The sequence below is a fragment of the Triticum aestivum genome, chromosome 4B (genome assembly GCF_018294505.1).
Source record: "Triticum aestivum cultivar Chinese Spring chromosome 4B, IWGSC CS RefSeq v2.1, whole genome shotgun sequence".
In the NCBI taxonomy this organism is placed as follows: Eukaryota; Viridiplantae; Streptophyta; class Magnoliopsida; order Poales; family Poaceae; genus Triticum; species Triticum aestivum.
In genome coordinates, this window is record NC_057804.1 from 437,687,122 (window position 1) to 437,759,210 (window position 72,089).

The window sequence follows — 72,089 nt, forward strand, 5'->3', positions numbered from 1 at the left end:
AAGGAAATTTGGGATACTTTGATTGATATGCATGAAGGTACCGAATCCGTCAAGGAATCCAAGTTGGATGTGCTCCAAAGTGAGCTTGACAAGTTCAAAATGAAGGATGGTGAAGGTGTCGCTGAAATGTACTCTAGGCTTGCACTTATCACAAATGAGATTGCCGGCTTAGGGAGTGAAGAGTTGACCGACAGATTCATCATCAAGAAGATCCTAAGAGCATTGGATGGAAAGTATGATACCGTGTGCACTCTGATTCAAATGATGCCAAACTACAAAGATCTCAAGCCAACGAAAGTCATTGGAAGAATTGTTGCTCATGAGATGTCACTCAAGGATAAGGAGGAACTTCACAACAAGTCAAGTGGTGCTTACAAAGCCTCAAGTCAAACCCCCACATCATGAAGTGAGAAACAAACCTTCAATGAAGAATTGAGCTTAATGGTGAAGAACTTCAACAAATTCTACAAGAGTAGAAGCACAGAAAGAAGCTCCAAGTCAAGGTCTTATCATGACAAAAGATCTTCTAGTCGAGAGTGAAATTGCTACAATTGTGGGAGGCCTGGACACTACTCCAATGAGTGTACGTCACCCTACAAAAGAAGAGAAGATTCTCCAAAAAGAAGAAGCAAAAGAGAAGAATCACCACCAAGGGAGAGGAGGAGTAGAGATGATCGTTATGAACGAAGACCCTCACGGAGAAGCAAGGATTCGGAAAGGAAGGACAAGTCATCAAGGAGCTACACAAAATGAAGACATCAAGCTCATGTTGGTGAATGGGTATCCGGCTCCGACTCTGACAATCACTCTGAGAGAACCTATCACTCCGACTCCGAACATACTCAAGATGAAGGTGTTGCCGGTCTAGCACTTGTGTCAACCAACTCCTACAACATATTTGATTCACCAAATGAAGGAATTGGAAGATGCTTCATGGCCAAAGGTCCAAAGGTAACACATCCTGAGTATGTTGATTTCAATAGTGATGAAAATGACTTGCTTGTGGATGATGATTTACTTGTTGACAACTCTAGTGATGAATACTATGATGAAACGTCAATTAATCATGCTAATCAAACGAATGACAATGATAAGGAGAAGATTGAGCTTGTAAGTAAAGAACTAAACACTCTTAAGTTGGCTCATGAAACTATCTTCGAAGATCATCGAGAACTTTTAAGGGCTCATGAGAAGTTACGCTTGAAAGCTCAATTTGACAAGAGAGTTCTTAAAAGCAATCAATGATGATCTTCGTAAGAAAAGTTCTTCTTACATTGCCAAGCGTTTACTCTTATCTACTTACATGCCTCAAGTCAAGTCTAGTAACAATTACAAGAAAGATACTTCCTCTAGTAGTAACAATAATAATGTTAAATCCAATATTGTTGCTTCTAGTAGTTCTCTTGATTCCTCTAATGATTATCTTAGCCAAGTTACACTTGAGCAAGAAAATAGCTTATTGAAGGGAATTATAGAGAAAGGTGTTTACAAGAGCCTTGCCGGGAGTAAGCAATTTGAGGAAATTGTACGCAAGCAAGGAAGACACCGGAAGAATCAAGGTGTTGGGTTTGAATGAAAGTTCAATGCCAATGGAGTTGAGTGGGAAGAAGATCAATACCCCAAGACGAAGTTTGTTCGTCAACAAGAGAAGTATGATCCTACTTCCTTCAAGGGAACACAAGCTCAAGATGATCTTCCTCCACAAGACCACAAGAACAAAGGCAAGGACAAGCTTCAAGAAGAGATTGATGCATTTGAAGAAGCACCTAAGGTCTCGGTCAAGTGGATTCCCAAGACTACGTCAAGTTCTACTTCATCAACTACAACTACAACTCCAAGGATTCCCATCAAGATGATGTGGATCCCGAAGAAGAAGAACTAGAGAGTTCTTGAGGGTGACTCCGCCAACATTCTTCACTCATATCTTTATGGCAAGGACAAGTGAAATCAACTTCCACATCTTGCACTAGTTCAAGGAGTCACAAACCCTCATGTTGGTAAGGAAAGGGACAAGGTAACCTAATGTTTTCATGGACATCATCTTGTATGTGCATCACTCTATGTCTATGGATATTCTTGTTTGTTCCTTGTGGGACTAACCCATGTAGGTAAGTTGAAAGTGCAACTCACTCCAAAGGATTGCTCCAAATGATCTACATCAACATTGAGCATCCACATCTTCAACACCTACATGAAGTCGTCATTGACAAAACCCAAGGTTAGTTCATCCCTCTAAGGGGGGATCTCACATCTAGGCGGAGCTTAACTCTAAGAATTGAGTCAAAGCAACTCTAACAGTGTGAACACATCAATGCATTATGTAAAAGTGGTAACCCCACTTGAGCTTAAATGATGAGTATGACCTATGATCAAATTTTCTCATTTGACTCCTAAGTCAATACAATCATATATAGATGACCTAGTCATCGCCAATTGTTTGATAGATGCTAGAATTGGTTGTGCATGCTTTGCCACATATTTGATTTGCCATTTTATTGTGTGAGCATGTTGGTGCATATTTTACTCATTCAAGGACATCCACTTGCTATTTTGATTGTTTGGTTCTTTATTCTTTTGGCCAAGTGGATGGACAAGAATGCCTAAGAACCTTCTCTAGCTATCTATGCTTTTCTCGTATCAAACTCTATTCATGCTACATCTCAAAATTTGATCAAGTCAGATTCGAACCACTCTGTGTGAGGAGCACTCGGAGTCCCCGATTCGTCATAGACTTAAACTTCCAAAACCTCTTTGTGAGTCTCGGTCTGACCGATTCCCCCACTTCGGTCCTACCGAGAACATTAAGTTGATCTGAGTTTTCAATCTCGGTGCAACCGATTTGAACTTTTCGGTCACACTGAGTTGCTGTAACTGAACACAGTTATGCATCTCGGTGCCACCGAGTTGTTCCACTCGGTCACACCGACAGGGTCGGGCTATATATAGTCATGGGCAAATTTTGGAAATTTCTCCGAACCCCTTCGCCCGCGCAATAGCTCGCTCTGCCTCCAAGGTCTCCGGATCGTCTTTCTCGTCCCCAGCTGCCTCCTGTCGCTGGTCTCCGTCACCGTCAACGGAATTCAACCCCACCGTTGCCGCCGTAGCGAGTTCATCGCCAAGCTAGGGTATGGACTCGATCACAGTGCTATCCTCGTCCGATTCCTAGCACATTGTGTTCATATTGATTCTTGCCACGATTGAAACACTCCTATCCAGTCAATGCAATTCGTAGATTAGATGAGATTTGAAAATTTAGGGTTAGGTTTCCGCCGAAACCATCTCGGACCCACCGAGTTGAAAAACTCGGTTCCACCGATTTGGCTTATGCCATTGCACTAGTGACTCTCGGTCTGACCGAGAATTACTAATCGGTGCGACCAATTTTAGGATTCTGTGAAACCCTAGCAGTCTCGGTGCCACCAACTGTGACTCGGTCCAACCGAGTTCATCAGTTTAGGTTACCAAAACTGCTTTGGTATCACCGAGTTTGAAAATCGGTTGATCCGAAAATGCTTTCTGTGGAAAACTAAAACTGAATTTTTGAATCATTCTTTTGCAAAAATCTCTGCATTTTGTGATGCTCATCCACTCTATCTCATCTATAACTCTTCACAGGGTCAGCAGTCAGTTTTTGCAGCATGTCTGACCAGAGTGACAGCCAGAACAGGTCAGCAGAGCAGATTCACATGAGTGAGGGCACTAGTCCCTCCAGCACTTTAGATGAAGGGAGCAGAAGCACTCCTAGCAACCTGCCTAAGGCCTGCTACCAGGCAAAGGAGAAAGAGAACCTCAGACTCTGAAGATGAGGATACAAAGCTGAAGAAGGATGAGGCTACTTCCAAGAAAGTGGTGCTCAAGAAGGAATATGGCTCCGCAAAGGATACAAAGCCAGGCATGAAGATCAAAAGGCCTGCAGGAAGACAACCAATGTCCAAGGCCAGAGCATCAACTCAACTGCCTGAAAAGCCTGATCCCAAAGAGCCTGCTGCTGAAGGAAAGAAGAGGAAGGAAAGGATCAAGAAGACCATGGCCAGAGTTGTTGGTCAACCTTCCATGATGGAAGAAGAAGAGCTTGCTGCACCAGCACCAAAGGCACCAAAGCTTACAGGTGATGCTATTAGATCAGGGGCTGCAACATCTAAGCCCAAGGAAGCACCCAAAGCTGCCCCCAAGGCCAAGTCTGCACCAAAGAGGAATATCAGGAGTATTCCAGCTGCTGAGAAGAACAAGGCCCAGTGCCTGAGGTTGCTGAGGAGGAAGATGAAGAAGGACAAGTTCCTGAGGAAGCTCAAGCCTAAGATACCAGACACAAGTGATGCCCATCCTGTGGCTGAGGACATGAACATCAGAAAAGACTCAGGATTGAGGCTATGGAGGATGGCAGATCCATATGCCACAAGGAGAAGAACTGCTATTGATTACAGGTTCCATACAAAGGAACATCAGAACTTCTATGAGACAATCTTATTGGACAAGAAGCCCATTGTGTGTGATATGAGGTGGGTCGACTGGACCTACATGAAGGAGAATGAAGAGCACTATCCTGGAGTGCAAGACAGCTTTGTTTCTTGTGGAGTTGCAGATTTTGTTGGGCAAATGCTCACAAACTGGAATGATGAACTTATCATGCAATTCTACTCCACAACACATTTTTACCCAGATGGAAGAATTGTTTGGATGTTTGAAGGTACAAGGTACCAATCCACTGTTGAAGAATGGGCAAAACTGATAAATGCCCCAAAGGAAAATGATGATGATCTGGATGTATATGCCAAGAAGAAAATGGGACACAATACCATGGCACACATGTACAAGGAGATCCCAGACAAAGCCCTAGAGACTTTCTCTTTTGGATCAGTCCATTTTCTGTTGTTAGGGCTGCCTACTATCAATTGGATTCTGAGGCATACTCTGTTGCCCAAGTCTGGTGACCACAACATGATCAGAGGGCATGCCATCAATATGCTGCATTTTTATTTGATGTGCCACAGAAATTCAAAGTCATGAGCCTTATAGTTGAAACAATTAAGAGGACTGCAGCAGATCAGAAGAGGTGTTGTGGATATGCCCCTCAGATTCAGGAATTGATCCACTCAAAGATGGGAACTGGCAAATATCTATTGGATAGGGAACATTTTCCACTCTATCCAGACTTTGAAGACAATGAGGTTGTCATGAATGAGGATGATCCATCATCAGTTCAAGCTCAAGAGAAGAAGGAGAAGGCAAGGAAGGAGAATGTTGCCAAGATGCCAACTCAAGAGGATGCATCTGAGTATTTCTTGAAGAACAAGCAGGAGCGGCTTGGTTACTTGATAGCATCATCTCTGAGGATTGAGAAAGGATTGGCCACCCTCACTCAGAATCAGGAGAGCCTGGAGAGAATCATGGAACTCAAATTTCATGATCTTGATGTCAAGGTAACTGAGATTCAGACAGTTGTGGAGAAACTGCAGGATGACATGCAGGAGAGGAAGGGCAGGACTACCACTAATGTCTTTGCCAGAGTACCTAGAGCTCAGAGTTCAGCTGTTGTGCCAGTGCCAGATACTAGAGCAACATCTTCAGCACCAGCAACTGCCCCTTCAGCTCCAGTGCAACCAGCTTCAGCATCAACTCCAGCACCCTCTACATCAACTGAAGCCTTCGTCCAAGGAGCCATCTCTACACCACCAACTAAAGATCAAGCCTGAGAGTCAATCTAGCACTATGCAGTTTCTATGAACTTTTTGGTAACTTGTTGCCAAAGGGGGAGAAAAAGTATAGATCATAGGCTTCGAGCGAGAGAGAGTGTGTTGCTTTTGTTCTCTCTTGCTTTGTTGGTTTATTACTTGTTTGCTTTTGATTGGTTGAGATAGTATGCTTGTGAGACATTGATGATCATGTGTTTGATCATAAGCTACACTTATGCATGTTTGATGATATTATCCTATCTATCTTATGTGATCATTCACTTTGCTTGGTGATGAGTGCATGTATTCAACACTTAGCATTTTGAGCGCTCCACCAAGATGTATGTCACATGGAAGAGTAACCCAGGAGCCTAATTCCTTGTGCATTTACAGTCCAAAGAAAATTTTAAACTATGCACAAATTTAGGGGGAGCTCTTGCTTATCACATACTTCTCAAAGCGACGATGTTATTCAATCTTATTATCATTTGTCGAAGCTTTGATCTATATGTTGTCATCAATTACCAAAAAGGGGGAGATTGAAAGTGCAACTATCCCTAGGTGGTTTTGGTAATTCATAACAACATATAGCTCATTGAGCTAATGCTATTCCAAGACTATTATTTTAGGAAAGCTCAATGAATGGCATGGCATGGATGATGAAAGTGGATCCCTCAAAATACTAAGGAGAAAGGATTGGCTCAAGCTCAAAAGCAAGACTCTTCATTTTATATTTTAGTGATCCAAGATCACATTGAGTCTATAGGAAAAGCCAATACTATCAAGGAGGGATGAGGTGTTGCTTAATGAGCCTCTTGCTTCATGTGCTTTGTGATATGCTCCAAAACCCTCAGCTACTTTCTCACATCCACAAATGACCTAAACCCAAAGCCAAAATAGGTCAGACCGATTCTTCCAATCCGGCGCCACCGATTCCAAAAGTCATAGCCACTGCCACAAACCCTAAGCAAATCGGTCTTACTGATAGGGATCTTGGTCTCACTGAGATGGGATTGTAATCTCTCTGTTTCCCTTTGTAATGTTTTGGTCTAACCGAAGTGAGCGATCAGTCCCACTGAGATTGCAATGTAAACTCTCTATTTCCCTTTTGTAACATTTCGGTCTCACCGAAAAGAGCAAATCGGTCCCACCAAGTTTACCTGACCAACTCTCTGGAAAGCTTATTACCAAAATCGGTTTCACTGAGTTTGTGTAATCGGTCTTACCGAGATTACGTTATGCCCTAACCCTAACCGAATCAGTCTCATCGAGATGCATGTCAGTCCCACCGAAAATCACTAACGGTCACTAGGTTTACTAAATCGGTTGGAGGCTATATATACCCCTCCACCTCCTCTTCATTCGTGGAGAGAGCCATCAGACTAAACCTACACTTCCAACTTACCATTTCTGAGAGAGAACCACCTACTCATGTGTTGAGGCCAAGATATTCCATTCCTACCATATGAATCTTGATCTCTAGCCTTCCCCAAGTTGCTTTCCACTCAAACCCTCTTTCCACCAGATCCAAATCCTATGAGAGAGAGTTGAGTGTTGGGGAGACTATCATTTGAAGCACAAGAGCAAGGAGTTCATCATCAACGCACCATTTGTTACTTCTTGGAGAGTGCTGTCTCCTAGATTGGCTAGGTGTCACTTGGGAGCCTCCGACAAGATTGTGGAGTTGAACCAAGGAGTTTGTAAGGGCAAGGAGATCGCCTACTTCGTGAAGATCTACCGCCAGTGAGGCAAGTCCTTCGTGGGCGACGACCATGGTGGGATAGACAAGGTTGCTTCTTCGTGGACCCTTTGTGGGTGGAGCCCTCCGTGGACTCGCGCAGCCGTTACCCTTCGTGGGTTGAAGTCTCCATCAACGTGGATGTACGATAGCACCACCTATCAGAACCACGCCAAAAACATCCGTGTCTCCAATTGCGTTTGAATCCTCCAAACCCTTCCCTTTACCTTCTTGCAAGTTGCATGCTTTAATTTCCGCTGCCTATATACTCTTTGCATGCTTGCTTGATTTGTGTGATGATTGCTTGACTTGTCCTAAAATAGCTAAAATCTGCCAAACTCTAAAATTGGGAAAAAGGTTAAGTTTTTAATTGGTCAAGTAGTCTAATCACCCCCCCTCTAGACATACTTCAAGGTCCTACAAGGGAGTATTTGTCAAAATATATATGTATCTAGACATGTTTTAGTATATAGGTACATCCATTTTTGGACAAATGGAAGTCAAGTATTTTGGAACGGAGGGAGTACACAATAATTTTTTTAAGTTAGCACAACTACTCTAATCCAAGAGCACAAGTGAAGATTTGGTCTGGTTCTTCCTCCTTTTCCCGACACGTGGGACATCCAGCATCCAGGTTGTGTCATGAAAGAAAATAGAGTGGTAGTTGATAAGTTGAAGCCACGAGATGAGCATCTTGGGTTAAACTGTAAATAGAATCTTACTACTCTTGAGTAACTCCAAAAGCGGCCACCAAAGATATTTCTTGGATTTGTTTTTCATCACCAGCACGTCGAGGTTTGCCGATAGTCGGTTTGCTCAACTACGGTCCCACTTGTAAGTCAAAATGCAACACCGCACGCATTCTCGCTTGAGCAGCGTGCCGGACCAACCATGTGGGGGTGCAATGCGAACACGACATGCTTTTCCTTTTGAACTCGTAACTTGTAAAATTTGGTTCTGCTCCATGGCGCGATCGATAGATAGAAAATAACGATTTTGCCTAGAGTAATGAGAAGTTTGGTTCTGGCGCCGTTCATGCATGGAGTACGTACGAAAATTATGAAGTTGATGTGAAAGGTAAGATAATTACTGTAGTATCATATACTACTACATGGATTTGATGGAAAGATAAAAATACATACGGATCCATCAACGACATCCTCACGCCCTAGTGCGCCGGGTCACCAACCAATGTGTGAGGAGCAGCGGTGTTGGCGGCGAGCTCAATGTGCTTCTGAATAGTGCCGTCCAAGGTTGCCCTGCGGTCCAAGAAGGCCAGCATCCTATCGTCCTCCTCTTGCATGCGCATAGACGTGGGTGATTATGTCGATGGTGTCTTGCTGCACCAGGCGCTGCGCGGCGAGCGTGACCTCGAGGTGGACATTCTCCGGCGCGACGGCGACAGTCGCAGGGCCACCAGTGCGTCGAAGAGGTTGTCACCATAGTGGCCGTTGAGGGTGGCGGGCATCGCAGAGCCTGGGCGCGTCGGCTGGAGGCTTACGTCAAAGTCGTCCGCGAGCTTCTTGACGATGGTGAACTTGTCGAGGAAACCGACGAGGACCTCGTCGAACAAGGAGACCAAGCTATCGTCCAAGCGGCCCCTCGCCCTGCCGGCCTCAAGCAATACTACCTGGAGACGTTCCTCGTTGCCGGGCCGCAGGCCGGCGTCGTGGACCATCTGGCACAGCCAGCTGATGCTCGCGCTCATCACCTCCATGGGTCTAGCTTAGCTTCTACTACCTCCGTCCTGGTTTATTGGTCCCCATTGTAATCCGTGTCACATTTTGACCATAGATTTAACAAACAAAATGTTTACGCATGTTACTAAAAATTATATCACTGAAAACTATGTTCAAATACGAATCCAAAAATATAATTTTTGTTGACATGCATCGACATTTTGTTAGTTAAATCTTTGGTCAAAATTTAGCACAAATTACAAAGGAGACTAATAAACGAGGACGGAGGTAGTAGTAGTCAACTGATCTTGCAATTCGAGTGATCACTCTTGCCCTTGGTTAGCGTGCGTAGGTGCGTAGGATTTCGTACTACTCCTCAGCCGTCTACTGCACCGGCCTTTGGCTGTATGATAGGTGGGCCAGCCACCCCCTGGGCCCACGTGTCATTCACCCAAAGGCAGTTGTCATAAGTCAATGAAGCTGCGCCCCGCTCCGTGCCGGTGCAGTATAGTCATCTCACCTGACCTCTAGTTGGGGCCAAAAGAGAGAAGTTTGATGTTTACTGGTTTATTGGTCCCCTTTGCATTTTGCGCCAAGTTTTGACCTTTGATTTAACTAATAAAATGTTAATGCATGTAAAAAAATGTTGTGTAAGTCACTTTACGAAAACCAAATAATCACAAAACACTTAGGCACGGTGCATTAACTCCCTCCTTTTTTCTTATTTCGTGACATATAAACCAATGAGAGATGTGGGTCGTGCATGCTTTCAATGACTTGAGACTACCAAACATGACATGCAGTGTTTAGACCTCTTCCAATGCAAAGGTGCTTAGATATGATGCTAAGTATATTAAATGCCTTAGCAACTCAAGTCCCCAATGCAAAGGTGCTAAGCTTTTGGGTGCTAAGCTTCATGCATTTAATTAGCTGTAGACTCAGAATTGTGCTTCCACCTAGGTACACGTGCTTAGCACCGTTTCTTCCCTGGGTCACCATACTACTCAGTCTCTTCTTAACTAGCATGCCACATCAGATTATTTGCTTAGTTGATAAGCTTAGCACCTATACAAGGTGGAGCACTGGGAGGGGCCTTAGTTCATTGCATGTCATCCTATTAAGACTCTAGTTAGCAAGAAAACATTAAGTTCTCTCGCCGATAGGAATAAAACACCATGTATTTATTTACAGAGGGAGTAGTACATTTTTTTGTGACATGCATTACTAGATATTGCTAGTCAAATACTAAAATCCTGATGGACGTGGTAATACTCCTAAATCCAGACGGTGGTGCTACTAGTACTAGTAGTAGTACTACCAATGTAGTAGTCCTAGGAGTACTAGCACTGTACTACCCGTTCGTCAAATTATTACGTGCTGCTCCTCACAGTGAAGTGACAAGACCCTGCGCCGGAGATGACACCTGAGTATAGGCGCCGTGTTTGGCATACCATAGTCAGCCTCACTGTCTGCAGTCACTATCTGTCACATCCCTAGCTTCTGGTGCTGCCTAGTGTTTGCATCATGTTTAAATTTTGAAACTTGAACTGAGGAAAATTGGAAGCCTCAAAATCCTAAATAAAAGAAGGGCAAAAAACCCTAAAATCTCATTCATTGTTCCAAAATGTTCTTCTTAAATGTTTGATAATTTTTGGCAAGGGTTCTGGTCCCAACCAAAATATTGAACATTTTTAAGGATTTATTTTTGGGACTTTGAATTTAAATCATTAGCTATTTGAATTTGAATTGTATTCATATAATTAGAATATAATTTCAAATACCCCTGAAATATTTTATGAGCTTTTGGAAAAGTCCATCTAGCAAAATAAAAATATTCAGAGGAGTTTTTGGCATTGTTTGAATTTGTTTAAATTCAAAACAATGGCAAAAGATATTAAATAAAACAGAACAGAAAATAAAAAAAAGAGAGAGAGAAAACCCACCTGAGCCTACCTGTGAAGCCATCTGGCGGCCCAAGTGGCCGGCCCAGCCCACCAGGCGCCTCCCCCCCTGTCGTCTTCCTCCCCTCGCCCCAAAGCTGCTGCTGTCGCCGTGAGAAAGCGCCCGCGCACGCAGGCTCCACCTCCTGCTTCGCGCTGGAGGCTCAACCTCCTCCCTGTCCCCGCGCCTGGAGACGCCTCGACCCCCTCTATTCTTCCCCCCCCTCTTTCCTGGCTCTCCCCCTCGCTTGCCCGCAGCCATGGTCGAACGCCACCATCGCCACCGACGCCGTTCGCCGCGGCCACAGCCACCGCCTAGCCCTCCCATCTGTCCAGGAGCTCCACCTCCGTCGTCTACGCCTCCTCAAGGGCACACGCGCCGCCGGACGCCCCCGAACGCCCACACCGCCGCCTTCTTCAACCTTCGGCCCCGTCGATCGCCGTCGTCGATTCGCCCCCGACAAGACATCTTCGAGTCCACTAACTCTCCCAACGGACTCGCGGTGAGCCCCTGAGTCGTTTCCCCCTTCTTCCCTGGTCGCTTTTGACCTCTAGGCCATAGCCCCATCGTGGCCGAGAGCTCCATGCCGCCGCCGCGTAGCTCGTCGTCGTTTGAGCTAGCATCTGTCACGGCCGAGCGCATATTTGTGCTCCTCGCGTCGTCAGGAGTCTGCTGAGACCCTCCACTAGTTTCCCCGTGCACCGTAGCTCCTTCTCCCCTCCCAGCCGAACTCCGGTCACCGCCAAAGCTCGTCGCCGGCGAGATTCCGGCTGCCCCATGACCACCTGTCTCGTCCATTAGATGCGCGAGTGCAAGAGCTCCTCCCCGGTGCGCTCAGCGCGCCAAACCATCGCCCCTAGATCAAATCCGAGCCGCGCCGCCGTGCGGAATGGTCGCCGCCGGCGATACTCCGGCGACTGCCGACGTGGCATGCTTAACTAGTGTTAATGATCCAACTAATTAACCCCTAGAGCCACTGACAGTGGGACCCACATAATTAGGTTACCGGCTAACCAAAATAGTTAGATTAATTAATAAAATGTGTGGACCCACGCGTCAGCATTGACCCGCTGACGTGGCCGTTGACCTGGTCCCACCCGTCAGCCACACAAACCAACACTGTGTCACTGACCTGTGGACCCCACTGGTCAGGTTTGACCTGGGACGCCCAGTTGACTATGCTGACGTCAGGGTGATGTCATGCTGACGCAGTAAATGTTTTCTGGAGTTTTAAATAAATCAGAAATGATTTATTTATTTCAGAAAATATTCTAAACTTCTAAAATTCATAGAAATTCAATCGTAACCCCAAATGAAATAATTTATATATGAAAAATTATCAAAAAAATTCAAGGAATCCATCTATACCATTTTCATGCATGTTAGAACAACTTATAGCTACCTTTTAGGACAAATGAAGTGAATGGCATTTAAATAATCACATATGGAGTTTGAATTTGAATCTTGTATTCAAACCAACCCCATTTAACTTGTTGCTAGATGCATTAGCCCAAAACACATTCATTTTGCCATGTCATGATCATGCATCATATTGTGCATTGCATTGATTGTGTTCCCTTCTGTGTTGCCGGTATTTGTCCCCTCTCGATAGACGTGATACCGATGATGTGATCGTTGACACTGATGAAGACTCAATGTTATCTTCAGAAGTGCCAGGCAAGCAAAACCCCCTTGTTCATTCCGATACAATCCTACTCTCTCGCTCCTTCTCTCTTTTACTGCATTAGGACAACAACAATTCACCTGTTACTTGTTGCGGTAGCTGAACCCCTTTATCCTTTGCATGACCTGTCATTGCCACAGTAAATAGATGAAACCCACTAGCATGAGTAGGAGTTGTTTGAGCCCTGTTGTGCCTACTCATTCATGCTTGTTTGTCATGCCTGCTACTGCTTAGAGTTGATTCAGGTCTGATTCATCGGGGATGAATCAGAGGTGTGTGAACATGTCCTACTATGTGTGAGCTAAGTGTGTGAACACAATTTGGTAAAGGTAGCGGTGAGAGGCCATGTAGGAGTACATGGTGGGTTGTCTCATTGCAGCCGTCCTCAGGAACTAAGTTCTGTGTTTGTGATCCATGATTCAGCTACTACCACGCATTGGGCCCGAAACCAATGGACCCTCTCGGCTTCTTAATCACCCTTGTCCTCTGTCTAGGAGTTGCAAGTAGTTTCTGGTGTTTGTAGTATGCTGGAGGCCGTGGGCAGCGCTGACCGGAGGGGTAGGCTGTGATGCGGTAGGCACGTGGCCGGGTATACCGGGCGCCCGTTTGGTGTCACGGAACCCTGTTCACATCGTTTGGGGCTGTGAGCGAAACTCCGGCCGGATCTCCTCATGGATGGAACCCGAATAGGCGATAAACCTGGACTAGAGACTTGAGTGTTTAGGTAGGCCGTGGCCGACACCCACGTTGGGCTTCCGCTTGAAGGTTGTCGAGTACATGTCGTGTAAACGGCGGTAAGTGGTGAGAGCGTGTGTGAAGAAGTACACCCCTGCAGGGTTAACATCATCTATTCGAATAGCCGTGTCCGCGGAAAAGGACTTCTGGGTTGCCTGTACAGTTCATAGACAAGTGAAAGTGGATACTTTAAAATGCGCAAGATAAGCGTGAGTGCTATGGATGGCGTTCTCGTAGGGAGACGGGAGCGGATCCATAGTGGTTTATTGATATGGTGAATATGTGGACTCGTGTGCGCCACCTCAAAAAGAGTTGCTTGCAGTCGTAGTTTAGGTTAGCCACCGAGTCAAAGCTGGCTTGCTGCAGTTAAACCCCACCATCCCCTTTGTTGATAATGATGCATATGTAGTTAGTTCTGATGTAAGTCTTGCTGGGTACATTTGTACTCACGTTTGCCTATTTTATGTTTTTGCAGAGAGACTTCGGTCTCGCTAGTAGTTCCGCGTGGGCTTCGACGTTTAGCTAGTTACCTCAGCTACGATCTTGTGCCCTCGGCAGGATCTGGTAGATAGTCAGGCTTTCAGCCTTTTTCATTTATAGATGTCTGTATTCAGACATGATAGCTTCGGCTTGTGTTTGGCTTGTATGCTCTGAATGTTGGGTCATGAGACCTATGTTTGTAATATCTCGCTCCTCGGAGCCTATTGAATAAATACTTGAGTCATAGAGTCATGTTGTGATGCCATGTTGTATTTGCACATATCGAGCATATTGTGTGTATGTTATTGAAATGCTTGGTATGTGTGGGATCTGACTATCTAGTTGTTTATCTTTAGTAGCCTCTCTTACCGGGAAATGTCTCCTAGTGTTTCCACCGAGCCATGGTAGCTTGCTACTGCTCCGGAACACTTAGGCTGGCCGGCATGTGTCCTTCTTCGTTCCTGTGTCTGTCCCTTCGGGGAAATGTCACGCGATGAATACCGGAGTCCTGTTAGCCCGCTACAGCCCGGTTCACCGGAGTCCTGTTAGCCCAGTGCTACAGCCTGAATTCACTCGCTGATGACCGACACGTTCGATGCTGGGTCATGGATGCCTGTCCCTGTAAGTCTGTGCCACTTTGGGTTTACGACTAGCCATGTCAGCCCGGGCTCCTTATCATATGGATGCTAGCGACATCATCATATACGTGAGCCAAAAGGCGCAAACGGTCCCGAGCAAAGGTAAGGCGACACCCGTGGGAATACCGTGCGTGAGGCCGCAAAGTGATATGAGGTGTTACATGCTAGATCGATGTGGCATTGAGTCGGGGTCCTGACAGCATTGGTATCAGAGCTTGACTGCCTGTAGGATTACCAAGCCAAACTGGTCGAAGTTGAGTCTAGAAATTCTTTAGTTATATAAGGGAATTGATTGTGGGATGGAACGTAAGGCTCTTTTTATTCCTTTACCTCATGCCCTTCTGATCTGAGTCATCTTATCTTTTCTACGGGGTTAAGGAACTAGGCTATCTCTTCTTTCTATTAGGATCACGTGTTTCTAATCCGTAGACCTATAGAATTGTTAGTTTTAAATCTTAGTTCAGCCTTTACTACTTCCGTACGTTAACTGTTGATCTCGAAACCTTGATATTGTGCTTCCGAGTGGTTATGCCACCATTTTTGTGAATGTCTCAAATCTTTTCTGAGCATTTACAGCCGTTATGCTGTCCGAGTCATCCCAGGTTTCTAAATAGTCTGATGCGTTTGCAAAATCCTTTCCCTCTGGTTTCGATGTTCCTTTATGCCAGCTCAATCACACTAATTGTTGAGTTGAGGTATTCTATTGCCTTGACATTTATGTTGGAGTTACTATTATGACCCTAGGTGTCTCAGGGGATCATCTAGTGGTCTAGCCATGATTTTTGTCCTAGTGTGATGATTCTGGCCTTTATTCTTGAAAGCATTCCGTGATGCTACTTAGTAGTAGGTATTCTACTCCTGGGTTTTGAACCCGAGATTCACTCCACTTACTTCATGTTGATAGTGTTTGCTAGTTCCTTTAGGATATTAGTAACCTTTGCGATAATCCTCGAGGTTCATGATACATCCTTTTTCCAATTACCATGAACCATTCTTGGCAGGAGTTCTTCTGAACCAGAAGATGACAACAAGAGTGCTCTCTATGAGTTCTCCATGCTATACTGTGACTCTGCCAGCTCAACCTTTCTGCATGGGTTATCCGGAAGAAATGTTGAACTTGGTTCGACATACTAATCTATGCATCCACAACTCAGAAAATTATATGTTCCTTTGAGTTGTTCTCTTTAGTTGCATTCTGACCCTCGTCTATCAATTGATAGTCAAGAGTATGCGTGCATTCGTTTATCGATGCCTATTACTCTTGTGGTCCGTCAAGCCATTCTATCGCAGAATGACTAGGAGAAACAAACTCCAGTACCTCTTCCATATCCAGGATTGGGTCAAAGAAGTTGTGCTCCACAGAACAAATTGCTAATCCAGCTTTTGTTCTGCTCTACCTTGGAGTATTACCATCTTTATATCGGGATTGTTATAGGAATTGCACACCACCCTATGAACTCTTGGTACAGTGATACTTCTCACCATCGTTATTCATTTCTCGGTCCCCGTGTTGTTGCAACCGGAACGCCGACAAGTGAATCGTGATGTGTGAAATCAATACTCCTAGCAACCTCGTTGCTTGGTAGTTAAAGGACAATAATTTCATTCTTAGCGTGTTGGTTTTTGAATCATCCTTCTAAGACTGATCGTGCTATCTAGTCCTTATTTCTGGTGCACCCTTCGATCAATGAGTTAGGATTGTGCCAATCCCTCGCTCTGTTGATCATATCGTCTTGCCCTCAAAAGCGAGATTGTTCTCGAGCTTAGTAACATACCGGTGGTTCATGATATTCCGAATTTCTTCTCGGAAGTGTCACCAGGTTGTCGCCTGACCGCTATGTTGATCTCGTGATCAAGTTGGTTTCCTGTAAACCACCCTTTCTCCAAGAATCCATGTTGGATACCCCTGAGCTAGTTGGTCAAGCTAAACAACAACTTGGAGAGTTGGGAGATGGAAGCTTGTCCGACTTAGTTCGTTCCAAAGGGATATTCTTGTGTAGTGTGTGTTGAAGAAAGATGATATCTTCATCGATTGGTCCCTGTGATCAGTTGATGGACTTATTATCTTACCCAAACCTTTGATTGAGTATGGGCTATCGTCAAATCAAATCAGAACCAACGATATTCGTAATGTTGTCTTACTCGTGGTTTTTCCTTGAGCATACACCATTATATTCTTTGGTCTAACCAATGCTATCACCGTGTTCACTTAACTATGGACTTCCTTTTAAAAGGGAACCCGGATGAATTGTTGTTGAGCCCATTGACAACATCCTTATCTCCTCCATGATTTTGTTGAACATTAAGCTAGTGTTGGAAACTTGTGTAAGCATTTTCTTTATGCCCCGTTCATGAAGTATATGTTTGAATGAAAGAAGTGACTTCCTTTGATTCACGTGCATCTGATGTAAGTTGCCGTCGTGAATTTGAGGAAGATTGTTTTGTTTCCTTTGGAATCATCCCAAATCAGTCATGCACACGTGCGAAGTATTCTGTAGTCTGGAGACTTGCAACCTTCATTCTATATGTGTCCCTAGCACACTAAGCCACTGATTGACTTGTTCAAGGAAAAGAAGTCTATGCTTGGGATCTAATGCATGGACTTGCGTAAAGACTTCGATATCCTTGATTATGGTTCCCCACCTGAACTCGGTAGTGTTTAATTATAAGACTACTACGTGGCCATGCTTGTCTGGGACAACGTGTTCACATGTTAGTAGCAGAACCAGCTCATGTTTGGAGCTTGCTATCGTAGTTCATTCCCGAGAATCTCGCAACGTCATCTCGTTGATTTGTGTTGCAAACTTTCGTTTTTCTTCCTAGACTCGATGAGTCTGGAATATCCTGACACCAACCAGATCTGAATCTCAGGCAGATATGATGGTTTGGAACATTTCCCAAGAACTATAATATCAGTCTCCCGCGATAACCGGTAAAGTGGATGTCGTGGCCAACACACCCAGTCGGAAGACCTGTTATTATAATATCTTGATTGAGGAAGTTGGCCACCTCCCCATAGGGATTTCGTAGGATTTACTCCCTAGTTGCCCCTATGGATTTCTGTGTTCCGAAGTCCGACCTTTTTACTTGATGTTCTAGATATCAAACCATATCTATGAATGGGTTACGCTAGCACATCAAGGAGAACATTAGAAGCGGAGTGCTAAGTGTCTCTCGGTCGATCATCCAGATTCTGTTCCTTGGCCTCGCTAAGGTGAAATCTAAGAAAGTGTTATCTTCCTTTGCATTTGCATCGTCCGTCGCTATTCATCATGGTAGTGTGTTGTGTTGCCAGGATCCTTGACACGGATATTGGTAAAATCTTGATGATTATGGAAATGCTCAAGTTCTTGAGAGCACGCGCAAGTGCTAGGTTTGATCGTCGGCATTAACTGTATAGTGCTCTCAGTTTCCTCGGCAATGCTATGACTTTTCAAACAGTGAATTCACTCTCTATTGTTGGGTTCTTCCCCCAGTTACCAGAATCATTCCCAGCATTTGCATTTTGTTCCCAGCTTGCACCGCCAATGTGCCATTCTACCATGGGTCTCTTCCATTTCCGGTGGTAAGCAAATTCATCCATTACGTTGTCTTCAACAAGGTAATCCACATCATCCAAGTCCGAGTATGCCATTCCACCGACCCCCTCCAAACGATCGCTCGAAAATTGCCTTAGGTTGGTTTAAAGAGTTTCAATGATTTCTGAATCAAAGGTAATTCTTTTTGCCACTTAAGGGGATATATCTACGAGTCACCATCCCTAAGGTGCCTCGTTGTGGTATCATGGCAACTCAACTCCTCGCTACGTTGACAATCGTCTACCACCTTCTTAAGTGTGGAATTGTTGTCTACCTAGTCAACCTCGTCATCTGTCTCACTCCATCTCTTCAGATGTATGCTTCGCGTCTCAGCTCAAGAGATGTTGCTACGACTCACTTTGTGAGCTGATCCTAGGTTGATTGATCTTCGAGAAGATTGATCCTTCTAGAGTTCCCTTCTCCTCTCGTTGTCATGTTGGTTGGAGTTTCCAGAGCAAGACGTCGAGACAAGATGATGATCGAATCAAGGTTCTTATGAAGTGCAACCTGGATCGTGAAGATTGTGCTAGTTTGCGTTCCCCCTTCACCTTAACCTACACTTGAACCTCGGGACGAGATTTTTGTTTAGTGGGGGTGAGTTGTCACATCCCTAGCTTCTGGTGCTGCCTAGTGTTTGCATCATGTTTAAATTTTGAAACTTGAACTGAGGAAAATTGGAAGCCTCAAAATCCTAAATAAAAGAAGGGCAAAAAACCCTAAAATCTCATTCATTGTTCCAAAATGTTCTTCTTAAATGTTTGATAATTTTTGGCAAGGGTTCTGGTCCCAACCAAAACATTGAACATTTTTAAGGATTTATTTTTGGGACTTTGAATTTAAATCATTAGCTATTTGAATTTGAATTGTATTCATATAATTAGAATATAATTTCAAATACCCCTGAAATATTTTATGAGCTTTTGGAAAAGTCCATCTAGCAAAATAAAAATATTCAGAGGAGTTTTTGGCATTGTTTGAATTTGTTTAAATTCAAAACAATGGCAAAAGATATTAAATAAAACAGAACAGAAAATAAAAAAAAGAGAGAGAGAAAACCCACCTGAGCCTACCTGTGAAGCCATCTGGCGGCCCAAGTGGCCGGCCCAGCCCACCAGGCGCCTCCCCCCCCTGTCGTCTTCCTCCCCTCGCCCCAAAGCTGCTGCTGTCGCCGTGAGAAAGCGCCCGCGCACGCAGGCTCCACCTCCTGCTTCGCGCTGGAGGCTCAACCTCCTCCCTGTCCCCGCGCCTGGAGACGCCTCGACCCCCTCTATTCTTCCCCCCCCCCTCTTTCCTGGCTCTCCCCCTCGCTTGCCCGCAGCCATGGTCGAACGCCACCATCGCCACCGACGCCGTTCGCCGCGGCCACAGCCACCGCCTAGCCTTCCCATCTGTCCAGGAGCTCCACCTCCGTCGTCTACGCCTCCTCAAGGGCACACGCGCCGCCGGACGCCCCCGAACGCCCACACCGCCGCCTTCTTCAACCTTCGGCCCCGTCGATCGCCGTCGTCGATTCGCCCCCGACAAGACATCTTCGAGTCCACTAACTCTCCCAACGGACTCGCGGTGAGCCCCTGAGTCGTTTCCCCCTTCTTCCCTGGTCGCTTTTGACCTCTAGGCCATAGCCCCATCGTGGCCGAGAGCTCCATGCCGCCGCCGCGTAGCTCGTCGTCGTTTGAGCTAGCATCTGTCACGGCCGAGCGCATATTTGTGCTCCTCGCGTCGTCAGGAGTCTGCTGAGACCCTCCACTAGTTTCCCCGTGCACCGTAGCTCCTTCTCCCCTCCCAGCCGAACTCCGGTCACCGCCAAAGCTCGTCGCCGGCGAGATTCCGGCTGCCCCATGACCACCTGTCTGGTCCATTAGATGCGCGAGTGCAAGAGCTCCTCCCCGGTGCGCTCAGCGCGCCAAACCATCGCCCCTAGATCAAATCCGAGCCGCGCCGCCGTGCGGAATGGTCGCCGCCGGCGATACTCCGGCGACTGCCGACGTGGCACGCTTAACTAGTGTTAATGATCCAACTAATTAACCCCTAGAGCCACTGACAGTGGGACCCACATAATTAGGTTACCGGCTAACCAAAATAGTTAGATTAATTAATAAAATGTGTGGACCCACGCGTCAGCATTGACCCGCTGACGTGGCCGTTGACCTAGTCCCACCCGTCAGCCACACAAACCAACACTGTGTCACTGACCAGTGGACCCCACTGGTCAGGTTTGACCTGGGACGCCCAGTTGACTCTGCTGACGTCAGGGTGATGTCATGCTGACGCAGTAAATGTTTTCCGGAGTTTTAAATAAATCAGAAATGATTTATTTATTTCAGAAAATATTCTAAACTTCTAAAATTCATAGAAATTCAACCGTAACCCCAAATGAAATAATTTATATATGAAAAATTATCAGAAAAATTCAAGGAATCCATCTGTACCATTTTCATGCATGTTAGAACAACTTATAGCTACTGTTTAGGACAAATGAAGTGAATGGCATTTAAATAATCACATATGGAGTTTGAATTTGAATCTTGTATTCAAACCAACCCCATTTAACTTGTTGCTAGATGCATTAGCCCAAAACACATTCATTTTGCCATGTCATGATCATGCATCATATTGTGCATTGCATTGATTGTGTTCCCTTCTGTATTGCCGGTATTTGTCCCCTCTCGATAGACGTGATACCGATGATGTGATCGTTGACACTGATGAAGACTCAATGTTATCTTCAGAAGTGCCAGGCAAGCAAAACCCCCTTGTTCATTCCGATACAATCCTACTCTCTCGCTCCTGCTCTCTTTTACTGCATTAGGACAACAACGATTCATCTGTTACTTGTTGCGGTAGCTGAACCCCTTTATCCTTTGCATGACCTGTCATTGCCACAGTAAATAGATGAAACCCACTAGCATGAGTAGGAGTTGTTTGAGCCCTGTTGTGCCTACTCATTCATGCTTGTTTGTCATGCCTGCTACTGCTTAGAGTTGAGTCAGGTCTGATTCATCGGGGATGAATCAGAGGTGTGTGAACATGTCCTACTGTGTGTGAGCTAAGTGTGTGAACACGATTTGGTAAAGGTAGCGGTGAGAGGCCATGTAGGAGTACATGGTGGGTTGTCTCATTGCAGCCATCCTCAGGAACTGAGTTCTGTGTTTGTGATCCATGATTCAGCTACTACCACGCATTGGGCCTGAAACCAATGGACCCTCACGGCTTCTTAATCACCCTTGCCTCTGTCCAGGAGTTGCAAGTAGTTTCTGGTGTTTGTAGTATGCTGGAGGCCGTGGGCAGCGCTGACCGGAGGGGTGGGCTGTGATGCGGTAGGCACGTGGCCGGGTATACCGGGCGCCCGTTTGGTGTCACGGAACCCTGTTCACATCGTTTGGGGCTGTGAGCGAAACTCCGGCCGGATCTCCTCATGGATGGAACCCGAATAGGCGATAAACCTGGACTAGAGACTTGAGTGTTTAGGTAGGCCGTGGCCGACACCCACGTTGGGCTTCCGCTTGAAGGTTGCCGAGTACATGTCGTGTAAACGGCGGCAAGTGGTGAGAGCGTGTGTGAAGAAGTACACCCCTGCAGGGTTAACATCATCTATTCGAATAGCCGTGTCCGCAGAAAAGGACTTCTGGGTTGCCTGTACAGTTCATAGACAAGTGAAAGTGGATACTTTAAAATGCGCAAGATAAGGGTGAGTGCTATGGATGGCGTTCTCGTAGGGAGACGGGAGCGGATCCATAGTGGTGTATTGATATGGTGAATATGTGGACCCGTGTGCACCACCTCAAAAAGAGTTGCTTGCAGTCGTAGTTTAGGTTAGCCACCGAGTCAAAGCTGGCTTGCTGCAGTTAAACCCCACCATCCCCTTTGTTGATAATGATGCATATGTAGTTAGTTCTGATGTAAGTCTTGCTGGGTACATTTGTACTCACGTTTGCCTATTTTATGTTTTTGCAGAGAGACTTCGGTCTCGCTAGTAGTTCCGTGTGGGCTTCGACGTTTAGCTTGTTACCTCAGCTATGATCTTGTGCCCTCGGCAGGATCTGGTAGATAGTCAGGCTTTCAGCCTTTTTCATTTATAGATGTCTGTATTCAGACATGATAGCTTCCGCTTGTGTTTTGGCTTGTATGCTCTGAATGTTGGGTCATGAGACCTATGTTTGTAATATCTCGCTCCTCGGAGCCTATTGAATAAATACTTGAGTCATAGAGTCATGTTGTGATGCCATGTTGTATTTGCACATATCGAGCATATTGTGTGTATGTTATTGAAATGCTTGGTATGTGTGGGATCTGACTATCTAGTTGTTTATCTTTAGTAGCCTCTCTTACCGGGAAATGTCTCCTAGTGTTTCCACCGAGCCATGGTAGCTTGCTACTGCTCCGGAACACTTAGGCTGGCCGGCATGTGTCCTTCTTCGTTCCTGTGTCTGTCCCTTCGGGGAAATGTCACGCGATGAATACCGGAGTCCTGTTAGCCCGCTACAGCCCGGTTCACCGGAGTCCTGTTAGCCCAGTGCTACAGCCTGAATTCACTCGCTGATGACCGACACGTTCGATGCTGGGTCATGGATGCCTGTCCCTGTAAGTCTGTGCTAGCGACATCATCATATACGTGAGCCAAAAGGCACAAACGGTCCCGGGCAAAGGTAAGGCGACACCCGTGGGAATACCGTGCGTGAGGCCGCAAAGTGATATGAGGTGTTACATGCTAGATCGATGTGGCATTGAGTTGGGGTCCAAACGGAATGAAACCTTCGGGAACGTGATTTTCTCACCGAACGTGATCCAGGAGACTAGGACCCTACTCCAAGCAGTGCCAGAGGCGGTCACGAGGGTGGAGGGCGTGCCCCCCTGGGCACGTCCCCCTACCTCGTGGGCCCCCTGCTGCTCCACCGACATACTCCTTCCTCCTATATATACCTACGTATCCCCGAACGATCAGAACAGGAGCCAAAAACCTAATTCCACCGCCGCAACCTTCTGTATCCACGAGATCCCATCTTGGGGCCTGTTCCAGAGCTCCGTCGAAGGGGGCATCCACCACGGAGGGCTTCTACATCTACACCATATATAGCCCCTCCGATGAAGTGTGATTAGTTTACTTCAGACCTTCGGGTCCATAGCTAGTAGCTAGATGGCTTCTTATCTCTTTTTGGATCTCAATACAATGTTCTCCCCCTCTCTCATGGAGATCTATTCGATGTAATCTTCTATTTGCGATGTGTTTGTTGAGACCGATGAATTGTGGGTTTATGATCCAGTATTATCTATGGAAAATATTTGAATCTTCTCTGAATTCTTTTATGTATGATTGAGTTATCTTTGCAAGTCTCTTCGAATTATCCTTTTTGGTTTGGCCAACTAGATTGGTAGTTCTTGCAATGGGAGAAGTGCTTAGCTTTGGGTTCAATCTTGCGGTGTCCTTTCCCAGTGACAAAAGGGGCAGCAAGGCACGTATTGTATTGTTGCCATCGAGGATAACAAGATGTTTTTTTATCATATTGCATGAATTTATACCTGTACATCATGTCATCTTGCTTAAGGCGTTACTCTGTTTTTAACTTAATACTCTAGATGCATGCTGGATAGCGGTCGATGAGTGGAGTAATAGTAGTAGATGCAGAATCATTTCGATCTACTTGTCTCGGACGTGATGCCTATATACATGATCATTACCTAGATATACTCATAACTATGCTCAATTCTGTCAATTGCTCAACAGTAATTTGTTCACCCATCGTAGAATATCTATGCTCTTGAGAGAAGCCACTAGTGAAACCTATGGCCCCCGGGTCTATTCTCATCATATCAATCTCTATCGCTTTATTACTTGCTTTGTTTTTACTTTGCCTTTTACTTTTCACTTTGCATCTATCTATCAAAAATACCAAAAATATTATTTATCATCTCTATCAGATCTCACCCTCGTAAGTGACCGTGAAGGGATTGACAACCCCTAATCGCGTTGGTTGCGAGTAGCTATCGTTTTGTGTAGGTACGAGGGACTTGTGCGTGGTCTCCTACTGGATTGATACCTTGGTTCTCAAAACTGAGGGAAATACTTACGCTACTTTGCTGCATCATCATCTCCTCTTCGGGGAAATCCAACGCATTGCTCAAGAGGTAGCACTCCTCGAGCTGATCTAGGGCGGGGGATAAGAACCACTCATCGAACTTGGGTTGGACCTTGCAGTTGGTACTGAACATGCGGATGTCAAGGCATCTGGATGGCCCAGGGTGCGATGAAAGGATCTTGGAGACTGCGGCCATGCGTTTGCAATCCCCATCGTAGAGGCAGCTGTCGACAGTCAGGTTGAGGGGGACGCAGCGCCAGAGGGGGCGCCACCGCTAGGAGAGCAGGGCGGTCCGCACGACAGATTTGGTGGGGAGGAGGCCGATGATGACGAGCAGCATGTCATCGGGGAGGCTGATGATTAAGTCCAGGCTTGCCGGATGCGGTTTTGGCTTGAGCGGCCTCCGCTTGTTGGCTGCCTCGCTGTCCATCTCAACCGGCGGCGATGCCTGTGTACACGTGTGCTAGTGTGTGTTGTGTGCTGGGTGTGTGCGAGTGCGTCCTTCTGTGCATGCCGCCGCGCAGTGGTGAATTGTGAGCGAGTGCATCCTTCGCGCGCAAGAAGTTAGTCCTCAATGCGCCCTCAATTTACTAGCGTGCGGGGTGCTACCCCGAGTGGTTTCAACTTTGTTTCCTTCACCGCGTGTCAGATGGGCCTCTAGTTTATTTATTTTCACCCACTGCCACATGGGCCAGCACACCGAGATACAGAACACGAGCTGACAACGCAGCATGTGGGTTGGTTGACCGGTCAACTAAACAATATACAAAGCTATACGCTGACACAATGAGCGTATAATCCGTCGTTATAGAGAGTTCGAGTGAGAGGGGAGTCCCGTGAGAGATAGCAGAGAGAGAAAGAGCTACTCCCTCCCTTCGATAATGTAGTTACAACATTTTTTTTAAGTCAAACTTTTGAAACTTTGACCAAGTTTATAAAGAAATTACTTATATCTGCAATACCAAAGATAAATGATAGTATGAAGTAAGTACACGTTGTGATGAATCTAATGATCATTCCAGATGTAAATGTTTTTCTCCACATATACCTAGTCAAACTTTTCTGAGGTTTGAATTTTCAAAACATCCATATGCTTATGGACGTGACAGAGTCCCTGACGAGAGAGAGAGAGAGAGAGAGAGAGAGTGAAAAAAGTGTGTGCGCGTGTGTGAAAGAGACATGGACAACACACGATAAAAGTGGAAAAAAAGAATGCGTGTCTTATGGAAACATATCACACATGCATCTTCGATAACGGAGGCAAGGTGAGGAGATAGTGTGTGGTTGTTTGGAAGCGAGAGAGGAAGACCCCTAGCACGTGGCCAAGAGGGGTCTGACAAACAAGGGAGAGAGGTCGAGAGAGACATACGGAGAAAATGCAGACATGGGGAGGAGAGAGTGTATGTTTGTCATAGAGAGATCCCCTGGAGATCGTGATGGGACTACATGAGTGGGAGATCGAGTGACAAGGTGTGTGCGCGATAGAAGATGCCCCGAGAGATATCAAGATAGATGTATGGATGGAAGGAGACAATACGTGTGTTCCTGATGGCTAGTAGGAGATAATCATACTTAGGAGGGGGGAGTGCTTGCGCCTATGGCCCTGTTTGGATACTCTAACTCAGTTAGAGGTTAGAGTTAGATTCTAACCCTGAACTAACTCTAAGTAAAGAGGTGTTTGGATGGCAGGGTTAGATGGTGCACGGATACGGCAAGGCACCTTCACGGGCGGTGCGAGAGGAAGGGAGGGAGAGGACGAGAAGCTTCGAGGAAGTGGGAGGGATCTGCTATGGGGAGAGTGGGAGAAAAAGTGTTTGTTAGTGGTCCCGAGAAGAACTAACCCAAATATGCACATCTTGGATGGGTTAGTTTTTTTGGACGGGTTAGATGCATCTAACCTAAACTAACCCTCCTGTTTGGATCTTTTTGGGTTAGTTGACTCCAAACTAACCCAAACTAACTCTAACCCATGGATCCAAACAGAGCCTATGATGGAGTGAGGGATTATGGTACTTAGGGGGGGTGCGTGTCACATGGAGAGAGAACAAGGGCGGAGAGTGTTGGATGGTTCTATATGTTCCTAAGCATTTGCATCTCATACGCATTCATTATTGGTTGTTACATTGCATGGTGATGCATAATTCCTTATATAAACTCTCTTGAAAGTGATTGTCATCAATTACCAAAATGGGGGAGATTGAAAGGACATGTGGTGCCCCCATGTGTGGTTTTGGTAATTGATGACATTCTTTATGGACTAATGGTTGCATTGAGTTATATTTGAAGGATTTGTCCATAGGCATTTCTTGAAGTCCATGTGTTGGTTTCAAGGAGTTTATGTGTTGACCAAGGTGCTATTAAGGAATTATCCAAAGATTGGTCATGTGAGTGTTGAGCTTATTGCAAGCATGTCTTGAATAAGAAGATTGTGTGATCATTCATGTTTACCTTCAAGACATCATCCAAACTAAGAGATTTGGAAAGATTCAAGGTTGATCAAGACTAAGTCAAGAGTGAATCAAGTTGATCAACTCACAAAAAGCATAAAAGATGTACCGAGAGGGATCAAGTGATCCCATGGTATGGTAAGCATTGTCCATTGCACTTTGTGTACTAACCCATGGTCTATGTGAGAGTTCTATGTGGGGTTAGGTACATGTCCATGGGCTTGCGTCAAGAGGAACATATCATGCAACCCATGGAAAGGATGACATCAAGTAGTGATCATCATCAAGATTGTCATGTGCAAGTTCAAGTGTAGCATCACAAAGAGATCAAGTGCTTGAAGCTTGCCATCCATTGTGGTGTTAATGGACTTGTCAAGATGTGCCGAAGAGTGGCTCACCCATAGTGGAGTATGGGGGAGCAATCATCTAGTCTCCATCGACCCAACGCAATCAAGAAAGTGGTCCATCTTGTGGAGGACAAGATCGTCATCATCTAGCTCAAGTGGATCATGTGCAAGGCAAAGGTTTGCCCTTGATAGGTTTTCTATTTTACTGGTCTCATGGTGGTAGTTGGGAGACCGGGTTATAGGATCGATAGCCGTACTATCAAGGGGGGCTCTCAAGTGAGTAGCTTGATCGTATCGTTTGTCGAGAGCTCAAACCATTGCATCCTTGCATCATGTTTCTTGGTTCTTGTTTGGTTCTCTTTGTGAGTCTTAGAGCTTATGGTCATCTTGATCACAAGCTTGAGTTCATCGAAAATGGAGTTTGCATGCGTCTTCTATGATGTTTTCGGTGTTGGAGGTTTTGCCGGTCTTTTCCAAGGAAGGGTTCTCACCATTTCCTTTTGGGACTTTTCTCATTTGCTTATTATTGGTATTTCTACCAAGATTTTGTTAGCCCTTGTCTCTAGCTTTCCAACAAACTTGGTTTCGTCGAATTCGGAGTCCGAATGCAGAAGTTGTGTTAGTTTTGGTGTTCTGAAAAGGCTGCAGCGGTACTACCGCGGGTAGGAGCGGAAGTAATTTTTTACTACCGCCCTTGGGAGCGGTACTACCGCTTGGAGGAGTACTACCGCGCCTACTTCCGTGGCTACTTCCGCACGGGACCAAAAACTCGTCACAAGTCCAGCGGTGGTAGGCACGGATGTAATTTTTTAGTACCGCTCGCAAGCAGTAGTACCGCTACCCTTAGCAGTAGTACCGCTACCCCTAGCCGTAGTACCGTGATGTCAAGCGGTACTACCGCTTGGTGCGGGCTGTGAGCATAACGGTTGGATTTTTCCCCACCTATAAAAGGGGGTCTTCTTCCCCATTAAACCTTATCCTTTGAGCTCGTGTTCTTCCCCCATTGTTGACCTTCTTCGAGCTTGCTAACTCTCAATCCCTCCATGGATTCTTGCTAGTTTTTGAAGGAAAAGAGAGAGGAGATCTAGATCCGCGTTTCCACCAATCACTTTCTCCTCTAAGTGAGGGGAACCCCTTGGATCTAGATCTTGGAGTTCTTCGTGTTCTTCTTTCGTTCTTCCTCTCATTTTCCTCCCTAGCATTTGTTGCTTTGGTGGGATTTGGGAGAGAAGGACTTGGGCTCTCTGTGTGCCCTTGCCATTGCATTTGGTGCCTCGGTTTGAGTTCTCCATGGTGATACGTGGAAGTGAAGTTTGAGAAGCTTATTACTCTTGGGTGTTTGGGCACCCTAGAGCTTGTTCCTCTTGGGTGCCTTGGTGCCCTAGACGGTTGGTGGTGTTCGGAGCTCAATCATTGTGGTCTAAAGCTTCGGGCCAGCGTCGGGGTCTCCAATTAGGTTGTGGAGATCGCCCCGAGCAATTTGACGGGTACCGGTGACCGCCCCCAAGGGTTGCCAAAGTGTACGGGTTCGGTGACCGCCCCCAAGGGTCGCCATTTGTACGGGTTTGGTGACCGCCCTCAAGGGTCCCTTAGTGGAATCACGGCATCTTGCATTGTGCGAGGGCGTGAGGAGATTACGGTGGCCCTAGTGGCTTCTTGGGGAGCATTGTGCCTCCACACCGCTCCGAACAGAGATTAGCATCCGCAAGGGTGTGAACTTCGGGATACATCGTCGTCTCCGCGTGCCTCGGTTATCTCTTACCCAAGCCCCTTTACTTATGCACTTTACTTTGTGATAGCCATATTGTTCTTTGTCATATATCTTGCTATATTATAGTTGCTTATCTTGCTTAGCATAAGTTGTTGGTGCACATAGGTGAGCCTAGTTGTTGTAGGTTTTGTACTTGACGAATTAACCGCTAGGTTTATTCCACATTTGTTCAAGCCTAAACCATAATTATTTTAAAACGCCTGTTCACCCCCCCTCTAGGCGACATCCACGATCTTTCAATTGGTATCAGAGCCTCATCTCTCTTTGTTGGGCTTAACCGCCTAGAGAGTAAAGATGCCGACTAGAGGATTAGGATTCTCTGACATTCTTAGTTTCGATGGCACAAATTTTGATGTTTGGGTAATTCGCATGCTTAATCTCTTTAGGGTCATGGACCCAAATTTAGAGCAAATTGTAGATATGGGTTTTTCTCCTCCAAAGGATCCCCAAAGATTATCTTTAGAGGATGAGAAAAACTCTTATCTCAATGCTCAAGCCTCTAATGTGCTTTTCGATGCTTTGAGCAATGTAGTTATATTTCAACTCATGCCGTTCCGGGATGCTCATGAGTTATGGACAAAGCTTCAAGATAAATATGGTGTGTCCAAGATTTGTGGGGATGGTTGTTCTCCCTCCACCTCCGGTCATATAGTCTTCTCAACTTCTTCTACTTCACCTACATGTGGTTTGCCACAAGGTAATGATATGGTGAGTAGTGTTGGTCATTGCAATGATGATAGTATGCTTATTGTAGATGATCCTTCATCACTATATTATTGCAATGCTCCCTCTTTGGGCTTTAACACTTCGAGCACTCCAAATGTTTCACATGTTTGTGTTGATAGTCCTTGCATATCATGTAGAAATTGCTTGAGTAAATATCATGATGATATGCTTGCTATGTTTTGTTGCCATGATAAAAATGCATCTATTTCCTCGAATTGTTGTGCTAACAATGTATAGGAAACCAAACACTCCATGGAACAAGATGTGGTGTTTAATGGTGCCTCAAGGGATCCTACGTCATCATCTATTGCATGTTGCCTTATGGCTAAGGCGTCAAAGGTATCTCCTACTTTGTACCCCAATATGTCTCTTGATGATGATGTTGATGCTAATGATGATGAGGATAATGATGAAGAGAATGATAATGTTGCCTCCTTAAAAACTAAGGGGGAGATGATTTTGAAAGCTCTTCATAAAAATAAAATTGCTCGTTCCAACTTCATGGAAATTATGTCCATTGCCATTGAGGGCAAGAAATATATTGAGGAGTTGGAATCTCATCTCGAGGAGCATGAGGTCACCATTGATAAAATGGAAGCTCATGGGCGTGATTACGCAAATGAGATCGCGGAGCTATCTCAAGCTCTTGAACATGAACAAACCACCAAGGAATCTCTTGAGGAGACTTTTGCTCTAGAATTGTCTAGAGTGAAGGAATCTACTGATAGAGCTCTTGAGGTGGCCAATGTTTTTGAAACTAAAAATGCTAAGCTTGAAGTTGCTCATGCTAGACTCCTTGAGGATTTTGAGCACCTCGAAAATGGCTCAAGGGTCATCAAGGGTGAGCTCATCAAACTCACCGAGTCTCATGCTCAACTTGAAGCTTCTTATTTAAAAGAGCTTGCCAAGTTGCCTTCTCCTCTTGTTGTTAATGATGATGCTTGTGCTACTAATTCTATTACTTGTGAAGCATCCATTTTGAAGGAGAATGTTGAGCTACGGGCTCAACTTGAGGTGTTATCTTGCAATTATGGGAAATTGGAAGAAAGTCATGAAAAGCTCTCAAGCTCTCATGATGATCTTCTAGTATCCCATAGTGTGCTAAAGATTGCTCATGAGGCCATGATTGCTAAGGTAACATCTAGTGAGCCTCATGTGGATACTAGCACTACTTCTAGTCAAAATAGTATATTGCCATGTGCTAGTCCTTGTAATTCATCTACTCACAATGTTGGTACATCTTGTGATGAATTGCTTTCCTTGCCTTGTTGCTCTAACGATGAAGCTTATACTTCCTCTAGTACTTGTGTTGAGACTAACCATGTAGAGGAAATCAAAGAGCTCAAGGCCCAAGTCACTTCTTTGAAGAAAGACTTGGAAAAGTGTCATGAAGGGAAGGCCACACTCAACAATATCTTGAGTGTGCAAAAATCCCCCAATGACAAAGGTGGACTTGGATTCAACTCCAACAAGAAGAAGAAGTCCAAGTTGAACAAGAAGAAGGGCCAAGAACAAGTCAAGAATTCGGCCAAGATTGTTTGCTTCAATTGCAAATCGAAGGGCATCATGTTAGATCTTGCCCATTGAAGAAGAAGGCCATTAGTGTCAAGCAACAAGGGAAGAGGGCACAAGTTCAATCTCATGCTCAAAATTAAGTTGAAGAAAGGCCTCTTCCCAAGAAGACTCAAGTTAAGGCTTCTCAAATTGAGAAATCAAGTGAGAAGAAAGTGAAGAGTAGACGTTGCTACTTATGCCATTAGAAAGGTCACATCGCTTCTTCATGCACTAGTGGTAACTTATCCAACCCAATTATTATTGATGATATCTATTCTCTTGGTAAGGATAAGGTTGGCAATGTGTTTGCCAAGTTTGTTGGTACTCAAAGTGGTGTCAAGCAAAGAACCATTTGGGTAGCCAAACCTATTGTGACTAACCTCTTAGGACCCAACTTGGTTGGGGACCAAAAAGCCCAAACTTGATCAATAGGTGTTGCTGGAGGTCATTGGAGACTTGGCTACATTATGAAGAATTAAGGGGACTTCATCTTTCTTGTTGTCTCAAGCCAAGTCAATTGGGTTGTCAAGTTTCTATCTTATATCCAATGTGCCTCCTTGCGGTAACTTGTACTTAAATTGTTTACATTGAAAGTTACTTGCCCCTTTGCATGTTTTGGTTTTGTTCCTTGCATGTGTTTGTATATGATGTGTCTCCAAATTGCCTTTGTGTATGTTGGTTTGTACATCATGTACTTGTGTGTCGTTCGTTGAGCCTTAGTGCATCTTGTTTATTTCTTAGTTGGCTCTTGTGAGAGATTAATGGAATATCCATTATGGGGGAGTGGTGTGCTTTGTGCACCTCACAATCCTATAAATGTGTGCACATGAGTAATACCATCTAGTATTGATATTTCAAGATTATCTAGTCTCTAGGTGGTATATCTCTCATGAGAAATTCAAATTCTAAAAATTCCATTGATTATCTCGTGTTGGATCCTCTTATTGCCTCTTGTTAAGTTTTCTTCATTGGTATCACATTATGGGGGAGTAATATGCTATGTGCATATTACAAGCCTAGAAAATGTGTACATTTGAGATATTGTCACCTATAATTGATATTGTAAATTATCTTGTTCCTAGGTGGCATGTTAGCTCTACAAGTTGCAATTTGCTTTTTGTTTGGAGTGAAGATGATGTCGGATATCCTTGCTATCTACCACCGTGAATTATTTCCAAATACTTCTTGTCTTTTAACAATTGGTAATCACTTACGTGTGGTAGAATTTAATTGATCATCTTTACATTGACTTTTGTTTTTATTTGCCTTTTCTCTTGCCAAGGTTTGTGTTAACTCCCGTTGTCTTCCATACCACTTGTGGATCTTGTTAATTTCTTGTTCTTGTCTAGTGTTTTCTAGATATAGTGAAAGTGGTGATCCCACCTTGTGCATTTTGTATTCAAAAGGAAATTCTTTATAATGCACAACTCGTGGGGGAGCTATCCTATTTTCTTTAGAACACTTCTTGTGATCCTTATCAAGTGTGTGTTGGTGGAAGGCAAGACGTTTTCTTTTGGTACCTTGTGCCATCATGAAACTTTGTTGGGAGATTGGTTTGTTTGGAACCATCCTCTCTTTTGGAGTTTGACATCTTTAATTTAGTGTGTATCAATGGATATCTCATTCCTTGATGTATCTTTAATGATATCTTCCAAGTGATGATTTCTCCATTTGGTATCCTTTTCACTTGGCATTTCTTTGTCTTTTGGTATCGGTTCTTGAAAGTTTTGAGCATGCATGTTTACTTCATGTATTTCATTTGGCATGCTTTCTTTCTTTGACTCAATATATAGGGGAAACTCCACCTACTCTCAATTTGGATGAGATGTGCATGAAATTCATTTTCATATCTATATGCACATATTTATGTGGAGTTTGTCCTATGTATTGGTGTTTCTAACTATTTAGTCCCGATGAGTTTGGGTACCGTTTAGATTGTGTTGTTCTTCTAGGAACATTTGGAGATGCATTGGATGCTCGGCTCACTCACAAGGAAGGTGTTGTCACCATGTGCATATTGGAGTCAAGCTAGGATGATCAATGAAGTACTATCTACCTTCAATTGGTATCTACTACATCCTTCCAATGATATCTCGGTAAAAAGTATCTATTCATGCTTTCCCCTCTTGCATTCAACCTTGTGTAGGTTGTATCTTGGCATGATATTCATTTCATATCTTGTGATACTTGTTTCCTTTCTCAAAGCATCCCAACGATGATCTCTGTTGCTAGTTATGATGCCCTTGATGGATGTGTGTTTGGACTTCATTTATATACAATAAGACCATATCTAGCCAAGTGCTATGCTTTCAAGCAAATATCTTATTGGTATATTTATGACTTCCTTGTGGATATCTTGTTCCTTCGTGTTGTAACTATTTCGGGTGTACATTCTTCTTTGTAGATATATATATATCATCATGATTTCGTCTACATAGAACCTTATACACTTGAGAGAAATTACATCTCTAGTTGATATCCTTTCTTTCACGTCCACCTTGTCTTTCTTATGTTATTTCTTTGGTGGCTCCGTGAAAGCTTTTGCCTTGAGTGCGTGTCCTCTATCGTTGCATCTTGATGCACTCTTGTGTGGTGAAGATTATTTTCCTCATGCTTATCTTTACGAGGCTTTTGCCATCTTAATTGGTATCCCTTGTCTTGATGAGGCTTTCATCTTCTATCTTCACCACGGGTTGTCACAAGTATATGTTCTTTATATGCTTATTAGTAAGCTTGTGAACCCATTTGCTAGTTGTGTGTGGGAATGATAGGCCTTGCACCATGTGCCTCTTTCTTTCAAGACTTTATTGATGCTTAATGCTCATTCGTACATTAGTCTTCTCAAGTGCATTGCCTTGACTCACACACATCATTTTGGTTGAGCCCATTCTTAAGTTGCCTCTTTTACTTGTTGCTCAACCATGTGTTTGTTGCAAGTACTACGCTTTGTTTCCTATATGCTCACTTGCACTTGTTGTAAGTTTCTATTGATTTTGGGGGAGCTATGATCCTATTTTGTGCACTTTGTATCCAAATACAAATATTCTTATGTGTGCACAAATCACGGGGAGCTTCTCTAGTTTCTTTAGAACACTCCTTTCACTACAGGAATTAGCTACTTTGCCGTCTGCAACGGCGGACGGCAAAGGCATGAATGGCGGACGGCAAAAGGCTCCGGCAAAGTAGGCTACGGTAAACAGCTACTTTGCCGTCTGCTTCCTGGCGGCTGACAGCAAAGGCCCTTTGCCGTCTGCGGCGGACGGCAAAGAGAGCGGACGACAATAATTGCGCTGTCAGTCCGTTAAGTGGCTAACGGTAGGCCTTTGCCGTCCGCCACTGATGGCAAAGTCTTTGCCATCTGCCACTGTAGGCAAACTGACCAAATGGTTCAGCTCCCAGGAAGCACAGCTAGATGCCACGTGTCTTCTTTGCCGTCCGCGGCAGACGGCAAAGAGCCCGTTGCCGTCGGTGGCAGACGGCAAAGAGCCTGCATATTGGTTCTTTTATCTGTTTTTTATTAAATCCAACAATTTTCATCACAAATATATATGACATATATAGATATATTTCAAAAGGCCATTACAGAGCAAACATATAAGATATCCAACACATAACTTCATCATCCAACCATATATATTACATGCATAGTTCCATCATACATAACAAGTTCAACATAGAGGCATCCAACCATATATATTACAACAGTTTCATCCAACGATACATGCATAGTTCAACGACACAAAAGAAACAGAGAAAGGGATAAGGAGTACTCCATCTATGCAAGCTTTCGTCAAGTGAATGCAATCTGCAAAATGAAAAATAAGAAAGTTAGAACAAGAAGAGTAGAACAAGAAGAAGAGTAGAACAAGAAGAAGACTAGAACAAGAAGAGTAGAACAAGAAGAAGACTAGAACAAGAAGAGTATATCATTTATGAGCTAACTTATGTGAAATGGATCATATATGAGCTAACTAAGTTGAAATGGGTCGTTTATGAGCTAGCTAAGGTGAAATGGATCATTTATGAGCTAACTTAGTTGAAATGGGTCGTTTATGAGCTAACTAAGGTCAAATGGATCGTTTTTGAGGTAACTAAGGTGAAATGGATCGTTTTTAGCTAACTTAGGTGAAATGGATCATTTATGAGCTAACTTAGTTGAAATGGATCGTTTTTGAGCTAACTTAGGTGAAATGGATCATTTATGAGCTAATTTAGTTGAAATGGATCTTTTTGAGCTAACTTAGGTGAAATGGATTATTTATGAGCTAATTTAGGTGAAATGGATCGTTTTTTAGCTAACTTGGTGAAATGGATCGTTTATGAGCTAAATTAGTTGAAATGGATCGTTTATGAGATAACCTAGGTAAGATGGGTCATTTTGGAGTTAACCTAGGTGAAATGGGTCATTTTAAAGCAACATAGGTAAAATGGATCATTTAGGAGCTAATCTAGGTAAAATGGGTCATTTTTTAGCTAACTTGGATGAACTGGATCATTTATAAGCTAACCTATGTAAAATGGGTCATTTTAGAGCTAACTTAGGTAAAATGGATCGTCTATGAGCTAACTAAGCTAATTATGCAATTTTTGACATAAGTAAGCTAAGTACAGATCGTTTTAGAGCTAACTTAGGTAAAATGGATGGTTTTGGAGGTCAGTAAGCTTATTAAGTCATTTTGGAGGAGAAGAAGCTAAGTCTAGGTCATTATGGTAAGCATTGGAGGAAATAAAGCTAAGTCTAGGTCTTTATGCATGTGTTAAGCAAAACACTAGATAAACTTACCAAGATCCAGGAGGTGTAGGAGCGGGGTGGCTCGTGTCGGTAGCTGGAGAAGGATCGTGCGATGCTTGTCTGGAGTTATGCTGCACCAAAGATCATTTCCAATGTCTTGTTAGCATGATGACACTCAAATGTTAAGACTAGCAAGTAATGTCCATTCAAATAAAACTCACCGTGGTCCCAGGAGCAATCACTGGCATCGGCGGAGCGGTCTGACCTGTCTTCTCGCACACAGACTACACATTTGGTTTTGACGACTCAGTCATACTAGTTAGTAATGAGACAAACACTACATGAATGTTTTGGCTAATCTGCAGAAGAAACTTACCACAAGGAGCTCGTACATGGCCCTTGCCTGCATGTCATTCCGTGCCCTCTCCTCCTCCATCATCTTTGTCGTCCTCTCCTCCAACTCCCGCTGCCTCTCCGCCGCCTCCGCCAGAAGTTTCTCCGTTCTATCTCTCTCACTCTGTATAGCAGCCTGCAACACCACTCACATGACCATTTGTAATCATTGATGGAAGCGCACACAATGTAATGGAGAAAAATAACTGAGTATGTATCACTAACCTTGATGGCGAGTTGCACTGGCCGTTCACGAGGCCTTATCTCAGGAGCGGAGCTCGACTGGTGCGCCTTGATCTCCAGGAGAGTGCTAGGACAACGGATAAGTCCATCTCCAATGGCTATGGAGCCATGGGACCTCCCGCCACCAGATATCATCAACAGCTCTGGATCAATGGGACCCTGGCTCGGGTTAAAGTCCTCCCCTTTCCTCGCCTTCCCCTCATCTCTATATCTCACGAGCTTGTTGTGGGAGGAGATGTTGGTGAAGTTGTTTGCATCATCGAGGTCAGACTGAGAGAAAGCCTTGACTTTCTTGAAAGAGGCGGTGTGGGCCATGGCATACAGGTCGTACACCTCTGGCACCTTATCCACCTTATTGTAGCATGCCTGAAAGAGAGAAACAATGAAAATTAGTAATTAAAGGGCTCAAGCTAGCATGATGAATGAATTGCATGAATCATTAAGCAAACCACATACCCAGTTGCGCCTGAACTGATATAAGTTGGAGCTGCCTTGATGGTGTGGCACACCTTCCATTTGGGCACGTTTGTCCTTGGCCTCGTTGTGGAGGGCTAGCCATTGTTTTGAGCACCACTCATCGACCAACACCTCCCAACAATCCATCCGATCCGCACACCATCTCGGAGGCGCCTAAGTTAGCAAATAGAAACTTGAGCGCTACGGCTAAGAATTACTAAATGAAGGAACTTAAGTAGAGAAGGCCTTAAGAATTACCTTCATGTACTGCTCCTTACTCAGGAACTTATCGCGGCACTCCGGCTTGGTCTTCTTGATACCACGCAAGGCGTAGTAGTCTCGAACAGCCTGCACCCGAGCCTCGTGCCGTAAGTTCTGGAGTAGGCGCTTGCAGACGTTCTCGATAACATGTGCCGCATCCTCCTCGTATCCCTCCTCACACCTGTAGAATGTCTGCAATCAAATGAGACAATATTGATTAGTACAATTAATAACTAGCTAGTTGAAGATTTTTAAATGTGTAAAGGAGAAATTACCCAGAACTTTCTGATCACCATGTCTGCCCTCCTGCCCTCGTGTCGCACACGACACCGTCGATAATCTCATCCGGCGGGGCCGGGGCAGCCACATAGTGCTCCCAGCTCAATCCAAGCTCTGGAAGCCGACCCTCACCAGGTAACGTGACAAACCCCGGGAAGTTTTGCCGGAAAGAACTCCAAGGACGGAGTTGGGCCGGCGGACACTATGATGGTGATCCCAACCCCTGCAGCATGACAAGGCCAATGCATTAGTTATTTGAAAAAACATGAATGCACAAGGTACAAAAATATTAAATGCACTTACGTACCTCTCCCCATCAGGGAAAATCAACCACCTCTGCTCGCGGGTCACTGGCACGGACGGGAGCCATGTAGCACCACGCTGGTAGACGGTGCCCCCCTCCTCCTCAAGATCAGTCGGCTCCCCGCCATCATCAGCATGGCCACTCGGCTCCTCGAGCTGATCCGGCCAGGTACCCCATCCGGACATGTGCTCCTCCGGGGTCACGTGGGCTGAACTCTCATGGGCCGAAGGCCAGTCGAGCCGAGGCTCGTGGGCCCAAGACCCGTGGACCGAAGGCTCGTGGACCGGAGTCCGTGTAGCCTCCTCCTCGGACGAGTCCACCCTAGCAGTCACGTGCTCAGGTGAAACAGCTGGGGGTGGCGGCGAGGAAGGCGCCGTAGTAGTCACCCTACCTCCTCTCCCACGACCACGTGCCCCACCTCCTCTCTTCCTACCTCGTCCCCTGCTGGGCACCGCGGTCGACGAAGAAGGGCCCGGCGGTGTGGCCATACTGTCCAGCAACGCTCAGCGGAGAGGTGCGTCTGGAATGGAAGACCTCAGACCACGCTCCCGACCAGCGCCCACCATCTTTCAACACCTGCCATGACAAACAGTAAACGAAATTAGTACAACATAAAAAAAGACCGACATGAATAATAATATGTGTATCACTTATGTGTATCATCATCAAACCTCGCAGCGATGAAACAACTGCACATTTAAAACTACACTATCAACACAATTATATATGATGTTTTTCATAACAAAATCGAAAAATATATGACCTAACTAATAATTCACAAATATATGACCCCGTCGGCCTCTGGAAGGCCACAGAACACCTTTTCGGGAGGTGTCGGTGGTCGGGGTGTCCTGTCGGTGTCGGGGTGCCGTGTCGGGGTCGGGGTGCTGTTTTGGGGTCGGGGGGTCGGGGTGTCGTGTCGATGTCGGGGTAGTGCTGTGTCGGTGTCGGGGTGTTGTTTCGGGGTCGGGGTGTCGTGTCGGGGTCAGGGTGTCGGGTCAGGCTCGGGGTCGGGGTGTCGGGTCAGGCTCGGGGGGTCGGGGTGTCGGGGTCGGGGTCGAGGTGTCGGGTTAGGCTTGGGGGGTCGGGGTGTCGGGGTCGGGGTCGGGGTGTCGGGGTCGGGGTGTCGGGGTCGGGGTCGGGGTCGGGGTCGGGGTCGGGGTCGGGGTCGGGGTCGGGGTGTCGGGGTTGGGGTCTCAGGGTTGGGGTCGGGGTCTCGGGGTCGGGGTGTCGTGTCGGGGTGCCGGGTCGGGGTCTGGGTACCGTGTCGGGTCGGGGTCGGGGTGTCGGGGTCGGGGTCGGGGTGTCGGGTCAGGCTTGGGGGGTCGGGGTGTTGGGGTCGGGGTCAGGGTGTCGGGGTCGGGGTCGGGGTCGGGGTGTCGGGGTCGGGGTCTCGGGGTTGGGGTCGGGGTCTCGGGGTCGGGGTGTCGTGTCGGGGTGCCGGGTACCATGTCGTATCGGGTTTTTTTCCTTTTCTTCTTCTTCCTCCTTTTCCTTTTCTTCCTTTTTTCCTTCTTCTTCTTCTTCTTCTTCTTCTTCTTCTTCTTCTTCTTCTTCCTCCTCCTTTCCTTTTTCCTCTTCTTCTTCTCCTCCTCTCCTCTTTTTTCTTCTTCTTCTTCCTCTTCTTCTTTTTTTCTTCTCCTCCTCCTCTTCTTCTTCTTCCTTTCCTTTTTCCTCTTCTTCTTCTCCTCCTCTCCTCTTTTTCTCTTCTTCTTCTTCTTTCCTCAAACTAAACTAAACCTAAAACTAAACCTAAAACTAAAACTAAATCTAAACTAAACATAAACCTAAAACTAATAAAACAGAAAAAAAGGAAAAACTAAATCTAAACCTAAAACTAAACTAAAACTAAACCTAAAACTAAAACTAAATCTAAACTAAAACTAAAAAGGAAAAAAACAGAAAAAAACAGAAAAAAGGAGGGGGGCTCACCTGGGGCAGGGCAGGTGGAGGAGGGGGCGGGGCGGTGGAGGAGGCCCCCGGTGGAGGAGCTGGCCGGGTCACGGGGGCGGCCTGGGGCGGCGGGGGGCCGGGCCCGGGGCAGTGGGGCGCGGGGCGGCGGGGGCGCGGGGGGGGGGGGGGGGGCGGGGCCGTGGCGCCGGGGCGGCAGGGGGCCGGGGCGGGGGGGCGGCGCGGGGCCGGGGCGGTGGGGCAACGGGGCGGCGGGGGCGACGGGGCGGGGGGCGACGGGTGGTGGGGCGACGGCGCCGGGCGGCAGTGGCGACGGGGCGGGGGGCCGGTGGGGCGGCGGGTGGTGGGGCGACCGGGCGGCGGCGAGTGGTTGGGGCGGCGGCGGCGGCGGTGGGGTGGGAAGTGGTGGCGGGGCGCGTCGGCGAGGAGAGAACAGAGAGTAACGGGCGGGGGGGGGTACGGGCCGTTAGGTAGTGTCCTCTTTGCCGTCCGCCTATCTTTGCCGTCCGCCCTTTTGCCTCTTTGCCGTCTGCTGGCAGACGGCAAAGAGGTGGGCCGTTAAGTTTTTTCCAAACGGGCGGGGGGTGGGGGCCACCTCTCTCTTTGCCGTCTGGCAGCAGACGGCAAAGAGCCCGCGGATGGCAAAGATTCTTTGCCGTCTGCCAGCAGATGGCAAAGAGCCCGCGGATGGCAAAGAGCATCTTTGATGTCTGCCATTTCTTTGCCGTCTGCTTTTGGGTAGCTGATGGCAAAGAGCTTCTTTGCCGTCCGCTAGCTGACGGCAAAGAGCTGGCAGATGGCAAAGTAGCTGATTCCAGTAGTGTTTGCCCATATCATAATATCCTTTATTCATGTGGCTCGTAGGATCTTTGGTCTAGTTGTTTCAATTGATATCCTTTGATTGCTTGCTTCAATTGGTATCTTTTGATTGCTTGTGTCTCTCTTTGTTATGTCTTTGTGGCATATCTTTCTGTTGCAATCTTTGGGCCTCAATATAGTTTGTCTTCCTCCAAGTACTGAAAGTTGGATATGTGTATGGCATTCCACTCTCTTGTTGAGAAATACACAACTTTTGGAGGAACACCTTTTATATTGGTCTTCTTAGCTTTTCGCTCATTTTGGCAATCGATGCCAATGGGGGAGAAGTTTCAGAGAGTTTTGTGGAGAAGTCTTCAGAGTTTTCTCCTTGCTTTGGTTTTTTTCCTAAGCATTTGCATCTCATACGCATTCATTATTGGTTGTTACATTGCATGGTGATGCATAATTCCTTATATAAACTCTCTTGAAAGTGATTGTCATCAATTACCAAAATGGGGGAGATTGAAAGGACATGCGGTGCCCCCATGTGTGGTTTTGGTAATTGATGACATTCTTTATGGACTAATGGTTGCATTGAGTTATATTTGAAGGATTTGTCCATAGGCATTTCTTGAAGTCCATGTGTTGGTTTCAAGGAGTTTATGTGTTGACCAAGGTGCTATTAAGGAATTATCCAAAGATTGGTCATGTGAGTGTTGAGCTTATTGCAAGCATGTCTTGAATAAGAAGATTGTGTGATCATTCATGTTTACCTTCAAGACATCATCCAAACTAAGAGATTTGGAAAGATTCAAGGTTGATCAAGACTAAGTCAAGAGTGAATCAAGTTGATCAACTCACAAAGCGTAGAAGATGTACCGAGAGGGATCATGTGATCCCATGGTATGGTAAGCATTGTCCATTGCACTTTGTGTACTAACCCATGGTCTATGTGAGAGTTCTATGTGGGGTTAGGTACATGTCCATGGGCTTGCGTCAAGAGGAAGATATCATACAACCCATGGAAAGGATGACATCAAGTAGTGATCGTCATCAAGATTGTCATGTGCAAGTTCAAGTGTAGCATCACGAAGAGATCAAGTGCTTGAAGCTTGCCATCCATTATGGTGTCAATGGACTTGTGAAGATGTGCCAAAGAGTGGCTAACCCATAGTGGAGTATGGGGGAGCAATCATCTAGTCTCCATCGAGCCAACGCAATCAAGAAAGGTGGTCCATCTTTCGGAGGACAAGATCGTCATCATCTAGCTTAAGTGGATCATGTGCAAGTTAAATGTTTGCCCTTGATAGGTTTTCTATTTTACTGGTCTCATGGTGGTAGTTGGGAGACCGGGTTATAGGATCGATAGCCGTACTATCAAGGGGGGCTCTCAAGTGACTAGCTTGATCGTATCGTTCGTCGAGAGCTCAAACCATTGCATCATTGCATCATGTTTCTTGGTTCTTGTTTGGTTCTCTTTGTGAGTCTTAGAGCTTATGGTCATCTTGATGACAAGCTTGAGTTCATCGAAAACAGAGTTTGCATGCGTCTTCTATGATGTTTTCGGTGTTGGAGGTTTTACCGGTCTTTTCCGAGGAAGGGTTCTCACCATTTTCTTTTGGGCCTTTTCTCATTTGCTTATTACTGGTATTTCTATCAAGATTGTATGAGCCCTTGTCGCTAGCTTTCCAACAAACTTGGTTTCGTCGAATTCGGAGTCCGAATGCAGAAGTTGTGGTAGTTTTGGTTTTCTGAAAAGGCTGCAGCGGTACTACCGCGGGTAGGAGCGGAAGTAATTTTTTACTACCGCCCTTGGGAGCGGTACTACCGCTTGGAGCAGTACTACCGCGCCTACTTCCGTGGCTACTTCTGCATGGGACCAAAAACTCGTCACAAGTCTAGCGGTGGTAGGCATGGATGTAATTTTTTAGTACCGCTCGCAAGCAGTAGTACCGCTACCTTTAGCAGTAGTACCGCTACCCCTAGCGGTAGTACCGTGATGTCAAGCGGTACTACCGCTCGGTGCGGATTGTGAGCATAACGGTTGGATTTTTCCCCACCTATAAAAGGGGGACTTCTTCCCCATTGAACCTTATCCTTTGAGCTCGTGTTCTTCCCCCATTGTTGACCTTCTTCGAGCTTGCTAACTCTCAATCCCTCCATGGATTCTTGCTAGTTTTTGAGGGAAAAGAGAGAGGAGATCTAGATCCGCGTTTCCACCAATCACTTTCTCCTCTAAGTGAGGGGAACCCCTTGGATCTAGATCTGGGAGTTCTTCATGTTCTTCTTTCGTTCTTCCTCTCATTTTCCTCCCTAGCATTTGTTGCTTTGGTGGGATTTGGGAGAGAAGGACTTGGGCACTCCGTATGCCCTTGCCATTGCATTTGGTGCATCGGTTTGAGTTCTCCACGGTGATACGTGCAAGTGAAGTTTGAGAAGCTTATTACTCTTGGGTGTTTGGGCACCCTAGAGCTTGTTCCTCTTGGGTGCCTTGGTGCCCTAGACGGTTGGTGGTGTTCGGAGCTCAATCATTGTGGTGTAAAGCTCCGGGCAAGCGTCGGGGTCTCTAATTAGGTTGTGGAGATCGCCCCGAGCAATTTGACGGGTACCGGTGACCGCCCCCAAGGATTTCCAAAGTGTACGAGTTCGGTGACCGCCCCCAAGGGTCGCCATTTGTACGGGTTCGGTGACCGCCCTCAAGGGTCCCTTAGTGGAATCACGACATCTTGCATTGTGCGAGGGCGTGAGGAGATTACGGTGGCCCTAGTGGCTTCCTGTGGAGCATTGTGCCTCCACACCGCTCCAAACGAAGATTAGCATCCGCAAGTGTGTGAACTTCGGGATACATCGTCTCCGCGTGCCTCGGTTATCTCTTACCTGAGCCCCTTTACTTATGCACTTTACTTTGTGATAGCCATATTGTTCTTTGTCATATATCTTGCTATCACATAGTTGCTTATCTTGCTTAGCATAAGTTGTTGGTGCACATAGGTGAGCCTAGTTGTTGTAGGTTTTGTGCTTGACGAATTAACCGCTAGGTTTATTCCGCATATGTTCAAGCCTAAACCATAATTATTTTAAAACGCCTATTCACCCCCCCTCTAGGCGACATCCACGATGTTTCACAGGTGTATGTGTGAACCAGGGAGATATAAGGCCCGTTTGGCTTGCTTCGTGAGCATCTTTTGCGTGGCCTGGGGTTGTGGCTGGATTTCATGTACGCTTGTCTGGTTGCTACCCTGTGAAAAAGAAAGCCCGCCTGGGCTGGGTTCCCTTGCACTTTAATTAGCCTGGCTGAACTCCAGACACTGCAAGTAGCCTGGCCCAAGCGACCGATTTCAAATGCCTGGCCGTGCCTGGTCGTGCAGCCATGAGGCTAACAGCAACATGGATGGATATTAGCATTAAATATTTGATGCATGGATTGATTGATGGGACGTTGATGCTTTGCCTGGCCCACGAATGAACCAAATGCTTCAGCACCACACAAGCATGGCCAGGCAGAAATATTTTACATCTCATGTCCACACCAGGCAGTACCGACCATCTAGGCATGAGGGTCAGGTCACGAACCAAACTGACCAATAAAGTTTGAGAGAGATTGAGGAGCCCCGATAAGGCTGAGTGGTGCGTCAGATAGCTGAGAGGGGGAAAGAGATATTCCATCCGCTCGATAATGCAGTGCATGTAAATTTTTCAGAAGTCAAACTTTGGAAACTTTGATCAGGTTTACGCAAATGTTATTTATATCTACAATACCAAAGATACATCATACAAAACTACATCTCATGGTGAATCTAATGGTATATGTTTGCCGTACTAGATGTAATTCTTTTTCTCCACGTACATGGTCAAACTTTGTGATGTTTGACTTTTCAATAAATCTATGTGCTATGGACGGAGGTGAGTGCCTCAGTCGAGTCAGATCAAGTGCGTGTGAAGGAGAATGAGTAAGTGTGCAAAAAGAGTATGTGTGTGAAAGAGAAACTGACAATAAACGATAAATTAGAGAGAGTGTGTGTTTTCGTTTCTTATGTGAACATATCACGCATGCATCTCCGAGATGGAAAAGCGAGGCGAGGAGATACACGAAGATAGCTAGTGTGTGATTGTTTGCAACAGAGAGAGACACCCCTGTAGCACATGTCCAATAGAGGTCTGGCCAACAAGGAAACAAGGTCGAGAGGGACACATGGATGGCATGGATGCATGGTGAGGGAGAGAGGGTGTGTTTGTGACAGAGAGATCCCCTCGAGATCGTGAGGGGACTATATGGGTGGGAGATCAAGGGAGTGCGTGCGCGATAGAAAGATGCCCCGAGAGAAATCGAGATAGACCATGCACATGTTTGTGATAGAGACTAAGATTAGCTAGTCATATACATATAGGGGGGACTGCGTGTGCGTACAGTTGAGTGAGAGACCATCATACTTGGCTAGCTGGGCATGAGATTGTGTGTGTGTGTGTGTGTGTGCGTGTGAGATGGAGAGAGAATGATGGAGAGATATAGATTTTTAGATGGGCCTATCGAGTGCGAGTGAGATATGCATGTGTATGTGTGACCCAGGTGGATGGAGAGTTTGAGAGAGGGGGGGGGGAGAGCTCCGAGATGACATAGTGGTGCATGAGAGAGTTACGGGCAAAGAGCCAAGGAATTTGTGTGCGTACGATGAGTGCACCCAAGATATCTAACTTGGACTAGCTAGAGTATCATACATAGTGTGCGAGAGAGACCTATAGATGGTGTATATATGAATGCAAACTAGAAAGACCCCCCCCCACACACACACAGAGAGAGAAAGAGAGAGAGAGAGAAAGGGAGAGGGACCAACAAGGTTTTTGTGTCGGATGCGTGCGACAGAATTGAAGATTGTCGGCGAGAGAGTGAGAAAGAGAGAGAGAGAACAGGAGTCCGGGAGAGGGGGGTCGCATTTTGTGCATCAAAGACTAATATAAACCATGTTTCGATATAAACTTGCATTCAAATATTTAAATTGGAGAACATGTTGTCTACAATCCACACATGAACGGATATATGCGTATATCAAACAAGTTCATTAATTTGACTTTCAACATGTTCATGGAGTACTATAATACTGTACAACATGCTACTCGATTGAGGTGTTCAATTTTGGATTTAGTTCACTATTTTAACCTACTGAACGAGCTAGTTCATTGAATTGAGATATTTCATTTGGGTTTGATTCACGTTTTTGAGTGGGTCAACTATTTGTCATATAGTAAATCGCTAGCAACTAGCATGTAAAAACACATTACTCCCGAGCATCGTCTCTCCATCTAAAAAAGAAGTGGCAAGCTAATATTTCAAAATTTGATTTGAACCGACTTGGTAAGGTAGACGTGGATGCTCGTTCTCCCAAAATTTAAATGAACCGTTAAACATCCACTCTGCTCGGTGGAATTTGCCCGAGCAAATAAATGGGAGACGCGAAATTACCGTCCTATGTGGGACACGCATCAATTGGCCCATTGTACATCGAGGGTAGGTTCGTAACTTCATCCAACCGCGCCTTCTCCTCTGCCGAAATGACATGTGCCGAATAATTCATAAACCATGGTCGGCAAAACACGCTCTCCTCACCCGAAATAGCTCGTGCCCACTATTTCAAAACACGCTCTCCTCGCCCGAATTCACTCGCGCCCACTATAGTTCAAAACACGCCCTCCTCGCCTGAAATCGCTCCCGCCCACTATTTGGGGAGAAGCAAAGTTACTCTACTATCCCCATCCCTCAGTACACAGACCCAAGCCGAGAAGCCTATAGGCAAGGGTAGAACTGTAACTCCCCCTCACATTTTGGACAAATGCGTCCGTAAGACATGGTTCCACTCCCCTCCCAATTCCCCCTGCCCGCCCCCATTCATACCTCGTAGGCGCCAAATCACCTTCTCCCCGGGAAGCTCCCTTCTCCGGAGCCGCGAAACCTCAGCCCCACCTCCATGGCGCCCCCACCGCACCAATTTCACAGCCGCCCTCCTCCCTAATGTAGGAGAGGCTATCTAATTGCCGTCGTGCACTGGGTCGTGTGCCTCTTGCTCTGTGCTGCTGGTGTTGCCTCGACGACGGTCGTGTGAACCGTACCAGAGCCGATTCACCCTCGCCGTTGTTCATGGCGCCGGAGCGGCTCCAACTTCGGATCCGTCTAGAGTCCCGGCGCTGCTTCCGCGTAGCCGTCGACCGTGGCGACATCGCTCTTTCCCTGCCGTCGGTCGCCACCGCAACCGCGCCGGCCTCACCGACTCGGCAGCTGGACCTGCCTACTTCACCATGCCGCCAGATAGGTCGCACCCTCATCTGAAATCGCTTTATTTAAGCGTCAGTTGTCTGAATTTTTATTCTGGGCCAATCGATTCCTAATGGGAAGTAGCAACCCTCGAGGCGGCGGAGCTCCTAGGCCGCCGGTTGGCTGGTGTCTAACGTAAGGGTGCGGGGCCGCAAGTTCGCCGCGGAAGCAGCACTTAGATGGCTATATTTTAGAGTTGCGTGGGTTGAAGGTACTGCCGCCGCCGGTTCTGGATGACGGGGAGTCTTTGTGGATTGGCCCGGGGGCGGCGCAACCACGGCAGTGCGGTGGGGCGGGGAGTGGGGTTTTGGCCAGGGCCACGGACGGCGAAGGCAGGCTGCTCTCCTGTTGGTCGCTGCCTGTTCGGGGAAGTATTCCGAACAGTGTCAGCCGGGAGGCACAAGACGGCCATCAAGCCATCCGGTGTAGATCGGACAGTACCAAAATAAAATAAAATCGTGTGACCCCAATTTAGTCTTCAGTCAACAGACGTGTGACCACTCTCGTGCCTTGCTGTTGATCTCTTAGTGTATTTCTTTAGATCAAAGAGATATATCGTTCTTAACATTATGCGTTATCTGTAACTTCAGACACACCGTCTTCCGACTCACCGAAGCTACTCCAACAAGGGAAGCATACACCAAAAGGGAGCTACAGTCCCCACTCAACAGTTCCCTGCATCGAATGCGTGTGCCCGACATGGACAGCCACAACAACTGCAGGGCCATCACAAGTCAGCACATGATGCTCACTCCTATGGATGGCAGCCAGATAGGTTGTACCCTCATCTTTCTTGTGTGCAACATTTATGGCTTTGTTATTCATCTAAGCACGGAAAATAGATCATCACATTTCACTGTATATTCATGCTGATCTCTTACGGGTGTTGTTCAGGAGTTCACGTTGTTCCATAGTTCAGCTAAGATACTTGTTCTTTAGGTAACGCTGTTCCATAGTTATCATCCATCAGCCAATGCTATCCCACAGGCTGGTGATTATAGTATTATACCACTTCTAGTATTACCTATGTTGTTCTTTAATACTTTTGTGTGCCATCTAGTTAATCTCGAGTACAAACGATACATATTCTGTAGCTTTCATCTGTGTTCTCCCTTTAGTTTATGAGACCTGTTGCTGCTAGTTAACCCCAGTCCTACTATTTATGTCGTCTCCTACAGGCACTCATTTACATAAATCTAACTACTAGTTGTCTTCCATGCATGTCAGATATAATTGCACACACTGATATATCCACAAGAACCTCACGGAGCAATGTAAAGGCCAATAAACTTGATGTCAATGATACCCAATATGATGGAACATGTAAAGGCAGTTCTTCAGAAGACTTGCAGAAAGATGATGAATCCTCTTCACCCCACAAGGTCCTTGCTCTAACTTGGCCTGTGATATGGGTACAACATGCATATAATGTCCTGGAGTGTATCTACTCTGTTGCAATGCCATGTGCTTAGCATGCTGATCATGCATGTAAATATGTCATGCCTTCCTGTTTTTCAGTACCTATTCCATTCATGATAACATGTTTTCAAATTCAAGTACTGTCATTCTACTCTATCGCAATGCCATCTGCTTAATTTGGACATCATGCTTCTGAATATCTTATGCATTGTTATTCATCAGTATGTACTTCATCTGTCTGCCATACCATGTTTTTTACATTGAAGTGCTATTCTAGTGCTCTGTTGCAATGCCATCTTATTTTCCCAATCATACACGTGTATGTTGCCTTAGTTATTTCTGTACGTATTCCGCTAGCATATAGTTTTACATTCAACTAGTTTTTTTTGCTGTGTTGTCCTGTCGTATCCCTAGCTCTTACACCATACTCCCTCCGTCCGGATTACATGTTGCTGAAATGGATAAAAAAGGATGTATCTAGAACTGAAATACGCCTAGACCCATCCATTTTTTCCGGATGGAGGGAATACATGTCAATATGTCATGCCTTTCTATTCTTCAGTACCTATTCCATCTCTCTGTTGTCGCATGTTTTATAATTAAAGCACCATTCTTCTATACAAGGCATGCAAGGGGAAGACGACTATGTTAGAATCTGAAGGGTTACAAACAAGGCCTTTGCAAAAGATCCAAATGCCAGGAGATAATAAACCAACTCCAGTTTTTATAGATACTGCTCCAGCACAGAGAAACCCAACTCCTACTGATAATAAGCAGATTCCAGTGGCCAAAGAACTAGTCCGCTCCAGTCCAGCAAAAATATGTCAACTCAATTCTAAGAAGCGTGTGCGTATCCTTGCATCATGAAATTTTATAGCATGCTGATCATATTTTCTACATGTTTCTTACCCATCTCTCTTTTAGAAAATAAGCTTAACAGATAGAAGAATTTCTGCAATGGTATCGTTTATGAGGAAAGATTCTTGCAGGAATTCTCTGTGCTCCAATGTAGATGTAAGTACCTGTTGTATATCACTATATTTTTACATCAGCATGTATTTTGTTAATCGGCGTGAATCCAACCTTTATCTGATCTAAATTTAGTTGTAGCAAAATGTATGATTAAAGGCCACAATGTTGATTTTTGTAAGGAAAACTGCCTGGTAGTTTTGCATCCTGAGCTGCATGAGTGTACTATCTCATATCAGTGGGTTTGAATACTTTGGTTCTGCAGTGGGTTTTTCAGTGTTTTTTTACCGTGTTGTCCTGTCGTATCCCTAGCTCTTACATCATACTCCCTCCGTTTGGATTAAATGTCACAGAAATGGATAAAACTGGATGTATCTAGAACTGAAATACGCCTAGACCCGTCCATTTATTTCCGGATGGAAGAATACATGTCAATATGTCATGCCTTTCTATTCTTCAGTACCTATTCCATCTCTGTTGTAGCATGTTTTATAACTGAATCACCATTCTTCTATATAAGGCATGCAAGGGGAAGACGGCTATGTTAGAATCTGAAGGGTTACAAACCAGGTCTTTGCAAAAGATCCAAACGCCAGGAGATAATAAACCAACTCCATTTTTCATAGATACTGCTCCAGCACAGAGAAACCCAACTCCCACTGATAATAAGCAGATTCCAGTGGCCAAAGAACTAGTCCGCTCCAGTCCAGCAAAAGAATGTCAACTCCATTCTAAGAAGCGTGTGCGTATCCTCGCATCATGAAATTTTATAGCATTCTGATCATATTTTCTACATGTTTCTTACCCATCTCTCTTTTAGAAAATAAGGTTAAACGATAGAAGACTTCCTCCATTGGGATCGTATTCGAGGAAAATATCTTGCGGGAATTCTCTGTGCTCCAATGCTGATGTAAGTACCTATTGTATATCACTATATTTTTACATCAACATGTATTTTGTTAATCGGCGTGAATCTAACCTTTATCTGATCTAAAATTAGTTGTAGCAAAATGTTAAAGGCGCCAATGTTGATTTTTGTAAGGAAAACTGCCTGGTAGTTTTGCATACTGAGCTGCATGAATGTACTATCTCATATCACGCACATTACTGAATTGTAGTGCTTCTCTGGTTGCCCATTCATTCATTGTGTCAATGTTGCTTTCGTACTACCTTACCTGGCTGATGATAGTTGTGCCATATTGTGTTAATTTGGTGTAGGCTACTTGCCCAAACGTTCGTTGTGTCAATGTTGCTTTCCTATTATCTGACTTGGCCAATGATAGCAATGCTAGTGTGTTAATTTTGTGCAGGTTGCTGAAGATAAGAAGACAAACTCTGAAAACAGCAAGGCAACCCCATTGTTTCTTTCCAGTAAATCTAGGCCAGGTAATATGGCAATAACTCATGATTAATCTGTTTGGTTCCCGTCCTAATTTATGTTATGATGCAGTGGTCGAGACACTCTCCACTATCAATAATACAAGCCTGCCAAAATCGCCATCTGAATCTATTCAGTATCCTCTGTCTCGAATGCAACGGAATAAATGTATGTTTGTGAACCAATTAATGGCTGAAGCAATGATGGAAATGGTGGATGAATCAGAGGTGCAGAGTCGTGCGACACAACAACTGATCAATGTTTTCAGAGACAGTGTAGCAAAGCAGAAAGAACTTGCCCACATGCTTATGGGCGTCATCTATGCTGAGGTTGCAGATTGTGACGTTGTAGATGGTTAGGTTCTGCTCATTTATTTGCACTGGCATCAATCTTTGATTGCCCAGTGGATGTAATTTCCTGTAATATATGTTGGATGTGCAACGTTATTCCCTGTATGCCGTACCTTTGCATGATCGGTTTTGGTCCTGTGCATAATTGCTCGTCGTAATGGGCTCAAATTATCTAATTTGGCCTAAAGACATGTACGAACTTTAGTGGGCCCATTAAGTTAATGGGCCGTTACTAGGCCGAAAGTTAATGGTCGGCCCTCTTACCTCCCGGGTCGTTAACAGGCCGACATCGAAGCGGGCAACAGGTGGCCCCAATTTATTTCACGGGCCGTTAACAGGCCGTTACTAAGTTTGGGCTACATATGGCCCAACTATACTGTAGGCCTTTAGCAGGCTGAAAGAGACAGCGGGCTTGTACTGGACCATGAAGACCATGGGCCGCTAAGAGGCCGAAAGTCAGGTCGTATTGTAAATGGCCCAACTGTGTTGTGGGCCTTTAGCAAGCCGAAAGAGAAACCGGGCTGGTATTGGACCATGAAGGGCATGGTCCGTTAAAAGGCCAAAACTAAGGTCCGACTACAAATGGCCCAACTCATTTATGGTCCGTTAACAGGCCGAAAGGCACACAGGGCCGGGAATTGGCCCAACACTTAAATGGGTCGCTAAAAGGCCAAAACTCAGGTCCGACTACAGATGGCCCAACTGATTTATGGGCCGTCAACAGGCTGAAAGTGACACCGGGCCAGAAAATTGGCCCAACACATAAATGGGCTGCTAAAAGGCCGAAACTTAGGTCCAACAACAAATGGCCCATCAGATTTATGGGCCGTCAACAGGCTGAAAGACACACCGGGCCGGAAACTAGCCCAACATTTAAATGGGTCGCTAAAAGGCCAAAAGATGTACATCCTGAAAATTGGCCCATCCATTAAATGGGTCGTTAACAGGCTGAAATCTCATCGGGCCGATATTGAGCCCAGATATATGGAGGGCTGTTAACGGGCTCAAACTGATGATGGGCTGCAATGGTATCAAATCTTTAACGGGCCGTTGACAGGCCGAATTGGCCCATCTCATATGGGTCGTGTTCTTAAATGGACCTGACACATGTAGGCCTTATATGGGCTGGCCTGCTAATTTTTACTGGGCCGGCCTTTTCACAAGAATGGGCCTCTGTTGGGCCATGCCACGTGTCGACATATCATAGGCGCCTTCCGTCTAATGAGTGGATGACATCTGTCCCAACGATGAGCCGACACGTGTTTCCTCTAGCCAATGATGATTTTACATGTGGAAAATCCCCATTGGTCGGGGCTGTTAACGGGTTATCGGATCCAAAACCCGACTCGATAGCTTAACGGTGTTACGTTACGGTGGATGCCATGTGTTGGTCACCCTTGACGAAAGCACTTCTGTGACGCGCGATTTATCGTCATGGAAGTGGACACTTCCGTGATGATAATTTTGGTAATGTCATGCAACACTTCTACGACAGCACATGTATGACTATCTTGATTCTGTCATAAATTTGTCATGGATGTACATGCATGACAAAAAACGCGACCTACTGTGACAAACATGTATCATCACGGAAGTGTATTTTTTTTATAGTGTTAAGGCATCCTTTTAATAGAGAATTAGAACAAAGCATTAGCACATAGTGAATACATGAACTCCTCAAACTACGGTCATCACAGAGAAGTATCCCGATTATTGTCACTTCGGGGTTGTCGGATCATAACACATAATAGGTGACTATAGACTTGCAAGATAGGATCAAGAACACACATATATTCATCAAAACATAATAGGTTCAGATCTAAAATCATGGCACTCGGGCCCTAGTGGCAAGCATTAAGCATAGCAAAGTCTAGCAACATCAATCTCAGAACATAGTGGATACTAGGGATCAAACCCTAACAAAACTAACTTGATTACATGGTAAATCTCATCCAACCCATCACCGTCCAGCAAGCCTACGATGGAATTACTCATGCACGGCGGTGAGCATCATGAAATTGGTGATGGAGGATGGTTGATGATGATGACGGCGACGAATCCCCCTCTCTGGAGCCCCGAACCGACTCCAGATCAGCCCTCCCGAGAGAGATTAAGGCTTGGCGGCGGTTCCATGTCGTAAAACGCGATGAAACTTTCTCTCTGATTTTTTTCTCCCTGAACGTGAATATATGGAGTTGGAGTTGAGGTCCGTGGAGGTCCAGGGGCCCCACGAGATAGGAGGCTGCGCCCTGGGGGGGCGCCCCCCTGTCTCGTGGACAGCCTATGGGCCCCTGATATTGATTCTTTCGCCAAAAATTCTTATTAATTCCAAAAAGTGCCTCCTTGGATTTCCAGGACATTCCGAGAACTTTTCTTTTCTACACATAAAACAACATCATGGCAGTTCTGTTGAAAACAGCGTCAGTCCGGGTTAGTTGCATTCAAATCATGCAAGTTAGAGTCCAAAACAAGGGCAAAAGTGTTTGGAAAAGTAGATACGTTGGAGACGTAGCCTTTGCTTGTCCTCAAGCAATTCAGTTGATAAACTGAAAGTGATAAAGAAAAACTTTTACAAACTCTGTTTGCTCTTGTTGTTGTAACATGAAAAGCCAGCATTCAAGTTTCAGGAAATATTATAAAGTAACCATACTCACAATAAAACATAGGTCTCACAATTACTCATATCAATAGCATAATCAGCTAGCGAGCCATAATAATAAAACTCGGATGACAACACTTTCTCAAATAATCATAACATGATATAACAAAATGGTATCTCGCTAGCCCTTTCTGAGACCGCAAAACATAAATGCGGAGCACCTTTAAAGATCAAGGACTGACTAAACATTGTAATTCATGGTAAAAGAGATCCAGTCAAGTCATACCCAATATAAACCAATAATAATGAATGCAAATGACAGTTTTCTCTCCAGCGGGTGCTTTTAATAAGAAGGGTGATGACTCAACATAAAATTAAATAGATAGGCCCTTCGCAGAGGGAAGTAGGGATTTGTAGAGGTGCTAGAACTCAATTTTAAAATAGAGATTGAATAACATTTTGAGCGACATACTTTCGCTGTCAACGCAACAACTATGAGATGGCTGTATCTTCCATACTACATGCATTATAGGTAGTTCCCAAACAGAATGGTAAAGGTTTATACTCCCCCAACCACCAACAAGCATCAATCCATGGCTTGCTCGAAACAACGAGTGCCTCCAACATACAACAACCCTGGGGGAGTTTTGTTTAATTATTTTGATTTGCTTTGATCGTTTTGGATCATGGGACTGGGCATCCCGGTTACCGACCCTTTCTCGTGAATGAGGAGCGGAGTCCACTCCTCTTGAGAATAACCCACCTAGCATGGAAGATATAGGCATCCCTAGTTGTAACATGAGCTGCTCGAGCATACAAAACAGAATTTCATTTGAAGGTTTAGAGTTTGGCACATACAAATTTACTTGGAACGGTAGGTAAATACCGCATATAGGAAGGTATAATGGACTCATATGGAACAACTTTGGGGTTTAAGGAGTTTGGATGCACAAGCAGTATTCCCACTTAGTACAGGTGAAGGCTAGCAAAAGACTGGGAAGCGACCAACTGAGAGAGCGACAACAGTCGTAAACATGCATTAAAATTAATTCACACCGAGTACAAGCATGAGTAGGATATAATCCACCATGAACATAAATATCGTGAAGGCTATGTTGATTTGTTTCAACTACATGCGTGAACATGTGCCAAGTCGAGTCACTCAATTAATTCAAAGGAGGACACCATCCCATCATATCACATCATAATCATTCTAATAGCATGTTGGCCCGCAAGGTAAACAATTATAACTCATAGCTAATCAAGCATGGCACAAGTAACTATAATCTCTAAATGTCATTGCAAATATGTTTACTTCATAATAGCTGACTCAGAAACGATGAACTCATCATATTTACAAAAACAAGAGAGGTCGAGTTCATACCAATTTTTCTCATCCCAATAAGTCCATCATATATCGTCATTATTGTCTTTCACTCGCATGACCGAACGATGTGTATAATAATAAGAGTGCACGTGCATTGGACTATGCTGGAATCTGCAAGCATTCAACTCAAGAGACAAGACAAGTAATATGGGCTCTAAGTTAATAACAATCATATGGGAGCCACTAAGCATTTTCAATATGGTCTTCTCGACCCCCAAAGGAAAGAAAAGAAAATAAAACTATTTACATGGGAAAGCTCCCAACAAGTAAGAAGAAGAATTAGAAATCTTTTTGGGTTTTCATTTTAATTCTACTACAAGCATGGAAATTAAACTAACTATTTTTTTTGGTTTTTCTTAAGTTTAAACAAACAAACAAGAAGAAAACTAGAAAAAGAAATTTAAACTAACATGGATAATACAATGAAAGAGTATTAGCACCGACGACTAGTGTGTGAACATGAATGTAAAGTCGGTGAGAAATACGTACTCCCCCAAGCTTAGGCTTTTGGACTAAGTTGGTCTAGTACCAAGGACCGGTGCTACTCTCCCCGGTGTAATGGGAGGTGTAATCAGGATACCATTGGCTGGTCATCTCCGGATCCCACTGGACAGATGATGCACGATAAGGGTCCAGTTCAGGTTATGGAGTAAAACCTTGGGCTCGATGATTGTTCACCGCCTCCGGCGTAACAAGAAAATTTTCTGCAAGCAAATCAAACAACAGAGGCACATGCAAAATAATAATCTCAATATGTTTCTTATTAAATCTAAGTTTATATAAGAGCATCTTCTCTTTGTTGTCAACAATAAACTTGTGTGCTACCATGCTCTTGTAATCTAAAATGTGGGGAGGCAATTTTATCTCCTCCTCCTCCTCATGGTGCCTAATGGGTATCTGAAAAAGTTTAGCAAGACGTGCAGCATAGATACCTCCAAATATGGGGCCTTTTGTACAATTCAGGGCTAGCCGTTTAGCGACAACGGCACCCATACTAAAAGTATTGTCTCCAAGCAAGGCATGTTGAACAATGATAATATCAGGAACGCTCAAGTTTCCACTATTTCCACGACCAATCAAGCATCTACTAGCAAATATAGCAAAGTATGCTAGAGACCTTCGCCTTGGAGCCCTTCTTTGGCTCCTCTGCAGCAATAGTATTAACAAAGCCACCCACATCTTCACAATGGGGTTCATATAATTCTCCCTCATAAGGTATCCTACATACCACGCAAAAATGGCGTAAAGACATTTCTTTGAATTCATCATATAAATGAAATGATACTGCAGGCGGTGATTTCTTAGGATATAATAAAAGTTTTGCACGAAAGTATTGGTAAGTACGAGATACTGATTGATTCATCCATCTCGTGATCATCAAAATGAATGCACTAACAAGGTTGATCAAGTCTTGTTAACAAACTCATTTCGAATAACACGGAACCGGAGAAATTTCGAATAACACTAAGTTACCTCAACGGGAATATGAAAATCGCCAACAATAAGAATATCATACTTTTTCTTGACAGTAGGAAGAGGAAATTCGAAACCTCCAAAAATGATAGTTGGAACTTTTTCAATAGAATTGATGCTATGAATTTGTCATGGATGTACATGCATGACAAAAAACGCGACCTACTGTGACAAACACGTATCATCACGGAAGTGCATTTTTTTGTAGTGTTAAGGCCTCCTTTTAATAGAGAACCGGAACAAAGCATTAGCACATAGTGAATACATGAACTCCTCAAACTACGGTCATCACCGAGAAGTATCCCGGTTATTGTCACTTCAGGGTTGTCGGATCATAACACATAATAGGTGACAATAGACTTGCAAGATAGGATCAAGAACACACATATATTCATGAAAACATAATAGGTTCAGATCTGAAATCATGGCACTCGGGCCCTAGTGACAAGCATTAAGCATAGCAAAGTCATAGCAACATCAATCTCAGAACATAGTGGATACTAGGGATCAAACCCTAACAAAACTAACTTGATTACATGGTAAATCTCATCCAACCCATCACCGTCCAGCAAGCCTACGATGGAATTACTCACGCACGGCGGTGAGCATCATGAAATTGGTGATGGAGGATGGTTGATGATGACGACGGTGACGAATCCCACTCTCCGGAGCCCCGAACAAACTCCAGATCAACCCTCCCGAGAGAGATTAGGGCTTGTCGGCGGCTACGTGTCGTAAAACGCGATGAAACTTTCTCTATGATTTTTTTCTCCCCGAACGTGAATATATGGAGTAGGAGTTGAGGTCGGTGGAGGTCCAGGGGGCCCACGAGCGCCCTATGGGGGGGGGCCTGTCTCGTGGACAGCCTGTGGGGCCCCTGGTATTGATTCTTTCACCAAAAATTCTTATTAATTCCAAGAAGTGCCTCCTTGGATTTCTAGAACATTCCGAGAACTTTTCTTTTCTACACATAAAACAAAATCATGGTAGTTCTGCTAAAAACAGCATCAGTACGGGTTAGTTTCATTCAAATCATGCAAGTTAGAGTCCAAAACATGGGCAAAAGTGTTTGAAAAAGTCCAACGTATCACTCGGCAAGTCTCTGGCACTTGGGATTCTGAGGATCCACTCATAGCGGCTTATCGGCGTGAGGTGGATGTTATTGCTGGTCACTTCAAGGGTTACCAGGTCGAGCACATTGATCGGTGCAAGAATGAAGCAGCGGATGCTTTAAGCCGGCTGGGGTCTCAGCGTAGACTGCTGCCGCCCAATATTTTTCTTGATGTTTTGCATAACCCGTCGGTCAAACTACCAACAAAGGAGGATCTGGCTGTTCCTGACCCGGAGGCTCAATTGGTGGCGGTTCTTCATGCTATACCTGATTGGATGGTGCCATACCTGGCGTACATGACCAGGGGCGAGTTACCCAAGGACGAAGTTTTGGCCAGACAGATAATCCGGCGGTCCAAGTCCATGACTATTGTCAATGGCGAGTTACATCACTGCAATGTCTCGGGGGCATTTCAGCACTGTGTTTCTCCTGAAGAAGGCTGTGAGATTTTGCGTGAAATCCACGAAGGGGATTGTGGTCATCATGCTGGTTCAAAATCCGTTGTGGCTAAAGCTTTCCGACACGGTTTCTACTGGCTAATGGCTCATGCCGATGCTGAGGATTTGGTCGGGAAGTGTGACGGTTGTTAGAAATTTTCACGCCGAACCCATGTTCCGGCTCAGGAGTTGAGGATGATTCCAATCACTTGGCCGTTTGCATCCTGGGGGCTGGATATGGTTGGGCCCTTTAACAGGTCCAAGGATAAGAAGACCCACTTACTGGCGGTGGTTGATAAGTTCACTAAGTGGGTAGAAGCGGAGCCAGTCAGCAAGTGTGATGCAGCCACGGTGGTTTAATTCATGAAGAATTTGATTTTCCGTTTTGGTTTTCCACACAGCATCATAACAGATAATGGCACGAATCTCTCCAAGGGTGCTATGGAAACTTTTGTCAACGTGAACACATCCGGCTTGATGAGTCATCGGTGGCTCACCCCCAGTCTAATGGTCAAGCTAAGAGAGCTAATCAAGAAATCCTGAAAGGAATCAAGCCCCGTCTTATGGTTCCTTTACAGAGGATGCCGGGTTGTTGGGTGGAAGAGCTGCCTTCCGTATTGTGGAGCATTAATACTACCCCAATAGATCTACAGGTTATACACCCTTCTTCATGGTTTATGGAGCAGAAGCAGTTCTCCCCAGTGATATTCGCCATGACTCGCCTCGGGTGGCAGCTTATGTTAAAGCGGACAACGAACAAGCACGCCAAGATGCATTGGACCGGTTAGATGAAAAATGGGACATTGCGGCGGCTCGTTCGGCGATTTATCAGCAAGATCTGCGGCGTTATCATAGGCGCCGGGTTAAAACCAGAGCTTTCCTAGAAGGCGACTTAGTGCTCTGGCCTATCCAAGATCAGACTAATATGCACAAGTTATCCCCACCTTGGGAAGGACCCTTTGTGGTCAGCAAGAATCTGAACAACGGGTCATACTACCTTATCGATGTTCAAGAGCACAAAGACTCACGTCGGAGGAGACCCGTCGGCCGTGGAATATTGCTCATCTTTGGCCTTACTACACCTGAGCCATAGGCTCCTATTATGTACATATTCTCGACAATGTATATATTATGATCAATATAATAAACCGGCATCCTTGCTAAAGCAGGGCCTCTGCCATTCTTCCTTAAAGTTTTCTTTGTTACATGGGGGCTTCTGTTGATAATGCGTAGTTCTGATTGTCCATTAATCCGGCTTATAAAGCTACAAAAGAGAGAGAGAGAGCTTGGGGGCTTCATACCCAAAATCATAATAAGCCAAAGAGAGTTTGTTGCAAAGCACAACTCAAACATAGGCGCCCATTGAGCACGACTCAAAATATTGCTTGGGGGCTCTTTGCTTCTACAAGAACAAAGAGTCTACAACCTTGCAATAGGCTATAAAAGCCTGGCTTAGAAGCCAGGTGTCTTCACCTAAAACCCCGGGTTATCCTGCCTTTTTAAGTAAGTCACTCCGTCCAGGTAATCCTGGTAAGACCCGTCGAACCTTTGACAGTCAATCTTATAAAGACCCTGAACTTGTCATAGTTAAATTGACGATTGGTTAATGTGAGGTCCATCTTATAAGGCTTTGTAAAATGGTTTAACTCAGTGGCCTGGCAACCCATGAACCTCGCCTTTTTTGCATGTTTTCTTCGCAAATCTTTATTTTCGATGTTTATTTCGATGAGGTTTATATTAAATCCGGTGCTTTTTAACCCGGTCTGGCTTTTGAGTTGCCAAGTACAAACTTACAAGATGACCGGTAATTGACCAGGCTCGGCTTTCGACTATAAGTTGTCAGCATATGATCAACTACAATCCGGTGTTTGTTAACCCGGTCTAGCTTTGACTACAAGTCGACAGTATGATATATGAATAATCCGGTGTTTATTATAACCCGGTATGGCTTCATTATAAACCGACAAAACATGTTGGGAGTTATCAGTACTCAAGATTTGGGTTATCAACCTTACTACACTAAGTTGGTAAACCAACGATGTGATTCAATGTCACACGTATGATGTATTTCATATCTTCTTAAAGGTACAACCTTGGTTATAAACCCTGGTTTTACATTGGGTATTATGACCCGTCCGGCGGTAAACCGCCAGGGCAGTTTAAGTTTGTTATATGCAAAAACAGGATTGAATAAAGCTGCTAAGGATCATAAGCAGACATAGCATAATCATGACGGATTAACAGTATTATGCAAAGTGAATATGCACGATGGCATAACAGACCAAGTGTTTAAACTAGCCTATTACAAGGCGCTTTGATGGACCAAAAGGATAATTTTTTATCACACGGATGGCAGTGTGCAGAAATTAAACCGGACTCCAGATCACGATTCTTCACCAGGCTGACCTGAAGGCTGTGGATCATCCTGCGCCGGTTCACCCTCCTCCTCTCCACCCAGTGGCTGGAAGTCAATGGTTGCCCAGTCAATCCCAGTTAAGGCTCGGAAGACAACTTCATCACTTATAATGGTGGACGGTTCAATGTCAAGGGCATAGATATGCTTATGGATTAGCGGGATAAGATTTTGCACGTCATAAGTCGGTGCGTTAATCCATTTGTTGTTGGCATCATAAATCGTCTGGTAAAATGACAAGTCGGTGTATTCAGCGAGTTTGCTGGCCAGTGGACGCATTTCCCTTGTTATGGCCCTGAGGTCGTCATTATCAAAATCTGACCCGTCCTCTTTTTGGCCTGGATAGCCATTTCCAATATCTTCCGGATCAAGGTCAGATATCCAGACCTTGGCCCGAGTCAATGCAGTAAGAGCACCGGCCCTAGTAGCTGATTTCTTCAATTCCTCAAGCTGGGCAGGCATCATGGATAATTTTTCTAATGTTTCCTTGATTAAAGTTGGGGGCGGTTTATTATGGGAAGCTGTAGAGATGACCCGTTGAACGCCAGTATATAATTGCTCTATCAATGTATAAGCAACCTTCAGTTTTTTGCGCATGTCTGAGCCAAGATGAGTAACACGGCTACCTGCAATGGTCAAAATAATAGTAAAGCGGTAGTTTCATGGATGTTGCTTATTTACAGCTTATGAAGAGGGTATTTACCGAACACAGCAGAGGTCATAGCATTGATTTGCCATTTCAAGCCAGTCAGTTCTTCTGCTACCGGATTAAGGGCTGCTTCAGCGTCCTCCGCCCGCTTTTGTAGAGTTGTTTCTTCAGCCTCCCATTCTGCCCATTTGCCTTTAAAGCTGTCCTTCAGTTGTTCCATGGCTGTTAAAGCGCCGGTCAGCTCTTCTTTAGCCTTGGAAGTTTCTGCTTGCTAGGACTTGATATTTTCTTGAAGGTCGGCGATTTGAGATTGCTTTTTGTTCTGATCAGCCTGCAAGAGACATTTAATGAGTTGGTAGTACATATTTGAAGTCCTAAGCACATAACAAGTTATACACTTGGCACTTGGGGCTAATGCATATTGCTTCTTATCAACTGTCATTTTAAAGTCCCAAGCACATAACAAGTTATACACTTGGCACTTGGGGGCTAATGCATATTTGCTCAAGTTCAGGTTATGGATTTTTTCTTATTCAGTCGGATTACAACGATGATTATCAAGAACTTTGGAAGATGCATGACAGAGATGTACCGGTTCATCCTAAAGGTATAAACCGGTCCCTGGGGGATATGCAAGCAAAATTAAATATAGTTCTACTACAAGTCCCGGTTCACAATAACATTATGAACCGGCCCTTGGGTGCTACTGGAATTGATAGCCTAAACCAGTCATAAGGAAACAAAGCTTATGCAAGAGTGAGTGATACTTACCTCATACCGTTCCTTCATCAGGCCCACTAAACTAGCTTCATAGTTGCGGCTTGTGTACAGGCGGTTTAAAAATCTAGAATGAATGTCTTGGGCGTTGAGGTGGGCATAGTTTGATAAATCTGTTTCCACTTGCCCTTATCCATAGTAGAAAATTCTTCCTTGGCACTATGCTTTGATAAAGCGATAGGATTGCTAGGGGAGGTGAAACCAGTGCCAGTAATGACAACATCATCATCAACACCTTTAGTCGGTCTTGGCGGATCATCAGCATGAGCCGATGGATCAATATCCATGTTCTCAGCTTCAGTTGTTTGATCCGGCAATGACGGGCCATCAGGAATATGTTTAGCATCTGGATGAGACGGTTCAGGAGTTTGTTCCATTTCATCCCGATTGGGGTCTTCAACCGGTTTGGTCACTTTGGCCTTCTTGCTGGTTCTGGCTTTGGCCCTGCAAAATAATAAGTATGCGTCAGAACAGTGCAAGGATCAAAAATATAAAGTATGACGGATTAGCAAAATCTGCTCACCCAGGAACCGTTTTAAGGGTTGGAAGCTTCATCGATGTTGATTCGCCAGAAGATGAATGGGAGGTCCCCTGGTAATTCGAGTTAGACGGATTAAGAGGATATCAAAAATAACCTGCCCTAGGATAAGGTGTATCAGAAGTACAAGAGACCTCTTGGCGGCGTTTACGAACCGGAGAGTTCGGTAAACCGAAGGAGGTCACCACTTGGCCGTTATGTCAGGTTGTGCGGCGAGCTTCATGCTGATGTGTCTTCAAAAGAAAGTGTGGATCCGAATAAGCAAGAGGGTGTGAAAATTTTACTTTCGGACTGCTTGACGGGTTTTTGGTGTTGGCACAAGATCTGAGTCGGAAGAAAGAATAGTTACCTCTACATCACCAGCACGGCTAGCTTCCGCGTCATCCTGATAATGATCATTGTCAATGAGGTGTATGAAAAAAGGACCAAGAGAGTCAAGTTCTACCTCTGATTCCAGATCATTAAGCTCTTCATCATTGGGTAGGTCAGGGGAATCGGTGGCTTTCTTCTTCGCAGCACTACAAAAAAAGACACATCCGTGACATTTTGGGCCGAACGAATTTTATTTCTGTCATACATATGACACTTCTATGACGATAATTGTGACAAAACCCGGTATCATCATAGATGTGGTGGGCTCCTACTTCTATGACAAAAAATCATGACAGAAAATGGGCTTTTCGTCCTCGGCGGGCCGGAGATGCAGCTTCATGACATTCTTTGGGTCGTCCATGACAGAAAAAACCGTGGTAGAAGTGAGGGGCAGGAAAATTTCGGGGAGTTTCCAGTTACGGTGGGAGGTCGGGGCCCGAGCTATGTGCGTTTCTCTCGTACATGTGCGAGGTGTTGGCTCTAGCTGAAACCGAGCAAGGCGTTGAGCTCTAACTGAACCCGAGCGATTGCACTGCAGGCTAGGCGTTACTGAACCCGAGCGATCGATCAATTGCTGTTAACTGAACCCGATGGAGCGATTCCTTCACTACTGTTGCTAACTGAAGCCGATCGATTGGATGAACAGTGAGTGTTGCGGCGGGGTTTGGATGAACAGTGAGCGGTGGCGTTGCCTCTAGATGAACAGGACCCCGTGGTGTGGAGGGCTGGATGAACAGAAGACGGTGGAGGGGTGGCCATGGAGGGGTGGTTGAACAGGACCCCGTGGTGTGGAGGGCTGGATGAACAGTAGACGGTGGAGGGCTGGATGAACAGTAGATAGTGGAGGGGTGGTTGAACAGTAGCCGGTGGAGTAGCGCGCGGTGGAGGCTGGATGAACAGGAGCCCGTGGAGGATGGAGGAGGTCGACGGTAGGCCGTGGAGGCTGGAGGAGGTCGACGGTGGAGATGAACAATATCCCCTGGAGTCCCGTTTTGCGGTACGCCACACCCCTCCCGATGAACAGGACCCCCTTTTCGACCGTAGCGCTCCAACACAAGTCCGTTTCGTCTGTTTTGCGGTACGCCAAACCCCTCCCGATCAACAGGACCCCCGTTTCGACCGTAGGAGGTCCGTTTCGTCCGTTCTGCTATATGCCACACCCCTCCCGATCAACAGGACACCCGTTTCGACCATAGGAGGCCCGTTTCCTCCGTTTTGCGGTATGCCACACCCCTCCTGATCAACAGGACACCGTTGCGAACGTAGGAGGTCTGTTTCCTCTGTTGTGAGGTACACCAGGCCTCGTTTCCATCGCATGTTCCGTCCAAGCCGGTTGGCTCCCACGTGTTACGTTGCCTCCTGATGAACACGACACATTCTGTTGCCTCCCCATGAACACGACACATTCCGTTGCCTCCCCATGAACACGACAACGACGTTGTTTCTCCGTTCTGACCAAGCCATGCACGTATGGGCGAGTAGGCGTTCAAGACCCTGCCCGTATGTACGTACGTGGCCGTATTTTCTTTCTTGCACCCTCGCCGCTGTACGTACGTGTACATGCTATGTGCGCGCCTCTACTACGACACGTGCGCGCCTCTACTATGACACGTTCGCGACCAGAATGACAACGGTATGTACGCTTCGACCAGGTGGGTCCCTACTGTCAGGCACTTCCTTGCCTGCAAAGATGTAGCTGGTGGGTCCCAACAGTCAGGGGGGAGAATGGTTTTTTTTGGCCCGGACGCACTTCCTTGCGTGCGAAGATGTAGCTGGTGGGTCCCAGCAGCTAGGGGGGCGAATTGTTTTTTTGCCCGAACACACTTCCTTGCGTGCGAAGATGTAGCTGGGGGGTCCCAGCAGTCAGGGGGGCGAATCGTTTTTTTTGCCCGGACGCACTTCCTTGCGTGCGAAGATGCAGCCGGTGGGTCCGAGCAGTCAGGGGGAAACATTTTTTTCACGAAATACGGTGGCCCGTCCGGTGGGTCCCCGCTGTCAGGTGGAGGAATAATGATTTTCTACATAATAAGGAGGCACTTCCTTGCTGCGGCCGTGGACCCAGCTGTCAGCCTCTCCACGTACAGTCCACGTCCGATGGAAGTCGTTCCTTGACCATGTTGACCACGCCGCGCCGAGAGCACCAGGGCGATGGACGATGCCGAGGCCTAGGAAGGGGACGCCGGGGAGCCGGGGAAGACGAGGCAGTGGAAGCCCGCGCAGAGAGTTGTACGAGGGTTCACTGGTTCGGCTGCGGTGTGAGGCTGCCGTCGCCGCAGGGCCTGGCCAGCGGTGGGAATAGTAGGGGCGGTGAGGCCTCCGCGGCAGCACATCCGACCACGGGAAGCAGGAGCATGCGGCACGACCGGCGCTGCTTTGGGCGGCTGGAGCAAGAAGACCAGAGGTTGAAGAAGCACTACGGCCGTTGGATGGACATCGTACGGTCACTGGAGCTAGAATCGTTTATATTGACTAAGTGGACAAAGCCCTCCGTCCCCATCAACTTATTAGGCCCACAAGTCAGCCTCCCACCAAGGCGGGTCCCAGCTAGCAGGGGGTATTCATTTTTTTGTGCGTAATAAGGAGGCACTTCGGGTGGGCCCGAGCTGACAGCAGGGGGGACATTTTTTTCGTGAAATACGGTGGCCCGTCGGGTGGGTCCCAGCAGTCAGGGGCAAACATTTTTTTCGTGAAATACTGGTGGCCCGTCCGGTGTGTCCCTGCTGTCAGGTGGAGGAATAATTATTTTCTGCGTAATAAGGAGGCACTTCCTTGCGGCTGCCGTGGACCCAGCCGTCAGCCTCTTCATGTACAGTATTCTTTCGATGGAATTCAGTCGTTGACCACATTGACCATGCCGCGTCGAGAGCACCACGGTGGTGGACGACGGCGAGGCCTAGGAAGGGGATGACACGGAGCCGGGGAAGACGCGGCAGTGGATGCCCACACGGAGAGGAGTACGAGGGTTCACTGGTTCGGCTGCGCTGCCGTCACCACAGAATAACAAGGGGTGTGGGTGAGTGGAGTGGAGGGATGGCCTAGCCAGTGGTGGGAGTACTATGGAGGCGGTGAGGCCTCCGCGGCAGCGCAGCCGGCCACGGGAGGCAGGAGCAGGCGGCACGACTGGCGCTGCTTTGGGCGGCTGGAGCAAGAAGACCAGAGGTTGAAGAAGCACTACGGCCGTTGGATGGACATCGTGCGATCACTGGAGCTAGAATCGTTTATATTGACTAAGTGGACAAAGCCCTCCGTCCCCATCAACTTATTAGGCCCACAAGTCAGCCTCCCACCAAGGTGGGTCCCAGCTAGCAGGGGGTATTCATTTTTTTGTGCGTAATAAGGAGGCACTTCCGGTGGGCCCGAGCTGACAGCAGGGGGAACATTTTTTTTGTGAAATACGGTGGCCCGTCGGGTGGGTCCCAGCAGTCAGGGGCAAACATTTTTTTCGCGAAATACTGGTGGCCCGTCCGGTGTGTCCCTGCTGTCAGGTGGAGGAATAATTATTTTCTGCGTAATAAGGAGGCACTTCCTTGCGGCTGCCGTGGACCCAGCTGTCAGCCTCTTCATGTACAGTATTCTTCCGATGGAATTCAGTCGTTGACCACATTGACCATGCCGCGTCGAGAGCACCACGGCGGTGGACGACGGCGAGGCCTAGGAAGGGGATGACACGGAGCCGGGGAAGACGCGGCAGTGGATGCCCACACGGAGAGGAGTACGAGGGTTCACTGGTTCGGCTGCGCTGCCGTCGCCGCAGAATAACAAGGGCTATGGGTGAGTGGAGTGGAGGGATGGCCTAGCCAGTGGTGGGAGTAGTATGGAGGCGGTGAGGCCTCCGCGGCAGCGCAGCCGGCCATGGGAGGCAGGAGCAGGCGGCACGACTGGCGCTGCTTTGGGCGGCTGGAGCAAGAAGACCAGAGGTTGAAGAAGCACTACGGCCGTTGGATGGACATCGTGCGATCACTGGAGCTAGAATCGTTTATATTGACTAAGTTGACAAAGCCCTCCATCCCCATCAACTTAGTAGGCCCACAAGTCAGCCTCCCACCAAGGTGGGTCCCAGCTAGCAGGGGGTATGCATTTTTTTGTGCGTAATAAGGAGGCACTTCCGGTGGGCCCGAGCTGACAGCAGGGGGAACGTTTTTCTCGTGAAATACGGTGGCCCATCGGGTGGGTCCCACAGTTAGGGGCAAACGTTTTTTTGCGAAATACTGGTGGCCCGTCCCGTGGGTCCCTGCTGTCAGGTGGAGGAATAATTATTTTCTGCAAAATAAGGAGGCACTTCCTTGCGGCTGCCATGGACCCAGCTGTCAGCCTCTTCACGTACAGTATTCTTCCGATGGAATTCAGTCGTTGACCACATTGACCATACCGCGTCGAGAGCACCATGGTGGTGGACGACGGCGAGGCCTAGGAAGGGGATGATGCGGAGGCGGGGAAGACGCGGCAGTGGATGCCCACACGGAGAGGAGAACGAGGGTTCACTGGTTCGGCTGCGTTGCTGTCGCCGCAGAATAATAGGGGGTGTGGGTGAGTAGAGTGGAGGGATGGCCTAGCCAGTGGTGGGAGTAGTATGGAGGCGGTGAGGCCTCCACGGCAGCACAGCCGGCCACAGGAGGCAGGAGCAGGCGGCACGACCGGCGTTGCTTTGGGCGGCTGGAGCAAGAGACCAGAGGTCGAAGAAGGACTACGGCCGTTGGATGGACATCGTACGGTCACTGGAGCTAGAATCGTTCATATTGACTAAGTTGATAAAGCCCTCCGTCCCCGTCAACTTAGTAGGCCCACAAGTCAGCTTCCCACCAAGGTGAGTCCCAGCTAGCAGGGGGAGTATTCATTTTTTTGTGCGTAGTAAAGAGGCACTTCCGGTGGGTCCGAGCTGACAGCGGGGGGAATGTTTTTTTGCGAAATACGGTGGCCCGTCCAGTGGGTACCAGCAGTCAGGGGGGAAACGTTTTTTTCGCGAAATAAAGTGGCCCGTCTGGTGGGTCCCTGCTGTCAGGTGGAGGAATAATTATTTTGCGTGTAATAAGGAGGCACTTCCTTGCGGCCGCTATGGACCCACCTGTCAGCCTCTTCACGTACAGTACTCTTCCGATGGAAGTCCATCATTGACCATGTTGACCACGCCGCGCCGAGAGCACCAGGGCGGTGGACGATGGCGACGCCTAGGAAGGGGACGACGCGGAGCCGGGGAAGACATAGCAGTGGAAGCCCGCGCCGAGAGGAGTACGAGGGTTCACTGGTTCGGCTGCGGTGTGAGGCTGCCGTTGCCGCAGAATAATAGGGGGTGTGGGTGAGTGGAGGGATGGCCTGGCCAGCGGTGGGAGTAGTATGGGGGCGGTGAGGCCTCCGCGGCAGCACAGCCAGCCACGGGAGGCAGGAGTAGGCGGCACGACCGGCGCTGCTTTGGGCGGCTGGACCAAGAAGACCAGAGGTTGAGGAAGCACTACGGCCGTTGGATGGACATCGTACGGTCACTGAAGCTAGAATCGTTTATATTGACTAAGTTGATAAATCCCTTGGTACGCTCCAACTTAGTAGGCCCACAGGTCAGCCTCCGAAACGGTGCGCCCCAGATGTCAGGGGGAGGAATCATTTTTTGGGCGGCCGAAACTAAGAATATCCGAGATTGAAGAAGAAGCACGACATCCGTTGGATAGACATCCAACGGCCACTGCTGCTAGAACCGTGTGTTGACGATAATAAGTTGACAAAGCCTTGCATACGCGTCAACTTATTTTTTTAGGGACGCGTCACTTAGTAGGCCCACAAGTGTGTGGCAGAGAACTTATAGCCCATTTGCATTTTTTAAGAATGTACAACCCATTTTTGAATTCTAATGGAATTTACAATAGCCCATTTATTAAAAGTACAACCCATTTTCTAGCTAGGACAACGATTAATAATTTCAACCAACCATTGAAGACAGAATTCAATAAAATTTCCCACATTTTGATGTGATCCAAAATATTTTTATCCCGAAATTTCTAGTCAGATTAAATATAAATTTGTATTACGTAAAAATCCAACGAAACATTGCGCGCGCAACAATGAAAATTTAAGATTTTCAAAATCCATAAATAATATTTTATAAACTAATTTCGTGTTTGGTGCATTTTTTATAGTTACTGCCCAGTTTTTATAATTACATCCCATTTATTATTTTTAAAGCCCATTTTCCTATTAAGCCTAATGCATCCCTCCTAGGAAAGATTTGCAGCCCAGTGGGGCGGAGAATAACAAGTTGACCTTGCCTGGGTATTCCTCAAAAAGACGTATAGCTGGGCTAGCCATTTTAATCTTGAAAAAAGTAGTATCTGGGGTGGATATCTGGCCTGGGCTAGATGGGCCACAGCCCACCCAGTTAATACCCTGCTCTCCTCTGAACAACAACGAAATCATCGCCAAGAAAAACTCTGCAGTGCTGACGCCTCAAAAACACAAATACTGCTCGAGATACTTGGTGCCAGCTGTCGGCTGCACCTTGTGCAATTCTCTGGTTATATTGACTACATAGGTTGACAATGGTGTGGGACCGTGATGTCAGGAAACTAGGAGAAAGCAAAAAAAAATATAGTTGTACATAATAAGGAGGCACTTGCGTACGTACCGCTATGGCCCTAGTGGGTCCCTAGTGTCATCCAGTCAAAACAAAGTCATCTCCTAAATCCTCATGTTCGTTGACCATGTTAACAATGATCGGCACCACGACGAGCGCAACAACTCGAAGGACAACGGAGAGGGCCTCGTGGGCCCTACGGAGGTTTGATACAGCGCCCGCTGCTCATTCAGGAAGCCAGGATCATCGGACACCTAGAGCACCTTTGAGAAACTGAGACGGCATGAAATAGTAAGGCTGCGCTTGGGAGCTCTGGTTTATTTCAAACTTGTATTAACATACAAGTGTAATTTACTCGTCATCGGAAGGCCCTAGGTCTGTAAGTAAAACCAGCGGGTTACACGTGTAATTTGAGAGACCAGTGTATATTTTATGAGCATTGCTACATGGACGACATTACTAGACGATACATGCACGACGTGCATATCATGCCATCCATGGGCAAGGCTGAAACAGCAGCTAGCGGCTGGATTAGCAATCGTCTGAGTGTCGTTCAGCATTTTTATCGTGTGTGAAGTACTTCCTATATTTTACTAGTCGAAATAGACCAACCAAGCGCCTTCGCCCGAGACCATCTGCTTTAATTTACAAGCATCAGTTTTACAAGCGGTTTTGGTTGGAAAACGACGATCCAATCACAGCCTAATATCATGAGTTGGTCAGAAGATCATATGGTTTCACGTCTAACCAACCCGACATGTCGTATTGGCTATGAATGAAACATCAGACGATGAACTTCTTACGCACGAAAACAACAGAAGAGGATGATCTTCTTAACAAGCAAATCACTGGCATTAGATCGACATGCAAAACAATACGAAGCATTATTCTCAGGAGGCATGGTGAACAGCTCGTGATGTCACATGCCACGACATTCCAAACTCAACTTTGCAATCAAACACAAGGCCTGGCATTACATAGACAATATTCAGAACAAACTCTTAACACAGGAATATCTCAGCAGAGTAACTATTTACTTCTAAACTGAACACAGGAATAGGAAAAAACACTCGACGCTACTCACAGCAAGGGCGTCCCATTCAAAAATATCAAATGCATGTCTTCTGGCTAACGTCAATGAGCAAATTTTGACAAGGTTTTCCAATTCCAATATATTAAACTAACATTTTCTTGCTAACATCAATGAGCAAATTTTGACAAGGTTTTCCAATTCTAATATATTAAACTAACGTCTTGTTGCTAACATCAATGATTAAACTTTGATAAGCTTTTACCATTCAAAATATGTAATGCCTATGATCGTGTCCTGTCTTAGCTTCTTGTACTTGTTTGGGCACTTTTTGCCCAGGGCACTCCACGTGTTGTTAAATTGCCAATGGTCTCTGTAGACTAGTCATGTCACTGGTGTCTAATAATACTCTATAAAGCTTCTCGGTCATTCCTTCTGTAATGTACCGCATCCAGTGACTGCCTCTTTCTGCAAAGTGGAACGACCAACTGGACCCAGTAACGCAGCAGTTTGCCTTGGACACATTGGCTCCTTTTGTGCAGTTCAACTAAAATCGAAGTCGGAATAAAATCAAGCTTTAATTTTGATATCCCTATAAGCAACAATAGGTATAAGGGAAACAATTACTGAGAAATAACGGTTGATGACTTGTCTTAATGGGAAACAAAGTAGGAGAGTAGCAATTCTCCATCAGTGTGATTCATTCATATTAACTGAGGCATTATCTTAACAATGCCTTGGTTCAACATGTATAAAGAACGACAAAGCAGAAAAGTACCATTCCTAAAACAATGCAACTGATTCATTTTTAAAGAGACATTATCTTAACAATACCTTGGTTAAACATGTAGAAAGAACTACAAAGCAGGATAGTACCATTCCTAAGAAGTGTTGCAGTTTTGAACTAAGATTCAGTAGCTAATTAATTCTGAGAGTGGCATTGCTTAATTTTACCAGCGGCATTAGATTAACAAAAAGCATAAACAGTTCCAGGGGAGAGTGGGCGCAACAACAATATGTGCTTCCATCTACTTATAGAGGGGGTGATGCAGAGTTTGTTGTAACAAAGCAACAAGCATCATGTCTGGGTTGGTCCCATTTTTGTTCATTACTTAATGGGAAAAGACAACAATACAATAGCTTCAATTCAACATTTAGTTAAAACAGTACCAATACAAGTATCAGAACATCTCAAAGCACACTGCACAATCATGTGGATGAAGGTCTATACTGACCTTTCATGAGAACACTAGGATAAAATACAAATCTGCTAACACGAATAGGAAATCCAATCTCCTTTTGTGCAGTTGCACTGAAATCAAGCAAAGTGTTTCGCGTAGCGAAGCAAAATGTCGCAATAGCAACAAGTTGAATAGATATCATGTGGTTGAGACCAAGATTTGAAACAACTCGACAGGAACACTGGAAACAAATCTCGATCTCCTTTTGTGCAGTTCCACCAAAATTAAGCAAAGTCACCGGTGTGACATTCAAGTTGAACTGCACAAAACACTCTTAGAACATAAGTGTTTCGAGTAGCGAAGCAAAATGTCGCAATAGCAACAAGTTGAATCGATACCCCTGTTTTAACAGAGGCAAAAAAGGAAACAATTACTTGCCGATAAAGGAGGATGAAACAAACGGTGACAGAAAGAAGCATCTAACTTATCTTGCATGGAAAACAAAGTAGGATAGTAGCATTTCTAAAATGGTTGCATTGATTCATATTAACAGAGACACTCTCTTGAAACAACATTCGTTAAAAAATGTAATTTACTTTTAACAGTGGCATTGCTTCAATTTTCCGGCGGCATTCTTAGATTAACAACAGCAAAATAGTTGTATGGGACATGCTAGCACCATGTGCGTCCACACATATAAAT